This window comes from Diadema antillarum, unplaced genomic scaffold (genome assembly GCF_040938485.1).
Source record: "Diadema antillarum isolate AM-2024a unplaced genomic scaffold, OU_Dant_1.0 scf00000065, whole genome shotgun sequence".
NCBI lineage: Eukaryota > Metazoa > Echinodermata > Echinoidea > Diadematoida > Diadematidae > Diadema > Diadema antillarum.
The window spans coordinates 409,891-481,979 of NW_027270954.1; the positions used below are offsets into that span (position 1 = coordinate 409,891).

Sequence of the window (72,089 nt, forward strand, 5' to 3'; positions counted from 1 at the left end):
TCCTTCATTTGGATTGGTGATAACTGTTTAAGTTGTTAAAAGATACGTACATGAAGAGCACACATTAACACAGGATGTACATTTGTTGATGCTAAAATGCTTCTACTTGGTAGACAGTACCGGTGATTAACCTTGATAATGACCAGTTAGCTAATAGTCTTTAAACCAGAGTTCGGTGGATGCTGTTCATTCCTTTCTTCACAATTTGTGCAAACTCTTTGACAAACCTACATATAGAAGCTTTCTGCCAATGAAGGTTTCGTTCATTTTTTGAGAGCTATCTATGCAACTACAAGTGTATTCCCCAGAAATCAGTCAAGATTGCCCACTTTCAATGTCATACCCAGTATCTTTTATAGTCACAATGTCGGCTCTGTGTATTCCACCTCGGTGAACAACAGACAAGAAAAACACGCTGATATGATAGCAATGCACACATATATATATACTGGCTTTTGAAATTCTGCAGCAAAGTGGAGAATCTTATTCTTGATAACATCACACACAAAAGAATACAGAATGTACAAACAGACATATGTACAGTTCTCTGTGTAGTACTTGTAGTACAAGATAATCTTATATATTTCTTGTAATCAGCATAATAAAGTGTACCACCTCTGTATGTTCCAATTGACTCTGATAAACAAAGTAAATCAAACTTTAAAGAATGGAAGTAGTATCTAACTGGATATACGATGACATGACCCTCTTTATTATAAAGGATTACTGGACATTTTGAAAGTATTTCAACATAGGGAAATAAGATGAACTTGGAAAAAAAAGTTATATAATTTCATGGGTAACAAAAAAAAAAACACCCCATTAAAATGTTGTTCTAACACTCTTTTGCAGTTTCAGGGCCAATATCATTACTGTATGCAGAATCAAAAATATAGGCCTACAAATTTGTATATTTACATAATGTATATATGATGCATCACACGTTACCCCGGGGTACCACGTTGTGTAGCGCCATCTCACGTCCACTCGAGGACAGCCGCAGAGAAATGCATGCACTGTGTGTGCGTGTACATACAGTAGTTATTCCAATGCCACTGCATGTTATACTATGCATGCATGGCACGCTGTGCTAGCAATAGCGTGTGCTTCAGTGCAGTGCAGTGTAGTGCAGTGCAGTGGCTAGCTCGTGCTACAAGTGTAGCTCCAGCACCAAAATAATTTCCACTTTTTGGCAACCCAGGGTACAACCTTAAAAAAAAAATAATTCAACAAAATGGCTGATTTTTACCCCGGGATACCATTTATGTCATCATATCTATGCCTGTGCAATGTGTTTGTGCGCAATGATGTATTGAGATATCATATATAATCCTCCTTGTTACATCAGATTTCCACTTAATAACTTCTTCACTGAAGAATTCAGGAATGGGACAAATTAGGGTCTTTTGTGTGTGTGTGTGTGTGTGTGTGTGTGTCTTTGTATATTTTGTTTTGGGAGGGATATGGGGGAGTGGGTGATGGGATGATAGTGCTGCCACTGAATAATGCAATACTGAAGAGGATAAAAATAAGAAATCTCTTACATGCTTCTTTCACTTATTTCTTTCCTTCACGTTTGCCTGTCTGCAGGGTAAGTACTCAATTCTGAGTAAAAGTCATTGATATCCTTGCATGCCACTGTAAATTGAAATATGTACATATTCTTCCTAATATGCCCCATATCCATAATATTATATACACACAGACCTCTGGTTCATTCAAGGTCAGTACAAGGCGGAAGATCTCTCCTTGCAGGTGATACACAGTTGTTAACTTTCAGATTGGGTCCTGGACCCCTTCTTGAGTATAGACTTGATTAGGCTGCTATCGGTTGGTGCGTTGGTGAATATCGCCCCAACAAAGATGTGAGTGCCCCACACGGCATGCCGTATACACTTGCAGCAGCCCAAGTCCTCGATGTCAAAGCCTAGATGGCGGAATCGCTCGTCGGTCTCAAAGAGGGCGGTGTTGGGGTTGGCATCTCCAAGGAACTGAGAGTGGTGGAGAAAGAAGAGATCAAGATTTCTGGGTTAGCCTCAGGTTCAGACAAGAGCAAGTGAAAAAAAAAAATCATTATCAATTTTGACACCAGTGAAACAGTAACCACACATTCTGGTTGGCTAATGATTACAATCAAGACTATTATTCTGTTAGGCCATGGGGTGAGCTGGTTTTTTCGCTTGTTTCGTTCCGACAACTGCGGCACTAAAATTTCTCCACAGCTACGTGTAAACAAATAACCAAAAAGGCTACAGGAAAAAGTTCGACACAAACCCTCCTGCAGTATTTTGGTAATTTAGGGGGAAACAGTGAACTTTTTTGTCACTGAGGAGCTGAATATGTACACTTTGCCGTGTACGATATTCATTCGCGAACGATCATGTGATGTATGTTATCCAATCCGAATCGAGAATTATTGTTTACGAGTCAAAATGGCCGCCCCCTGTGAGCCTGTCGACGCGTCTACGTCGTCTGCTCAGCCGAAACTTATTATGCGTTATTATGCATGTAACATCGATAAAGTTTGAAAATTTCACGGCTATGACAAACCTAAGATAGACGAAACCTATTTTGTGTGCCAAAGAGTGGATCAAATTGAGTGGGGGAGACCGTGAAATCGCAGACCAGAACGAAGTGATTCAGCTGCTCAGGGGGACTGACTGCAACCTACGTAGTAGTAGGATAATTTACAGGTTAGTTTACGTGCGTACAGTCGAGTCGTAGCAGTCGACACTGCAGTGCAGTCTCACTCATAATGTTGATGACCACGATGACTACAAGTACAATTGTACAACGTTTAATAGCTATGTTATGAACGTTGCTTGTGTATGTTATAATGGGCGCTAATGCAGTAGCTTAGCCGTTAGCGTATATACTGTCTGTTACTTAGATAAATTATCTTGAATTTCACCTTGGAATGGCATAGCGCCGTTATAAAATGTCGCCTAGATGTAATTTTACATGTTGTTCTATGTACAGCCCAGGTTAGGTTGATGTAGCTGATCGGTGATATTGTTTTGTAAAAGTCTTGACACACAGGACTGGATTGAAAAAGGTCTAAACTGCATGTAAATTTATATTTTCATAATCATGGCCATGGAGTATTAATATTAAAAATCCATCCTGTTTCTCTCGCCCCGAAATTGGCAAATCCTCCCTCAAAACACACATTTAGCATCTCATTAAATTAACTTATTAATATTTGATATAAATAGATCTCTAAAAGACCAACAATGACATTAACATAATTGCAACAATTAAACTCCCTAAAACATATGATTACCATTATGTTGTGCCAAACTATAAAGCAGTGGGTGGTGGTGATAGTGAAAGGCCAAGGATTACTAGTATTAATGATGATAAGGCAGTTGTATTCATAATTATGATAATTGATATTGCATGTGATCAGGTGCTGAAAGCTGTAGATGTAATTTAAAATCAGTAATTGCACTGCAAGTACAAGTTGAAGTAGTTGATGATGACAATGATCATGAGGTGTTAATGATTACCTGGCATAGCACTAGGGCCTGTGTATTGGTAATTACAAGATTCAAATATTGGCAGTCAATAGTCTACCGTACATTTAATGATATATTGAATGTAATGTTCAACCCCTCCCTCTAGCATTTAGCCTTTTCCCCCTAACAAAATCCAACGGCTAATCATTGCTGTTCATTTCTCCATTGTATTAAATAGGATTCCATGAAACGTGCTACAAGAGGTTTATAGATAGCAAACGCCTGAATCTCGCTAGGAAACGAAAGCTGAAGGAGGAGCCTGGTCCATCAGCAGGAGCATCTGTTTCCTCCCCTAAGACGCTCACATCAAGATCAAGATTTTCTTCTGGAAGCTCTTCAGGTTCTGCTGTGTTGCCTGTGAAATGCATCATTTGCAACAGAGTCAACCTGCTCATTACTTGCCAAGGGAAATACACAGGTTAATATGATTGGGATTGATATTGAAGCATGAAAACATTGTCATGTTACTATAAGTTGTCCTTGATAAAATGGAGCAATATATAGGCCTATACACCACTGAAACATTCACACACATACACAAAGAACTTCAGTGCAAAGTTCAGAAACAACAGAATGTGCTGTATATGCACCAATGCTTTGGTCAATGTGATTGATAATAATAATAATAATGATAATACATACAATTTCTATAGCACCGTTCTCCACTTTGATTAAATGCTCAAGGCGCTTTACAATTGTACATCAAAGCAAACAGATGGAAAATACAAATGATATTCAAGAATTGACATCTTACCAAAGTTGTGCATGATAAAATGTCTTTGTAATACAGATTGCCTCCTGTATTTTGAATGCCAATGTTTATGCAACATGTTTTGACTCCTTGCCTCAGTATGTGATTGTTCGCCCTTTAGCAAACATTTCTGCCCACTATTATGATTTGATTAGGGTTGAATTATTCTAAGAACAAAGATGTTTTCCTAAGTGTGTTTTTTTTTCATAAAACTGAATGACTGCGATTAAAATTTGTTTCTCCCACTCTGGGGAAAAAAATATGTAACTATTATTAATACTGAAACAGAATGTTCATGTAGAAAGGTCAGTACAATGTAGGTGTGAGTACAAAATCAGTTTGCTAAAACTAATACACACCAGCCAAATGAAAATTGTGCATAAGTTGAGTCAGGTTTGCACAGATCCTCTGATATTGGATGTTAATTGCAATGTTATCATAATTTTTAATGCCAGACCTGTTTTATTCTCTCCAAGATTTTCAGGTACACATTGCCTCCAATGCAGAATCCAACAGTTTTCACTCATGAATGGGTAAACTATAATTTTGCCTTTATTTTATATATTGGCATTTTTCAAAACTTTTACACCCTTTCAAGGATATTTGGACCATGGAATGTTCCAGGAAATTCATTAAAACTAGAAAATTTGACTGATTATCATTTTGAGCTATCTTACATGAAAGGAGGTAGTGTCCCACCATGTTGTAACCTAATGATAGCAATGAAAACTTCAGGAAATTTTATGAAGATTAAATTTTCTAGTGCTAAAGTAATGTATAATATTTCATGAACAACGTGATTGCTATGTGATCTAAGTATATTAAAGTTTCTTAAGAAGAAGAAGAAGAAAAGAAAAACATGTTTACTGATAAACAATATGATCTGTTTAATAGTAATGTCTCATGTGTGTAAATGAGTTTGTATGTGTGCGTGTGAGTGTATAATTTATAATATGTCAGCGTTTTTATGCACCTGTGTATGTGTAATGCACTGATCAGTACATGTATTATATCATTGCGTGTGTTCATGTTTATGATAATCTTTTTTATGATGCTGATGTGATAAATGGCCAAGGCATGAAGAATAATATTTTAATACACTTGGGTATATTGAATCTTCATAACTATGTGTGTGCGTATGTGTGTGTGCATGTGAGGGTGTGTGTGTGTGTGTGTGTGCGTGTACAATAAGATTCTCCCACATGCACGCGGACACACACACAAACAAACACAATGATTTTTTTTCTTTTTTTTTGCCTTGAATGATTAGTCATTTGATTAATAACATGTCTTTGAACAGAATATAAGGCATTTGCCTTGACCTCTGACGGTCAGTCAGTGCTCTCTCTCATATGGTCTTGAACCACTTTGCTCTTGTCCTCCTTTGCATAGCCAGCATCAGGAAAAGCTGAAACATGAGATATAATGCAACTATTAAACCAAAACTTCACTTTTTTTCTAGGTATATGGCTAAAAGCAGTCCTTTACAAATGTGTATATGCATTTCAGCTTAGAAACACTATGGGAACTATACTGCGGCTAGCAGCCCCATACGCATAACTGCGGCTAGCAGCCCCATACGCATAACTGCGGCCAGCAGCCCCATACGCATAGCGTCATGGGGCTGTGAACTGTAGCATACAGGATCATGACGGATATTTTATCGCGGACAAATATCAACTTAAAATCGGGAAAAAATCTTCAATTTGAAGACTTATTAATAAATTTGAAGTATTGATAACAGAGTTCGTGCAAGGTTTGCTTCTGCAAATAGTTCCTTTCTGTTCAAATTGATGACTAAATGTGACTCGGTCGAGAGGAAACTGGGAGAGCTACACTGAATTGACGGCCAGCGCATGCACACACAGACATCTAATATCCAGTCAATGGATACGAAATTTGTGCGCAGTGATGTGTGCGCCTGCGCTGACCGTCAATTCAGCGTAGCTCTCCCAGATTCCTCTCGACCTAGTCATATTAAGTCATCAAATCGAACAGAAAATGACTATATGTAGAACCAAACCTTGCACGATCCCTGTTGTCAATACTTCAACCTTACTTGTAAGTCTTCAAATTGAAGAATTTTTGTTCGATTTAAGGTTGACATTTGTCCGCGATACTTCCCTGTCATGATCCTAAATGCTACAATCCGCAGCCCCATTACGATATGTGTATTGGGCTGCTGGTCGCAGTTTATAAAATATGGATTTTCGCAAAAACTGCAGGATATTTCGAGGAGAACTTTTTACAGTATATTAAGGATGTACAAAACATCACATTTCCGCATTCAGAAAGTAGTGCCAGTGTTGCTGGAACGAAACCCATTTTCTAAGCCTCTTTTTCAGCTTCACCCCATGGCCTATGTCCAAGTGGTCATAAGCTGTGCACAATAAACATCAAAGATCTACCAGTACATGTGAAAGGCATAATGTCTTGTGGTGAAGACTAATATATCATTATTTGGTATCATGCCATTGGGGTTGGCATCTCTAAGGAACTGAGAGAGGTGGAGAAAGAATTTAGAGATCAACATTTCTGGGTTAGCCTCAGTTTCAGACACAAGCAAGTGATAAGATGTAAAAGGCCGTCATCATTATCAATTTTAACACCAGTGCAACAGTAACCACATATTCTGGATGGCTAATGATAAAGATGACTATTATTCTGTCCAAGCGGTCATAAGTTGAGCACAATAAACATCAAAGATTTACCAGTGTAGATATGAAGACACAATGTCTGGTGGTGAAGACTAGTTATCACTATTGGTATCTTGCTGAGCTGAGATCTTTGTTCATAAGTGGAGTCTCCTCTTAGTGTGAGTCTATTTGTAATATATTTTCAGCACCTAAATACACAAAATACATTTCTGCTTGAAGAATATTGTTATCTTCACAGTAAGTTTACTTTCCTTTCCATAGTACAGCCAAATGTAGTTGATCAGGGATCAATTTTAGTATCTCCCTCTCTCTCTTTACATGGGGATTCTATTTTGACCAAGCAACTCTACAAAAGTTCACAAAAATGTAAACAAAGTAAACAAGATTGCTATTGGTTTTATTTTGTCTTTGCCTCACTTTGTTCTGAGGCACGAAACTTGCTTTCTTTCACATACAACTGCATGGGAATTACATGGGGAAAAGTAAAGCAAAATGCAAAACAGCTGGGACAAGGCTAACCCCATGGGTCAGGGTCTTATGTCTTGAAAACATATATTGTTCGGATGTGTAAAGTCTGCTTAGTACTCAGTTTACCACTGATTTGTGATTCCTTACCATTGTACAACGAATGAATAGCAAACCACTATGATTTAGGACATGCAACAATGATCCTACAACCTATACACGGGAGTCACATATTAGTACAAAACCATTTGAATTGATCTATTTTTATCCATTCTGTTTCATTTTCATACATAGGGAAGCTCCTTCACTTAAGAAAAAAAAATATTTACAAAGTGGCCCTGCTTAAAAACAACACAAAAATACATAAAAGTTGAATACAATAATCAGTAAAAGAGAAGGGATACATGTTGCTTACAAACTGATATAAAATTAGGATAAAAAAAAAAAAACAGAATACAGGTGAAACATGATTCTCAGAAAAGCGTCAATTGGAAACAACTTCCGCTACTAGAATTGAAGTCTGCTTTTTGCTTGTCATATGTGTGAGCTCCAATGAGTCAGACTGACAAGTAATAGCATAAACAGATGATGTATTGAAACTCGCTGCTCGTTGTCACTTCCCATGTCAAGAAAATCTTGATTGACAATGACTGTCATACCATATGGAAACAAATCAAATGCCTTCCCTGATCTACTGCAAAAAAAAGGGGGAAAAAAGCAGCAGACTTGACAGTAAAACCAATCTATTTCTAACAAAGGTGTGATCCCATGGTGCATGCAATTTAAAAAATAGTTGAGGATTACACCTGAGGTACAATTTTGTTGGACTGGACTGAATGATTTAGGCCTACACATTGATAATATGGATTTTGGCCACCTAACAAGAGATAGATAGAGACATCTCAGAAAATGGGGTACATTTGACATAGCTGTTGTGAGTTGTGGGGGAGTTTTATAGGGTCAGGCGACCAGCACATTGTACACAGTTAGTCAGATTTCGGTCAAGGCACAATGTAATATACAACCCTTTAGAAGTTAATTACCTTGACAAGGATCTTACATCCAAAACTAATCAAAGGGAACAGACAATCCATTTTGCAATTCAACATCTTACTAAAGTTGATTAACAATACACCTTAATTCCACTCAAGTCATTACAATATTACACACAACCTCAGATCTTACACACTCATCCCCAGGCTCTAGTACACTCCATTCTCAACTCTCACACACTATATAGCCATCCTTACACATATCCAATTCTTGACCCACCCTTACCTTTATTATACCCCATCCTCAGCCCTAATGCGCTATATGATGCACCACACCATTGCATGGGGTACTGTCACACCCTACAGGTTGTAGGTTACAGCATTGATGTGAATAAAGCCCTGTTATGAATTTTACTGTAATTACATACAAATACAGTGTATGTAGTACCAAATATCATTTTTGAAACATGTTAATTTCTACAATATTTTGAATAGTACTGTAATAAGAATTCAGAATGATCCAATAATTTTGATCTACAGACTCATCCCATGATTACTTTAAAGGACAAGTTCACCTTCATAAACATAAGGATTGAGAGAATGCAACAATATTAGTAGAACACATCAGTGAAAGTTTGAGGAAAATTGGACAATCGATGCAAAAGTTATGAATTTTTAAAATTTTTGTGTTGGAACCGCTGGATGAGGAGACTACTACAGCTTGTGAGTCATATGCGTACAACAGTATAAAGAAAATGTAAAAGAAAATTCAACATATTTTCACTTTTTTCGCATAATAAAAGAGCTCTTGACTTGCCTCTTTCTGAAGGCAGGGGGAATAATATTACCCATAACATTTGTCTGTAACGAGTCAGGGGAATGTGTACTTTTTTCAAAAGATGGCATTTTGTGAAATTCTCTTTATATTTTCCTTTATATTGTTGTACGCATTTGACATCTAAGTTATTCATACACTGCAGTAGTCTTCTCATCCAGCGGTTACTGCACAAAAACTTCAAAAATTCATAACTTTTGAACGGATTGTCTGATTTTCCTCAAACTTTCAATGATGTGTTCTACTAATATTGCTACATATTCTCAATCCTTATGTTTATGAAGGTGAACTTGTCCTTTAATATCTTATGCCTTCCATGGACTGGTAATGCTTGTAGCATGGTGCTGCCATCTACGTATCTGGCACTGACAATGACATCTAAAGTGCTGATGTTTTGATTCTGAGTAGCACTGCTGGTAGGGCTGCACTCATTGTTGCAACAAAACTTTCTTCCATAAAATACTAAAGAATTGTAAACTTTCTCCCATATTTTTATTTATTTATTTATTTATTTATTCATTCATTTTTTATCTTTTATTTATCTATTCATTTTTTTTTTTGAGGGGGGGGGGGGGGGAGGGGTCCCTTGGTATGCGGCACTAACATGACAGATTTCTGTTTGGTACCACATAGGACCATAAACTGCATCATATAATGTATGTCCCAGCAGTACACCCAAAACTCTACTAGCATGTGTAGGTAGGGGTATATACACTGTACCAATGGTACAAGACACTATTTCAGGTCAGAAATTGACAAGCTGTGAAAAGTAACACCCACATACTGGTCAGGTACCCATCACTAGCATACCAGGATCATCCAAAGGAAGAAATACATAAACAAAATACCAAATAACAACAAACTCTGTGTGTGTGTGTGGAAGGGGGGGGGAGAAAAAGACCACATCATCCAAAAGAGTAAACAAGGAATCATATTTCTTGCCCTCAGGGGGAAAGAACAAAGGAGAAATAGATATCGTTGGTAGCTCTTCCTGGTCTAACTGATATTGTGTTGCACGCTCTGATCCCTTCAAACAGTGATTTGTGAGGGTAGACCAACAGATATTCTTTGTCTGCATACTATGGACTTTGGGGCAGATGGAATCTGCATAGTGGAGACATCAACAACAGATTATCAGCACTCTCTGCTTTTGTTTTCATTTGCAATTTTCGTTGGAGAGCTAACAGAGTATTACTGCTATTACACAGTCACCCAAGGTAAGTGAAAATAGGAAAATACTTTCATTTTTGCATCATGCTTTCTTCCTTTACATAAATACGCAGTCTGATATCACAGCAGTTTAATGGAGTAATACTACTTCACCCAAGGTGAGTGAAACTAGGAAATTAACACTTTCATTTTTGCATTATATTTTCTTCCTTAACATAAATATGCAGTCTGATATCATAGCAGTTTAATGGAGTATTACTGCCAACAGTCACCCAAGGTAGGCTTTAGAAGTGAAACTACAAAAAAAGTTTCATTTTTGCATCATACTTTCTTCCTTTACTGTATGCAGGTCGTATAGCAGCTTTGATCAAGGAAAGAAAAAAGAAAGAGACTAATGAGATAAGTAAAAATAAGAGTTACTTGTAGGCTTAGAGGAATATATCATGACTTTCTGCCCACTGTGATACACTTTTCTATTGTTTTATGCTTTGCTCTTCCAGACATACTGTATGGAAGATACACCTATAAAGTGTATTACAATATACACAGCGAATGAAGAAGGTCACAAATTAATTTAACAGTTTATATGACTGTAAGAAAAACAGAAAGTTTTAGATACCTATGAAAAACAGCTATTCTCACTTTGATTAATCAGGACTGGCTAAAAGGTGTGATGATTAGTATTATGTGTAAAGCACCATTTAAAATGATGATTTGACTTTAACATAATACATACTGTATCCTCAAATGAGTAAAATTACTCAAACAGACACATTGGAAATCATACAAAGATTTCGGTTCAAGTAGACAAATAGAGTCTAAAGGAAAATGAGCACAGAGGTGTTATTGCAAAATGATATGCACAAAGATCAGTCGAATAAACTACTGAACATAGATGATACAGTTAAAGTTACAAACAAGACACACTGTAACTATTAATATTTCAAACTTACAAAACACAACAAGAAATACATGAAGGGATGGATTATGCAGATTTAGGATGAGATGCATTATTTAGAATTAAAGAATTAAAACTTAAAGACAGCTAAATGAAGAAATGTTAAAGACAATGTCCCCCATTCACATAGTGTCCAGGCAAAATGTAGTATATGTACAGGCAATGTCTGTACACACACAAATATACTACACACACACACAGAAATAATATAGAGCTGTAGATGTAGGCCTATAAAGGAGACTGAGAGATGAGGGTGGGGTGGAAGACACAACAGAGCAAAGGGTCAAGAGAGAGTTCTGTTTGCTTATCTTCAGCTCCCTGTATGAATTGAATTACAAATTACAGACAGCCAGCCAATTCTGTTAGCAAGCACGACACTAGAGAAAGAGAAGGATGGGGTGGGGTGGGGGGGGGGGGGGGGGAGGGGAGGGGAGGTCTTGTCAGCCTGCAGAAATCCCCTTTCAAATTCATGTCAGACAAATCACAGTTTTGCATTATTGTCTGAGATATAAACTTTTGTAATGCAAACACTTTGAACTTTGGAATGCAAACAGAGGCATCACAGCTTCTGTAGTCTTTGCCAAAGACCCTCTCAGCGTAGCAACTGTGAGAGTTAGTGAATAGAGGGTAGTAACACTACCTACGAGGGAGACTCAAGCCACTAGTGAGACTCAACAAGTGTGTTTTTGAAAACCTGTCAGATTTTCCTTTTAAACACATGCATTTGAATTACCATAATTTTGCTGCAGATATACCGCATTTGGTAGCAAATTTTATTAGTTTTTTAGGTAAGCATCACGGCTACACGTTTAAAGAAGAATGTATGCATAAGTAAACATATCACACAGATGACCAATGGTCAGCCCTGATCTAGAAATTGCATCAGTTCACTATATGAACTACCTGTAATTATTCAGATACTGCATTATTCTGTAGAAATGGTGCATCCAATGAGCTTTCCCTCCCCTCACAACTAAGAGACTCTTATTTAAAGGGATGGTATAGTTTTAGTTGAAATGGGGATTCAGGTTTTCACTTTTTGTGAGATATCAGAAACCACTTTCATGAAACATTATTTAAAGACCATATTCCAAGAGAATTCTTTTATAAAAATTTCATTATTACTTTTTTCAAAACAAAAATCAGTTTGAGATGGCTGAGATATATCTAAAAACAAGGTGGTCCTAATAAAAGGTGCCAGGACCCACCTTTTATTAGGACCACTTTGTTTTTGGATATCTCAACCATTTCAAAACCGATTTTCTTCAAATAGACTTTGTTTCCTTTATCTTTCAAGAATCAAATGCTTTTCAATATTTCATTGAAGTATGGATTCTCAACCAGACTAGTGGGAGACAAAAAGGAAGTGAGGGAGACCAATAATAACTTGGACTGAAAACATTAAGATATTCAGTCAGGACTTTTACAGTTGCTTGACTGAGTCCCATCAGGCAACAGACAGACAAAGCTGGTGTGAGCTCATCCATGTCAAAGTAGTGCATATTTGTGCCACCTGAATATGATGATGATGACTAATAACTATGGTATGTTGCAGGTAGATCTCATGAGACCCTCCTGCTGATGCACTCAGCTGCAACAAGCTGATCACATAATGCTATAATTTTCAGGGCTTGCCCTCGTCATGGTGTCGTAACCAAGCCAGTATAACTCATACATGATGATATATATAAATGAATAGACGTGGCTGGTACAGAATGATCAAAATATTACATTCATGTTAAACCAGAGATGTTTGTGTGTGTGGAACTTTCTTTTTTCTTTTCTTCATGAAATTTCTTTTTTTTTTCATGGTTGACAATTCACGAAAGTTTCATGCCGCGAACGCTTCATGTTTCAAAGTAAGTTTAGCTGATATCTGATGGTTTATGGTATCAGTCTAACAGTGACTGACATTAACAGTATGATAAACTACTAGTACATCTAATACATGTACAAGAAGCATCTTTAATATGATCATGTTTATGTCATATACACTGATGTCTCATGCACTGTCCAAAAATGAAGAAGAAAATATATGTGACCCGCTACAACGAAAGGATCCTAAAGTCGCTGACGGCTGAGCAGAGAAAATCGAGTTTGAAGTCACATCATCAAAATTGGTCAAAACAATCGGATTTCTGTTTTTGGCATAATTCTGTAGTCTAATGTTTTGTCTATCATCTGCCGAAATTTCGAAGCGAAATGATGATAGGAAAGGCAAGAAATCAGTGTTTTTCTAGGCCATGATTTTCCGACTTTTAACGTACAACCTGTAACAGAAACGTGTCCGAAGATTTGGATTTAGCGCCGCAGCTAGACTCCGCCCCTAGCAACGAGGGAGGGATCTCATTGGTCAGTGCGTGGCATCCTGATTACTGATTGATGGCCGTGCATAGACCGCTGGCGCTAAGCTTGAATGAACATCACGGAGGTCGCTAGGAGCATGCCTTCTATTGTCAAGTGGTGAAAACTGTCTCGCCTTCCGTTGATCATGATAGCATCGAAAGGGAAACTTGGAAGGCATTTTTCTTGAAACTCTGATTTCCTCAACCACTTGACATGCACTAATAAAATCATCGATATCCCGCAACCGAGTACTTTTATGGGTAGTGCTATACATGAAATTAAGGTAGAAGAGTAAGGGAATAACGTCATGCAATTTCCAGAATATTGTTCTCCCCCGACTTCAGGATCCTTTTGTTGTAGCGGGTCACATATGTACAAAGGTTCACGTACAGCAATTATCACCGTGTACATGCAAAATGCCTCCCACATCCACATACTGCACATAAATGTGCCACAATATAAAGCATTCAACAATGCAAATGACATTTATGGCAATGTACATGTACATAGCAAGGCAACATACAATATATGTATCACATTAATGGTACCATAGCATGCTTGGCAAGTCCTGTAGATTTCCAAGAAATTTCTCTGCAAATATTGCACCATATCAGGAACTTCCAAGGCTAAAAGCTTATCTCAGTGTAATACTGCCATTGCCAGAGTGACTTTGCTAGTAATAATGTTTATCATTCATATTGCAGACATGCAATATGATTATGATTGTGCCAGTATTAGGATGTATAAAAAAAAAATACTTGCAAGAAGATAAAAGAGTAAAGTCATATTCTTGTTTTCTTTGCCCATTTTACAGATGTGGCAAAGTTCTTCACTGAAAAGAATTAAGAAAGACAAGATTCAAGACAGTCCATTGTGCCTTTTTTATTTTTTATTTTTTTTCAAAAGGAGGTAGATTTTTCTCCCAAACACTAGTTCACCGGATTGCCATAGCATAATGGTGACATCATTTCATACACACTGCACTTCAGAATTCAAAGGGCAAACAATCAAAGAAAACCTACCACAGTCATAACAAAGCACCTGTTGCCCCAGATCAAGGACTAAAAATACTTCTACCACTACCATCAGCGCAGCCCCACCCCCCTCTGATCAGAATGAGCGACTCTGCCTCCAGTAGGCCTATGCCTGGCGAACAAACTGAGTGCAAACGGAATTAAGGTCACACGTTTTCTAAAGCAGCAAATTCCACATAGCCTCCCGTGCAGAGCGGTAGGCTTGAATGCTGTGTGCACACAGCCTCTCTCTCACGGCTTCATACGGCACAGCTAGCCACACATTCAGCGGAGCTTTCAGTAAGAAGTCGCCTCATTCTCTGGCAACAGGGCAGCATGGGCTCAGCGCTGCACCTCACCCACATAGTGATGCTGCTGTGAACATATGGGACAACATTGGTGGCAACTATTACTGGCATGACAGAAGGAGAGAAAGAGAGCAAGAGAGCGAGAGATAGAAAAGGAGAGAGCAAAGAAGAAAGGGGAAGGAGAGACACTTGGATGTTGGGAAGCAACAGCGGTGTGAGATCCACTGACGCGGCTCTTCATCAACAGCGTTGACAGCATCTTTGATATTCACAGCCGTGCTCGCAGCTGGGGTTCTGGATGGGAAATGCAAGCCGTCTTAACACAGTCAAAGATGCCCAGCCAGACTTCACTCTCTCCTTCTATATGTTTTTAATACACAAGCTTGACTCTCATCCTCAATATCTAAGCCGAGTGACATCTCCTTGTTGGGAACCAACTTCAGCACCATCTCATTTATTTTCAAGATGATCAACAGAGTAAGTAGTAAGAACAGGAGTGTGTCAATGTGATATTATTGAGATATCTGAAACTAATACAAGCATACTAATGAGTTGATACAGGCAGCCTCTTTACCTCTCACACTGATCAATGAATGATTGATTGTGTCACACATTTGTAGGTGTCGTCTGCACAGCCAATCTCTGTATGTCTGTGTGTGTGTGTGTGCATTTTGATTGGATTCAGTTGCACTTGAAAAGCAACACTCTCACATTATCAGATGTATGCACCCATGTGCACTCTACATAATGAATTTCATCTCTAGGGGATTAAAAACGGCAATTTTAATTGAGGTGATGAATAATTAGAAGCGAAGCTCGCACTCTCCACCTCACCTCCCATGTTGGCTTTTTTATTTGCACAATGGTGAAGTTATCAAGTGAACAGTGCCTCCATTAAAGCTTAAAGGGCAAGTTAAAGGGCAGGTTTAAAGGGCAAATCTGTGCCATATCCAAGTTAACTCTAATGGAATAGAGTAAAATCTGACAAACAGAAGGACGGAAGTTTTGGCAAAATCAGACATAAAATAAGAAATTTTTATGGAAAATTTGGAGAAGCACAGGGTTTTCATTGAACACACAGAAATTGGAAGAGACACTGTCATCCTCTCACAACCCTCCCATTAGTACGTCATGTATGTCATGAGATACTAAATTAGTATTGACATTTCATGTTTTTGTCACAGAGTTAGCAACTGCAATCTCTTTCCAAATGAAAGAGTCATGATTGTTAATGGTTTACAAAATTGCAAGACTGCAATGAATTGATACAAAGAAAACATCTTACATGTGTATTCTTATTGATAACATACCCCTAAAAAGGTTTTGCTAATGTTTGACATGGGTATCTTACAGTTCAACGTGATATCTCTGATTGCAATCTCTTTCCAAACAAAAAAGTCATTGTTAATGGTTTATCGCAAGAATGCAAAAATTTGATACAGAGAAACCATCTAACACGTACAATGTATTCTTATTGATTACAGACCAAAAAAGAAGAGGAAGTTTTGCTATTACATGTTTGTGTACACAGTGGAAACTTATTATAACGAGATCCTCAGGACGAAGACAATAAAATATTTTTCATATCAGATGAACTTATATCAGTAATCAATAAACGACACAAAACAAGAAAGAAATTCACTGGGACCGGAGAAATTAGTTCATATCAGGTAATTTTGTTATATTAGATCTCTTTATTGAGTTTCCACTGTAGTTCAGTGGAAGACTTATGAGGCAATGGCATCATCGCCTTTTCTACAATTTGCATTTTGAGTATCAAAACCGTTGACAGATTATACATCCTATTCATGAAAACATTGCAAACTTCTGAATTTGATAATGTGGCTTTTTTGAGTCCCATTTGATGAAACCTCCACTACTCTGTTCTTCTAATTTTACATTATCTAATATTATTAAATGTACTATCAAACCTAATTCAAGCATGGCATGGAATTATGCAGTAGAGAAAATTGAAGTGCCATGTTTGCATTGTGGAATATGACACATGATATCTGCCATTATGCTGCACACAATGAGGAGTGTCTGCACAATGGGAAAATAAACAATGTTGGTTCTCTACTTTTGCATTCACTTATCAAAGCTTTAACTGCAGAAAGGAGGAAGTAATTACTGTATAGATATACTATTTCACATTATGTCTAATGGGCTCCCACAGAACTCCATACCACAATCCTCTCTGGCTGGAATGTAATGACTATTGAGATTACGTAGCAGTATTCTAGCTGTGGTAAGTCATGAATAAATCTGGCTTTAAAGGGGAAGGCTAGTAACTGATCAGTGGGAATCAGTGGAAATGCTGGGAGATGATTGTTCCAATCCTTATGGGATTCATTCAAGAGTTCATTGTATATCTATTGTTGTGTGAAAATGATTTGCTTCAGAACGATCTCATATTCAAGTAATGTGCAGATTAATGCTCCGTCACTGACCAGGGACGCTAACCTGGAGGCATTAAACTGCACATTACTTGAATATGAGACCATTCTGAAGCAAATCATTTTCACACAACAATAAAATGAACTCTAGAATGAATCCCATAAGGATTCTAACAATCATCTCCCAGCATTTCCACTGATTCCCACTGATCAGTTACTAGCCTTCCCCTTTAAAGGAAAGTGTTTCGAAAATCATGCAAAACTATACTGCAGTGTTTATATGCATCGTATTTCCTTATAAAATGCAGTCACCAAACACATGTACATTTGTATTGAGCAAGTTCTTTCCTGATGAGTGCCATCAAAAACAAAGTTTATGATCAAAGATTTCTGGACAGACAGGGAAAAAAAAAGCATAATGATGCCTTTCTTGTCAACAATGTTGCAACATTGCTGTGAACATGATTTTGAAAGTAACATTTGTATTAAGATTTTTATCACTAATTTTGATTTTCTGGCTCACAATGAACTCAATCATGGGATGCACACATTCTGAGCAACAACTACCAAGTTTCTCTAAAATTCATTTTCTACACCAAATCCACATTATTTCCAAAGCTTTGAGAGGGGAACAGGGTATAGTAAAGAAGTAGAGCTCTGACAATACACCTAATGCATCTTACCCTTTAAGTCCTTCACGATGTGAACATTGGAATCCAGCCGACTACACTTTGCACAGTGACATTTGGCACTATAAAGCAACCTTGTACATGTACAGTACAAACAAGGCTGTAGTTTAAACAAAGATGAACACATGAATGGGACTACAGGGTGCTCTTCGTATCATAACGTTTTACAAATCTCATAAAGCAACCAAGGGTGAACTCATTCAAGCTAGCCGCCATGTCACACACTGCTAGTGCCAAGTCAGGAGAGTCGCCCCTCATTCATCTCGATCTGCACCCACGCCCATTATATTAGGGGAGAATATGAATTCGCCCAAAGGTTATTATCTTTGTCAATTTGCCATTGAGACATATCCTTCTCATTTGATGGCTCATATCAGCTGAAAAAAGAAATCATTAATAAAGTCATGACAGCTTGATTGCCAGTCCATACGCAGGACAAAGAGCATCCTATATAGGAGAACCTGAAGTAGATGTTTAAATTGGACCAATATTCTATGTTTTCTTCGTCAAATGATCTTAATGATATACTTTAAAAGGAGCAGGATATATTTCTCTTCTGTACTATTAAAATCCAAGGCATTGACTTTCTCTTTCTCTCTGTATCATTCTTTCTCTGGATGCGAATGAATTTATTTTGCCTTTTTTTTTTTGCCATGAAGGGAGTTATAATTTGTGTTTTTTGAGACACCCAATTAATGAATTACAATTAACCAACAATTTTTGTTCAGAATCATGTATTTTTGCCAGGTATCCCAACTGATGTTTTTCAGAATTATGTATTTTTGCCAGGTATCTCAACTGAAGTTTTTATCTACTTTGACTGATCTTGGCAAAGTTTTCACAGTTTCTTCAGCGAATATTTAAACAAAAATGAATGAATTGAACTGTAAGGAATACAATGAGCATGACTTTTATGTGAAATCTGAATGTACAACATCCATATGATTTATGATAATGATATTAAGTGTACTAATCATGATTGTCATAACAATGATTAATCACACAGTTCTAAATTGTATAACCCTACACAGACATTTAAGCAATACATGCCCCACATTTCAGTTCTAAATTAAGGTAAAGCAATGTTCAGGGAAAACTGTAAAGCAAGAAATATTCGTGGCATGAAATTTTCGCAAATAGACACTGACAGCCTCTTTTGTCGCATGAAATTTTTGCAAATTGCCAACGTTCAATGCATAGGGTGTGAACAAAAACTTTTGCGAGCATTTTAATTTTGCAAATTTTTGCTCTCACAAAATTCACGATATTAAAATGCACGCTAACATTTCTGGTTTTACAGTAGGCCCCTGCAGTGTATATTTTTTTGGTGGTATTGCAACACTCAACCATGCCTTGCAGGGTTCTCAGTGGTACGTAGTCCCAAGAATGTCAGAGTGCAATGTAGGGCTTTTCTATCATACTTGTGTGATGTCAAACCAGTTATGGTATACTTGATGAGATCAACTTTGTAGGGAGGTTTAGGAGTCCACTCTATCTTCTGAATCATGGACAGTGTTCACACTTACAACTAGAACTTGTTTAATATTGCGACATTCCTACACCATATTTCTAACTGTGTTAATGATTTGAGAGCTACAGTACTGAGGATAGAGATTAGTGAAAAATGAGGTTTTGTAGAGCTGACTGCAGCCAACATTCCATAAAGCAGCTGTGTCACAAACACTATGGCTTTCTATGCACTTACACTGAGTGATGGTATTTATATGGTATCCAAGAATATGTACTGTAGGCATGCACCCTGGAGGAAGCACTTGTGATTTATACAATTCTTAACCCGTTGAGGACTGACTGATCTTGCTACAACAAGCATTTCCCATCTAGACAACTGCCCGAGTAAAGTATAGGCCTACTCGGACTTGTCCTCAACGGGTTAAACGAAGACTTTGTCACCTTAATCATGTTTTTTAATAGATGTCTGACCCTTCAAGAGCAGATCCCGTACACAAACAGAATTGAGGAAAACTGCAAACTATGTCTGGCAAAAATTTGATAGAGAAATACATTCAAAAGAACCATGAATCAAGCTTTCCGTTCAAAGTCATCAACAACAACACCAACAATAAAACAACAAAGCAAGAAAAAGGAGAAAAACCTTAATCGGCATGAAATGTATTAAAAACAAAAATCGACCAAGTTCTTTGTAAGTGTGAAAGCCCTCATAATCTCATCTCTCTCTGGAGGTCCAAGCATTAGAGGGATTGGGGGTGGGGTCTGACGGTACCGTCGGTGGGGTGGGTAGGTACCATGTAGTGGGTGTACTAAAGGTGAGTGGGATGATTATGTGTGTGTAAGTGTGTGTTTGTGTTTGTGTGTGTGTGTGTGTGTGTGTGTGTGTGTAGGCTGGGCTCGAGTATGGTGGGCAGTATGTATTAAGAGCATGAATATTGATGGTGATGGGAATTTTAGATCATAGAAGATTGCAAGACGGCAGAAATGTTACGTATAATCGTCAATTTGATATTGGAATAACCACACCTCATGCAAGGACCCTTTTAAACATCATTTTGCAAAAGACAGAAGCGGTACCACAGTGTGCCATTACTCATGATTACCCGTGATGTCATCGCACAAAGCTTGGGTATCTTCTTCCTCCTACAGTGTACTCCATCAAGAGGTATCCATGCAAACAAATGAGATTGGCAATTGAGCCCCAGTGGTCCTTCAGACCAGTAGACTCCATCACCAGCCAAAAGCCGGAGCCTGACTCTCCATTACGCAGAACGTCACAATGGGTGTATACCGGTAACTAGGATTGAAGTCTTTAAAAGTGCAAAACTGATGGCCTTGCTCCAAGGCCATCAGTTTTGCTCTTTTTTTCTTCTTTGAAAACGCTGTCATCCCAAAGGCTTGAGTACAGAGCAGGCCAATCTTACCTACATGTACTGGGTATATTATAAATTTAATATCTAATACTGGGCCATAGCACTTTACAGACAATGAATATCAGCAACACATTAAGTTTGTCCTCTATTACTGTATTTGATAAGCGGTTATTCACGCATACAGACATTTTTGCGAATGTGGAGGTCACGGACAATTTCACGATGTTGTTTTCGCGAGTTTGACTCTGAGGCTATCATAAGTGCACTAATGCCTATCAATTCGAAATATTTTCGCTTGTTGTTAAATTCGTGATCCAACAGTGATTCACGAAATTTGCAAAAAATTAAACCCTCGCGAAAATAACAGCTGGAAATACAGTAGTTGATACAACATAATGTTGTCATCTATTTCATGAAGTTTGTGCCTCCTGGGAAACGAAACAATTAAGGTACACATCATGGCAGATTTCTAGCTCTTCATATCAAACTCATAAATTGATTAATGAATCCCAAGTTAGATAAAAACTAAACTGTCAGTCTGATCTTGTAATAATCACATGACTAATGTTTACTTTTAAAGGTCCTGTTTACCTTTGGGAACAGTGATTTAAAAAATGTTCAAGATATCACATTTGATGCATATATATGTGTATGTCTGTTGTATCACAAAACATCCTACCATGGATATAAAATTGTTGCAATAAAACTTAAAATATAAGAAGATATCAGTATTTTTCTAAATAAACCATAACTGCAGACAGTTTAGTCTGGAAACATTTGTATCATGATTATTGTTCACATTTTGTGTATTTAACAATACTTAACATTGATTCTACCGATACAAATTTTTACAGTGGTTGTTTCTATCCCTAACTCACATTTTAGAACTACTTTGCAGCACTAACGCTGGGTCTTTGTATCATCTGCAAACTTTATGGTAAATTATGCCTTTAATGCAGCACCCAAATCACACACACAAAAAAAAGGATGAGGCTCACACATTGAGCTACTTTACACTCAATCCTGAATCTGTACTGTCAAGGCAGCTCTGGCTAGTCATTTGTTTCACTCCTTTGTGCAGGTGCATTCAAGCTGACTTATCACCTGACTGACATTTGTTCTGACTTGTTCAATATCTTCACGTCATTCCTTTTCATGTTTTCCTACTGTTTAAACGCTACTATGAATTCAATATTCTGTTTTCTATTGAGGGGCTCAAATTACTGCCAATCCTACCTCATCTTATCTCACCACTTATCTCACCTACCTTCTCTAACTTTGCAGCCCCCCCCCCCCAAAAAAAAAAAAAATGAATAGAAAAAAAAAAAAAAAACAGAAGAAAATATCTTGCATGTAATCACATTTTTGAATCGTACTTCTTATCATATTTTAGAGTTCTGTACAGACTGTTTGGGCACTGCTTGCCAAAATGCAAAACTGGAAGCAATATTCCATACAGCAGCAATGGTAATAAATTCTTGATCTCTCAATAAAACGGACAGCTTTCAAGATGCATTGAATACAATGAGAATGTTTATCAAAGTTCACACACACAATACACCTGTACACTTTACATCCACTGAGGATGTGGTTTGACAGCAGAAGGGACTATAAAGACAAGAATGATTAATAAGGACTTCAGGTATCAATCCACATGACACATTTCTAAACAATGTTTTGAAAAGTTCTCTCAACTACATTATATCTAGAGGGGCTCTAACTTTTATATTCTGCCAAAGAGATCATTTCTAGTGACTTTAAATAGTCATATATAGCTGTATGTAGGATATGACACTGTCAAGCCTACACTGAGGCAATACTTTTATTGCTCATTGGGATATAGGGCAATACTTCTGTAGACTATCATCCCTAAGACAATGACCCCAAACATCATTTCAGTGGGAAAATGGTTAGGAGTTCACTATCCTGGGGTTACATTACATCTTTCTATCAATTTCCTATCGATTTCCTTTTTTTTTTTTTTTTTTTTTTTTGGGGGGGGGGGGGGGGGGTAGGTGGATAAAGATCTGCAAGTCCTGTGTTTACCAGGAAGTTAATGGAAGAAAAAGGAAACAAAGGCCTCAAGTGCCTCTATTTCAACAGCTTAATGTTCACCATGCATTAACAGGGATACATAACATACTCTTTAGATGCAGCAGTTCTGTATGCAACTAATGCGCTCCCAAAATACTCAATTCATTTGCCACGCATCAACTCTAAAGCCTCTCTGTGATCGTACTTCCGCAGAGCCTGATGCTGTGCTGGCCATTAATGGCACCGCATTCTCATCCCTTCAGTTTGACTGCATTATTCCCTCGTCAAGCATCTGATGCATGCATCAGGGGGAAAAACTGACATTCGTTCCTCTCCTCACGCTGGCAGGATGAAGCCCATCAGTGGAGGAGGATGCCTTCCAGTCTTCAGAGATGATGTATTCTCTCCTCATCTACCATCCATCCCTTGTTCTCTCTCTCTCTCTCCCACCTCCTCTATATAGCCATTAAACACACTGCATTGAATTATCATACAGCTTTGTATTATCATTATCATACTACTGTTAATGGAGTGTTATTATCATTAATTTCGATATGCATCTATTATGAGAGTTATCATTAGTACTGTAGTATCATCAATTAATGTTCTCAAAATCATCATTCACAATCATCTTTAATAGAACATGATCACATACAACAATGACAAAGTGCAATAACTGTACGTGTGACACAAAATGTGAAATTTACAAAGCTGCATTTGACCGCGATTATGCATATTTACTCGAAATCATCACTAGGGAGAAGGGTACTGTCAAACTAGAGAAGTCAATGGCCTTTTTTTGCAGCATGACATTTTTTTTACATTGTAGAGTAAAGATAAAAAAATTTCATGCACAAGATTTTTCACTTGAGGAATTTTGGCTTCTCGCAGAAATCTCAAAAATTTCACGCACGCAAATATTTATCATTTTTACTGGAGAGTTTTAATTCACATGCCTCCTCCATCCGATGCTTCGGTTTCAATGCTGAACTACAGACAGTCACATAGATTTGAGCAACTACACTGTCAGCCTATCATTGAACATAAATTGCTTTAATGGGAAAATGTTTTTCTTTTTCTTTTTCAGTTTACTATCTTTTATGGGAAAAAGGAAGGATTATCTCTCTCTCTCTCTCTCCCTGTCTTCCTCCCTACCCTCTCAAACTTGAACATCTGGAACTGTACATATTTGTCAATATAACACCATGAAATCAATGTCCTCTCGTTCAACTTTCATATCAAATTCAAATTCAGGTTTTCAAAATAACAACTTCATAAAGCAATGCTCAACAAAATATTTACAGAACAAAAGCCATATTGGTACATCAATACCACACAGCCTTTGACAGAGAGCAAATGTATTAGAACACTAAATACCATTTTGCCTATTGATTCTTTCCAGGAGCCGTGGTATATTCAGTTTAGTTCAGTTTTATTCATCTTCATTTCAGCAGTAACTACTGTAAAACATGATATTTTCGCGGCACAAAATTTTTGCGAATTGGAGCCGACAGCCTTTTTCGTGGCATGAAATTTTCGCGAATTGCCACTGACGTTCAATGCATACAGTGTAAACATGAAATTTCGCGAATCTTGGCGCTCGCGAAATTCGCGAAATTAAAATGCACGCGAACATTTCTCGTTTTACAGTATCTCAGTCTCTGTCACTACCTCTCAGTTATCAATCTGGAATACATCTCATGTTCTCAGTGCATCACATACAATTGTCCTTGGAATGAGCATGACACCATTTGCAGCTACTAGTACCTGAAGTATGATGAGATGATAATGTAAAGTTATACCATCCAAGTCTTTTTCGGGATGGAGGAACAGAGGACATGCTATTAAAGTCATCCTCGCAGCCTATAAGTTGTCAAATAGCACTGTAAATTTGTCATGACCTTTACAGACTTTTGATGACGCATCTACATATATCAAAGGCAAATTATGTGTTCGCACTTGACTCACAAGGTCTACTTTGTACAATACATTAGTAGCCTCAATTGAGGGTTGTACAAAGCATGCACTGGATGAGAGATGGGGGGGGGGGGGGTGGGGGATGAAGGAGGGAGGGAGGGAGAGGGGTAGCATTTTAACATTTAATCGCCCGAGCCAGATATTCTCTCTCATTGCTATGGGGCATGAGGAGGCAGGAGAACGAGTAGAAACAAAAATAGATGGCTACGAATTATTGAAAAATCAGTTCAAGCCTTGGGGCTATATTTCGGGGGGACACAAGGGAGGATGAAGCAGTGTATATCTGGGAGGCACCAGGGAGCATTTTTGACTCAATATCATTCTGCCTCAATCACACATTCCCCTAACACTTCCAACCCCATCAGCCTCCCCTTCCTCATTTCCATCAATGAAGTATCTCTTTCTATGTACTGTACATGATGCTGAGCCCTTCCAGACTGGCCAACTTATTTGCAATCATGTTTAGAAAGCTAATTTAATTTTTGTCCAGTTATTTCACATCTATAGTAAAGTTGAAAGATCCTCTGAAACCTCATTTTTGAAACAGCTTTAGGCAGTTATGGTCTAGAGGTGTTACCAATGAATCTAGATTACTTCATCCTGAGCATCTGACTGGTTTGACTAGTTTGACCTATACTAGCTTATATGTTTGAGAATGTAGAGATTCAAGCTACGGTCACAAAGGTTCGTATGAACGATGCGTTCGTACAAATGTCACTGTTCGTACAAATTCTGGAGTTCGTACGGCCGCCTTACGAAGAGAGGGTTTCGTACAAAGTTAAAACAAATCTTGGACAAGACCATCGACCAGGCTACAAACTTACGAACGGTCTACTAACGTTGGTTTCATGCGGCCTTCTTAAGAAGATCTCATGATATTGTCTCAAAATCGTTCAAACGGCATTCGTAGCAGTTCTTAATGGTATTTGTGACCGAGCCATAAACTACACACTCTATGATGTGCATAATTGGGGAATCTGTATATCTACAATTTGTGCTAGCCTTTTCGAAATCTTTCACATTACTGTGTTATATAAATGCATTGGATTTAACAAGCTATGGGAATTTGCGAAACAACTGTTGTTTGTGCATGGCATTTTGCTTGCAGCTTTAAGGGATCTTTAATATACAATTGTACTTTTGGTCAAGACCTAACATCTGGTTTATAACACTTTTTGGTGAGATAACGAGAAACCTCTTCATGAAATATGAAAGAGCATGTAATTTCAAAGATTCAACATTTGTTTGATGAAAATTGGTCTTGAAATGGCTGAAATATCCAAAAAAGCAATCCTAATAAAAGTGACAGGCCATGACTTTTATTAGGATCTCTTTGTTTTACATTGTTTTTTTATATCTCAGTCATTTCAAAACCGATTTTCATCAAATAAACTTTTGATTCCCCTTAGAATTGTACGCTCTTTAGCATTTCATAAAGTGGTTTCTGAATATTTCGCAAATCGTTACAAGCTGAATCCTCACCTCAACCAGTACTGTACAGTCCCTTTAAAGTCAGTAGGGAGACTTCTGTAGGCCTACAAGCTGAAATTTTTACATTACCGAAATTGCCTTTGAACCGCGAAAATGACAACATGCGAAAAGAAAAGAAAAAGTCAGCCGATGCCAGTGCTAGATTGTGCACAACTAGTAACTAATGTGAAGTCCAGCATGCAGTGAGGGACCATGCATGATGCAGCAGTATCTGCCCATTCCAGGGCATCGCAACAATACACCTAGAATTATGTATAAAAAGAACTTTGAATGCAGTATACACTACTGGTTTATGTACAAGGAATTACAGAGCAAAAAACACTCAGCACTACAACATAGCACTGCCACTTGTCAGTCATTCTTATTTATCTTGTGAAAGGTGAAAGTTGTAAAGATTCACTATAACCCTCAAAACCATAAAATCAGCAACAAGCAAAAATGCCAGACAAGTGCTGCAATTCACAAAAATATCTGTAAGCAAAAAAACTTCAGTTTGTACAGTATTTCAGAGTCTGAACACTCCACAGCACTAAAAATGATCAGAAATGGCTTCCAGAAGCATGACTGCAAACAAAATATTTTTGCCTTCTGAATGCAAACTCCTTGTCTGTGGTGAGAGGAAAATGTTGCCTGAGGCAATGCGATAAAATGAGTTTATCTAACCCCTCTGAGAGCAGGGATGTTATATTGGTGATTATGAATGGTTCAAGAGCCATCCAGGACACAGGCATTTATTTACCATTATGTGTATTTGCATTACACGGGCAATGGGAAGAAAAGTTAGGGTGTACGAGTCAGTTCTTTTGACCTGTTTAGAACACATCAACAATTTAGAGTGGATTGAGGTCTACAGAGAACATGTACACAACTAAATTCAAAAATGTCAGCAGCTGCCTAGCTCAAGGGTGTATGGGCTTGGGAAGACTATTTTGAAATGTCAAATGAAGACATATGAAGAAAAAGTGCTTGAGATAACATGTATTTGAGAATATACATTTTTTTTTTTTTCAGAGACAAAGCTCTCCACAACCAATATTTTCTCTGTCAAATTTCTCACTAGTTATCATTCATGAAAGAAAATAAAACACACTAGAGTCCAACAGCCATGTGTTGTACTTAATAATTCTTCTTTATGAGCTTTTATGGTACTACTACATACAGTACACTTTGTCACTTCTTTTCTACTTCAGTGAGAATAAATAGGATAGGGAGTATCCATTATCAATCACTAAGAATGAAATCTATTCACTTTCTCTTGCCATGGAGTTTGTGATATCCTTTTTTAACAAAACCTCACGGGGGACACATGCTTTTATCAATATTTTATGAATTGATCATGAATCGCCCAGCATACATTCCAGATTTGTTTTCTAGCTATATCAAGCTTTATGCATTTGATTTACAGACATTCTGAAAAGTATCATACATCAACAAGAAAGTGAAACACACAAGGTCCACAGGTAACCAGACTATGCCTGAAATTTGTGGGAAAATCATTGTATATAATTAAGCTTTCATAGATTCAATATGCATTCTTGAATTTTTTATTGTTAAGCAATTGGGTGACTAGTCTATGCTGTAACTTTCATTATCAAGATATCATTGGCTGAGAACCAGAAGGGATCTACTGCAATTTTGGGGGTATTGAGTATTACCTTATGGTGTCAATTTTAAAACTATGTTAAAGGTACAATTTGTACTGTTTACCATTGGAAGCAGTGATTTTGAAAAATGTTCATGAGTTATCAAATTTGATGCATGTGTATGTGCAGGTCAGTTGTATCACAAAACATCTTACCATATAAAAATTTGCAATAAAGCCTAGAGATATCACTATTTTCCTCAATAGAACATAACTGTAGACGGTTTAATGGAGAAATAGTTTAATCATAATTATTGTTAATATTTTGTATATGTAACAATACTTCAAACATTGATTACACTATCTAACAGGTTATTGGTTGTTTTCATCTGTAACTAACATTTTAAAGCTATTTGAAGCACTAGAGCTGAGTTTTTGTCACCTCTGCAAATAGTTAATACAGCCTTTAACTTTCAGTAAAATGTTACAAATTAAAACCACAACAATGGGCACTACTTTACCCTATTATAAATTGGAACAATGCTTAAATAAATCTACCCACTTTTGATTAAATAAACTTTACATTTCATGAAAACGTTTTGTTTCGTTTTCATTTATGCTCAAATCTTTAAAAGAATGTGATAGCACCTTTCTAGTTCTCAGCTTTACAATATTTTCTAAAGTACTGTACACCTGAAACTCTCTCACACCTTTTCATAGTGTTCTCCCTGTATCGCATAAAATGTAATCCGAACGCTCTGTTGAGATCAATAAAGAACACTGCCTCTGTGTGTGATATACATTGTTGGAAGTGCAGATTATCACATGGCTGTATTTCAATAAACAATGATTGAAAGGAGGCTGTGATAAAAGGGGAGTTCTCTACTTCCAGAGAGGATATTGCCACTCCATGGTTGCACTCTCGCATTATATATGTCTCACTGTATATATCTCATGACAAAGGATTGTGCTGCAAGTTTTCATTAGGATTTTTTTTTTCTTCTGACCTTCGGTACCAGCAGTTTCACTACTGTGAAAGTGGAAATTTTTGCAGTGTTGAAATTTTCGCACATTTCGCACAACCAGAAACCAGCGCGAAAATAAAGCACGCAAATATTTTTGCTTGCCATATGCTCCTGTGTGTGATGTCTTGATACCGCGGAATTAAAAACACGCGAATCTCTTCTTACCAGCCCAAGCGCGAAAAATTAGTTGCGCGAAAATATCAATTTTTACAGTATTACATATAATTCTTTTCTTTTCTTTTCTTTTTTTAAAAAAAATAAAATGGCTGATGTTTGGTTTCAATGAATTGTGATGCCGAAAAATATCTCTCACCTTCTGTGGGTTTTAATGCTTATATGAAAACAACACTAAAAGATAATGAAATCAAGTAAAAAATAAAAGCTTGGGAAAGGCAATCATACTTAATTTTAAAAATGCTGAATTGCCAATGAGACAACATCCATATCCCAGCAGTCTCTTTGGTTCAAGCTCTAGATGCAAATTAACATTTCAGTGGATACCCAAGGGACATCAGCATCATTATGTGCCCACATTGGGGTATTTTATGATGGTAATAAATATGCTCCTTCTGCTGACAGCCTGACATTCAATGAGTAGACAGTCTTTATCTTAAAACATATTTCATAAACAAAACATATTTGGTGTGTTTCACTGTCTTTTAGCTGCAAGAACCTCTTCTCTTCTAGAGGCTTAATTCCCATTGCATCTTTATCATTTTCATTTTAAAAAGCTATTTGAGTATTGAAATATTTGAAAGATTATGGCAGCATGGTATAATAGTGATATTTGCAGAGGAAAAAAGAAAAGTGGAACATCTCTAGTGTAAAAACTAGATTATATTTTAATCTTTAAGTTTTGTGTCCATAATCTTTGATGGAGAGCGATTTTAATTCAGACAATATGGATGACTTCCTTGAACTGTTGTGACAACTTCCAATTATGCGGATAATGAGCTACAAGGGAAATACAAAGGTGCGACCACCGCCTCATTTAGGGAAGCCTTTAATTTACAATTACAGTGTTGAGGGTGTGGGTGTGGAATTTTAGTCTCTACAGGTGTATGTTCAGACCCTTGAAAGGTACTTGATGCTTTTCATATTCATGTGGATTCATTAAATGCAGAAATGTCACTTGAACAATGTCTCAGTAGAGATGAAAGAAAATCACATAATCTGCTCTGAAGTTAGTATTATCAAAGTTTGGGTAAAGTCATTGTCGCAAGATAGATCTATTAGAAAATAAAGATCAATTCTACATGTAATACAAAGTGTATTGCGTTTCAGCATTATGAAAGAGCTCTTTACCTTTGAAGTAAGTAACCCCCCCCCCCCAAAAAAAAAAAAAATAATAATAAAAAAAAAAAAAAATAAAATACATAAATAAATAAAAATAAAAATAAAAATTAAATCAAATTAAATCAAATCAAAAATATATATCTATCAAAACATACATGTACTTTTCTTCAGAAATATATTTGGGGAATTTTGTGCATATTTTTTCCTTTGTATATTGTTCCACTGTACGGTGGCATCAAAATTTCACTGTTTCCATACTGTCTATTGATTATATCTGCTCTAATGGTGAGTGTCTATACTATAAACATTCACAGAACAACATTTGAAATATATCAGCAAAGAAAGACTGTACTACAAAATCAACGAAAAGTGTCACAGATGTTCTAATATCGTGTGATGTGAATCAATAACACATTGCTCTGTAACCACAGGAACTTTCTAGATGTTCTGTTACCATATGGGCCTGAATTCAAAGACTAGGTAAGGTTTGTAGTTGAATGGTTATTGCACAAACAGGACATAGTACTTGCTTTCCAAGGAAAGGATGGTGGCAAGTTATGGTAGGAGGATCCTGGCTCCGTTAAAAAGATTTTGTCGAGACGCTCACACAGCAGTCTTCAGTTTTTGCTCATTATTTTAGTCTGAGAGTGAGTGGAGAACTGACGAGGCATCAAGCACCATGATAAGGTTTATACGAGGAAAAGTTGGGAATCGTGAGGATCTATTCAATATCTGGCAAGTAGTCAATCAAATCCCTATTCTTCTCATCTCGCCATGGTTTGTTGCATTGATTTTGTTATCCCCAGTCTTCTTCCAGTATGAACAAGCAGCTCCCTGGAACAAGTTTCATTCTTTCTATCTGATTTCTGTCAATTTGCAACTCTCCCACGCACATTGTACTTTGTACAATCTGTAAAGTTCTTGCACTTATTATTCTATGTATGCACCATCTATGTTTCGGAATACAAACGATGCATCAGTCATCAATTTTTATCACCTGTTGTATTTTTAGTGTATTTTTTGTGCTTGATCTGGTATATTCAATACATACAATTGTAATACACTGATTGCAATCAGTGACAAAACTTGGGTTGTGTGTAGAGATAAGACTGAACATTCACACTCACAGAGAACAATCATCACATTGTAATGTAAAATTACAAAGTTACTAAATAGGCAATTGTACCAAAAGGCGTCCAAACACATTGCCAGAAAATCCCAAACTGGAGTGGAATGTTTTTAATGCTCGCATCCTGAGCAACACATACACTGTACTGGTAAACACCATTTTTTTGTCACATGACTTCTAATCAATGTTTACATTATTTCCTGTGGCCACAAATGAAATACTCGCATGATTGCAAAAGCAAAATAACTTAAATTTTTTTCCCCTCTAGTGCCATAATTTTACAATTTCTTGTTGCAGTATGAAACAAAAAAAAGTAAAAGTCAAATGGGCCTATTGACATTATAAGAATATGAATTAGAGGTTGCATACTGCTCTGATAGTATATGAATTGAATGAAATTTCAAGACATTTTTGGCAGTTGTTCATTAGAAATAGAATATTATCAGCAGCAATTTATGCACGATAATGTAATGTGTGCCTGTGTGCACTGACTTCTTCCAAGTCCTCTGGGGAATTCATTAAGTCGCTGTTAAACAAGTCCCTAGGATATTCAGGCAGCCAGCAGGTGTCTACGGTAAATGCATGTTACAGTGAAATGAGCCTGTCTTCAATGGGCTTAATTTAGTATGTTCATACACTTTGAGAGTGAAACATCTGTACTCTCTACTCTCAGGAAAGATTAGAAAAAGGATGCCGACTTTTGAAACTTATTAAAGCAGACAATCTGGATCCCTTTAAAGTTAACTTCATACAACATGTAAACCACAAAAAGCATCACGAATGTGATTTTTTTTTCCACAGAAGACTAATCAATCAAAGATGCATTTCATAATGAAAGTTGATATGTATACAAAGTGTATATTATGCTTTCTTCCCATTCCACTGATTTGACAGTTTACTCTGATAATAGGAAAAGAAGAATTCTCTTTTCCTCGGAGTTCAAACTTAACATAATTTCACAAAATATTTTTGTGCATGACTTTGACATCCCAATTTCTCACTACACTGATAATTCAGACTCAGTTCTGTTACATATCATGCCCTGTTTTTAATACATGGTTGTGCAATCCAAAAACATGACCACAATGTAACCAACTATTGCTTTGTAGGGATCACATGCTGTGCTTTTGTTTGCATGTTTGTTGTTTGTTTCCAGTAAATCCCTCTATTCATCAGAATGTAACCTCACTCTGCCACGGGGCAATGTATCGGAACTAAATATAGATCTCAGCGTAGTGCATGTAATCCTAAATGGTCCAAACCACAGGGGAAATGCGTAGGAAGCGGAACTTTCATTGATCACCCTCTTATCATGATAATGCCGTTTGGCGGGCATGATTGCCCAAATATGGCTCAATTATGCCATGATCAGCATGTATTAAATACTTGGTGCAACCAATTCTAGCACAGAGTCAACTCTACGGTCCCAGACCAAACTGCAGCTTGGTTCTGATAAACACAGCAGCACTTGCCGGTGGATCAAACAGAAAAAGAGACTGGAAAAAATGCGGTAAGGTGTTCTTCCAAGCCTGATGTGCTGCTCCTACTGCACAATTTTATTTACAGAGCTGGCTTCAAGAGATTTTCTCCTATTGAGAAAGTTACACTTCACATCAACCTTCATATGTGATACATGTATCTCCATCTATTAAACTGGCATCTATCTCATTCATTCCTCATGAGAAACACCAACTCTCATCAAAACACTCACAGAAGACATTTAAGCTGGTGAAAGACTCAAGGGAAGTTGTTTTAATGAATAACTCAAGTTTCCTTTACATACTTGGAACAATTTCACTGGCAGCAAATTTGACACAGAGAATGTGGTGCATTTTCAATCAATCTAATACCTTGACTTAAATGTCACACTTGGTGTGAATATCAAAAAGTCAAATTTAAAAGTGGAACTTCAACATTACAGAAGAGATAGATCGATAGTTCTTGTGATACTACACACATTCAGTCCTTACAAATTTTGGTACACACACAACCTCTTTCCGTATTTCTCAGAAGTGGGCCCTGGAAGTTCTTTTCGATTCCAAAACACACTAAAGAAAGTCACAGTCACATGACATTTCTGCTTCATTCTTTTTCTTCCTGCAGGAATAGAGAAGTCATACGAAGAGCAGTGACCATGGATGAAGGCCAAACAAGCACTGCTCTCTTTCCACAAGTGGAGGGGAAGAGACAGGTGGAGGACACACCCCAGACACCAGTGACCCCGCCCACAACAGACAAACAGCAGGACAACATGGAAAGTGTGCGCGAAGAGGTAAATGTATGATATTCCTTTAACTATAATTTCTTTCTCTTTTTTAATTTTACTGTGATACAGCTTTTTAAAGTATTTTTGTTTCTCAATAAAAAAAAAGATTTTCTGAGATTTTTTCCTTTTTTTTTGGTGGGGGGGGGGGGGAGAGCTTAATTCTCCCCATTTCTTTCCTTCATCTCCTCCTATTTCTCTTCTGTTTCTTCCTTCCTTTTTTTTTTCTTTCTCCACTTTTTCCATATAATCGAACTTCTGGTTCTACACTTGCTTTCTGTACAATGCATGATTCACATGGCAATGCAGGCAAATGAACTCGCAAAAGATGGCAAAGATAACTGAATCACAGGATGTATTTGACAGAGCAGTATGCACTTATAATAAAGTGATCACACTGACAACATAGAGTATAAAGTTTACAACTAGTAGACTCCACTCTCAATGTGTTTTCTCCTGAGTCAGGTTGCATTAACCCATCGAAGACGAGTCCAGAGAATACTCTGGCAGGTGTCTATGGGAAATGCGTGTTACAGCAAAGTCAGTCGGTCCTAAACGGGTTAAATTCAAATGAAGCAAAGATGCACTGTATCCACAGGGCTAGACAATAGCACTGGCCTGAGACAACTTAAAATTGATGTCAGGACACCAAATTTCCACAAAGGCTATCTTTTGGTGGCCCGATTGGGCAGCTAAAATTCAAAGATGACTTTTTATATTTCCTATTTCAGGCCACTACATTTCTCTTTTGGGCAACCAAAATTTTAAATTCATATATACATGTATATAATATAGGTTTTAGTGGCCCGCACAGGTCACCATAGAAAGAAGTATGAATTGTCGAGCCCTGTTTTGCTTTTCGTGTTTCTGCAGCAAATGCTATAGCTAACCTGTTCGAAACTCACACTGATTGTTAATCATGCCAAGAAAATACTTGCCAGTGTACAATTGTACCGTACATAATTTTTGTCAAATGTTAAAAGAGGAAGCTTAGTGGAAGATGCTCGAGGTCACAATACCACATACACTTGTGAAATACATCTCTTCCTTCCCTCTTCCTTCACTGTAACCTCAAATTTTTCATTGCAAAACCATCCGTGAACGAATGATTTGACTAATGCAATTACAGTGTACAGTCAGTATGTGCACCAGCGAAGCATAGCCAAATCTAACACAAGGCTATGAGAGAAACGAGAACTACAGGGCTAACCCATAGGCTGTTAAAGCCTTTTGTTCTCCACACACAGTATTTGATAAAGTTCATTTGATAATAGTGTTTGGACAAATGATGTTCAGTATCCATGTATATTTACTATCAAAGGATAAGTTTGTTAGACCTGATCTCCAACAATTACAAGAGAAGGGAACTACATGTACTAGGAAATCAAAATGGTAATAAAGCCAATGTATTCACATACAATGTAGTGTTCATACAATGTGTGTGTAGAAAAACATAGCAAGCAACAGGTACTATTTCCTTCCATTTTTCTTACCTCAACCAGTAATTTTTTTTTTCTTTTCTGCTCCCATGATAACACTTTGGAAAAGGTGTGAGAAGATACTCCTACATGCTTATCACTGAAAAAAAAAAGTTTAATAGGTGTAACTGTTGCTAACGCAGTCCCATTCAGTAACTGATGAGCTGCTAGGATATCAAAAAACACAGAAGGCAAGAGTTTCACTGTCTATTACAGAGGGTAGAAAGCGATCTGGATCAGAACAAGTTTTTGATGTTTTGTTTTACTAAAAATAAGAAAACAAGAAAGTCACTTACATCAAGAATCAGCATGCTGATGATGTCATGAGAAAACCCACAGCCCACCAACTGAGCCAGAATTTAGGGGCACTATTCGGGTCAGCAGTGCATGGAAACCCCATGCCAACCATACTGTTCCCATAGCAACTGCAGCATCAACCCATCATCTTAAAGGGCATCAAGAATGTGGAAAGCAGAAACCATCTTTCCCAACCTTTACACTATTTGTAATAAAAAAAAAAGCATGTTGTTCTCATGTCAAAAAACTGCACAAAATCAGCAGAGCAACTGCTGCTACTGTAGCTACAAATGAAACTGAACAATTATAAAGGTAATTTAATCATTATGTATCTAATATTCAAATTCTGGAGTTTAATGGGACTTACTTTTGTCTTCATTGCAGTATGTTCTGTGTTTCTAATCTGCTTTCTTTCCCCTACCCTCTCTCCCCCGCACCCATCTCTAGTCTCAAAAGAAATCATTCTATTAAGTAACTTGTTCCTCTCATAAGTCCCTCTTGAGAGAGCTAAAAATTTTTGCCTGAAGACTCACCAGAGCTGAAATTCATAAATCATTTTAATGGGCCTAATAAAATGATGCACAGTCGACAGCTTTCATTTAAAGTCATAGTGAATGTAAACTTATACATGGTGATGGGGAGGGAGAAGCAGATGGCTCCTTTAACATAATTCCTTTGGCAGTCTCTGTGAAGACAGATATGGCATTTTTGCATCAAAATTTTGTCAGTTATGATGCTGTAATTCACGACTACAAAATAACGGAAAACTCATGCAGCTTTTTAAAAAAAGAAGAATATATAACTAAAGTTGTTATCTTCAGTCTCATTTATTCATGCTCCAAAATTATGTATGCAGATGTTTTGTATCATAAATGTCTTAGCATTTTTTTAATTTTTTTTTTTTGCATGATTTACAGCTCGCAATTCATATCACCATGAGGCCATTTCTGTTTTTTTTTCAGGCAATGACATTATCCAGTATAAATACAGGACAATAAACTCTCTGCAATTCGCATGGTACAGGATAATGTTAATCACTGTCATCAGTGAAGCAGTACTAAGTGGTAATTCCTGTGTCACATGGGTGCATTGTACCTTGACCAGAAGGCTACTCACAGAATATTGAATGAGACAAGGAATCCACAAGATGTAATAATAATGCAGACTGTAGTAAGCAAAAAGTCCACAACAACACTTGAGAAGATCGTGCAGAATGTCAACTAAGGATAATTGCCATGAAAGAGTTGTTTTTGAATGTGCACATTAATTTGTCATGTTAGCAGAGTTTAGATGTGATTATTCCACATCCCTTCTAGTCATTATCCTCTGCAGCGTGAATTACATCAAGTTTCTCACTATACATTGAGTCTCTCCTAATGAAGTCATGATAACTCTTTGTATAATAGCTCGGTCTTGCCTCATCTCACATACTCATTAATATGCACTAAGTGGCGTTACCCCCAACGTGATGCATCAAACATTGTAATTAATGTGCTGATCACACTGACAGCTCTACATCGTAATGGATGATATTGATGGAATACTTGCCCTTAATCCTTCAAAATATTACTCAAAGCCTGCAAATTACCAATATTATTCTGAACTCCTTTCTCCTGGGAATCAATTGTACCATACACTACAGTCTACAATGAAATACATTTAAGAAGAAACAACCAGAGTTTCTTTTAAATCTCTTAAGTTGTATGTAAATTCTATATCAGTTACTAAAACACTATGAATTTGCTACACCCTGTACATTGATCATGTTGTCTCCAACACACATAATAATAATGATTTAAAAAAAAAATGGGATCCTATATTTTTGGCCTCTGCAAAAATCCTGAAAACTTAAAACAGAAATTGTCTCTCACTTATCAAAGCTACAAAATGAACAGAGTAAAACAAAACAAAATAGAACAATTTAACAAAAAAAAATGGATGTGAAACAGGATGAGTTTTGAGGATAGCACGTTTCATGATACAATGACACTGTCTACAACCATGCATCTCTGAATGCAAATATGATGAAATCACAATGTCACTGCTTAATGACTCTCCTCTCTATTTGCACTATACAGATTTGAAGAAGTGAATTTAACTCTGCTTTTAACTGATAATACGTACAGCAAATGCAACTCAAATTTTAAAAAAAAGAAGAAGAAAGAAATGACATTTTTGCTAAGCTCCCATAGCTTTTATAACAATGTAATAAAAACAATATGACACATTCCTTTTGATTCATGTCAACAAAAGGGGAATTAGCAAAGATCTTTGCACAAATCTATGAGGAAACTGCAGGGAGATAAACTCCTAATCAAACATGTCACTGGGAGCATTTTCACCGAGTCAGAAAAAATGATAAAAATTTGAAAATTTAATATACTTCTCTTCTTAATTGAATCTTCTCTCTCTCTCTCTCTGATTATAAGTCATTAAAGTCTTCTCTTAAGTTTTCAAAATCATTTAAAAGTTAATATAAACTTGAACCCATAGAAGAGTTTTCCTTTAAAAACTCATCATAGGAAATTTGTTCCATCCAAATGCATAACTCAGCCTATAAAAAAGAAAGAAACAAAGAAAGAAAGAAAGAAAAAAAAAAAAACCTTGTTGAATTTTTTTTTAATACATCAAATATTTAAGAATTCAAACTAGTTTTATTTCCACAATCATACAAGCTTGTTCTTGTAATTGAGATATTCTCATTCAAATTCAATTTTACATCCAATCATGAATACTAGGAGAGGATATACAGTAAATATGAAGTACATACTATACGTTTTTTTATATGTGTGCATCAGTTATGTGAATATTATGCCTAATAGTATAATAATCATACATTATATCAATGACTTTGACAAATTTCAGGTTCATAAGACTCTCAAATCCAAATCATCCCATCACGAACAACCATCTCTTTTCCTTTCTTCACCCGAAACTGCAGGTTAAGGAGTTTTTCCGCAAATGCAGAGAGATCCTTGACAACAGGGAGCAAACTCTTCTGCAGCAGATCCAGGAAGACAGAAAAGTCATACAGCGCCCCCTTCTGGCAAAAAAGAGAAAAGCAGCTAAGAACCACGCCCACCAGCTAAAGACAAACCCCCTTGGATCCATTGATGAGGGAAGCGGGAGTGACGAGGGAGGACATCGTCCCCGTAGCAACAAGGAGGAAGAAAAGGTGAACGGGTCACACTCAACCATAGGAACAGACACTCAGCTGAATGCAAAGGACACTCTCAGAAAGAAACGAGGGCGGAAGCTGAAATCGACGCAAGTCGACGGAAAGGATGAGAACTGCCTCCATCCTTCAGATGGTCTTCAGCAGTTTCATCTGAGCAAAGCTGACAAGAAGGAGATGAAGCAGTTTGAAAACATCGTTCAAAACCTGGGCATGGTATACATGGGCAATGCGGATCCCTCAAAGACAATTGCCGTTGCAAGACCTGCACTGGTTTGCGCAAGGTGCACCGCTAAAGTCAAGGCGATTGATAAGATGGGCAGCGAATGTAAGCAAGGAGGAGATAGCTTCACTGCAAGTATGCAGACACCAGACGGGGGCTCCATTCCTTGTGAGATCTTTGACAATGACAATGGAACGTACAGTATCACCTTCAGGCCCAAAGTTGCAGGAACGCACCAGCTGCATGTCAGCGTGTCTGGCCAGCCCATCAGGAGCAGTCCTCTCCATGTGAGGGTACAACCGGTCCGACTGCATGCCAAGAGTGCTTTCCTCGGAGGGCCTTGCATGTTTGGGCTGGAGATACCCAACAGGTACCGTGTCCCGTTTGGCGACAAGCGAGATGAGTCTGAAATGGAGCAGGCCAAGCTGATACCAGACATGATGAACATTGTGGTAAGAGACAGCGAGGGCAAGATGGTGGACTCCTCTGTTGTAGGATGTGTATGCAATGACAGGGAGGTATCAATGTACAACGTTCGCTTCCTGCCACATGCACAGGGCGACCACGACATTCAAGTACGTCTCAAGAGCGACGGTTCCATCATTGCTCAGCAAGTCGTCCCTGTCCATGACCGCGAGCAGATCGGACGCAGCGGCAGAGGGGAAGGGGAGTTCTTCAACCCTACTGATCTTGCCATAGGCCCTCAAGGAGACATCTTTGTGGCTGACACGGTCGAGAACTCCAGGATCCAGCGCTTCTCATCGGACGGCACATTCATTGGTCAGTTCCCAGTTGATCTACAGGAACCAGCTCTCTTAGGAGTGGATGCTCTCCATGTTGGTGCAGTGTTCCTCAGTTCCAAGCAGGTAGTCCTTTATACCTACGATGGTCATCCAGTGCATCAATTTGCCAATGACCAGCTGACTCATCCCCATGGAATAGCTCTTAGCCAAAGTGGAAACATCTATGTAATTGATCTTGCCCTTCAGTGCCTCCTTATTTTCACCAAAGTCGGTAAACTCATCACTCGCCTTGGCCAAGAGGGAGTGCGCCCAGGAGAATTCAACCATCCTCACTTCCTAGCCGTTGGCTCTGATGATCATATTTTTGTGAGCGAGGCGCGCAACTGTCGTATCCAGGAACTCAACAAGGTCGGAGCCTATGTGAAAGAATTTCGGTCCAAGGACAAGCTGGCAGAGCCCGGGTCCATTGCCGTGACGACAGGAGGGCATCTTCTGGTGCACGACGAAAAGACTCAGACAGTGCAGATTGTCAACTTGGATGAGAATCGTTTCGCCGGAAACTTGCCCTTGGAACTGGTGCAACCAAACACCGGGAGGATAGACGTGACATGCGATGGCTACATCATTGTTCTGGATATGTTCCATCACTGTCTATGGCGATATCGCATACCTTATGAGTCCTAGTAAAGTACACAGTGACATGCTATGTATGTGCCAAGTAGCTGCATGGTGTATCATCGTAAAACAGTACAAAGTTAATTGATCAAAGTATTTTGCCAAATCATAAAAATAATGATAATAAAAAATGATGATAATAATAATACTAATTAAAACCTTGCAACTGCCCGTCTGAAGTCTGTCAGAAATGTAAACAAGTAATCTGGATGGTGGTCTTGCATTCTGCTGCAAGGACAACATACATACATATCACCATCAAACAAATCAGGACTGACATATTAATTCTTTCACTGGAGTTCGAGAGGGATATATATTCCAAAGTACAAGTAACTCTTACCAACATGACAGCAAATTAACCTGTTGAGGATGGGCCGATTTTGCTACAACACGCATTTCCCATAGACCCTTGCCCAAGTATACCTGGGACTCGTCTCCAACAGGTTAATGCACACTGAATAACATTTTTATAATAGAAATATACATTAGTAAGTTGTTGTACTGTCTTTCCCCCCAAAGAGAATACTGTACACATTGTAAGCACACCCTGCAAATAAATGAAACCAATTCAGTATTAAGACATTCTCATCAAATGAAACTTAATGAAAAGTTAATCAAAAGCTCATAACACAAAACTAAGAAACAGACAAAGACTCAAAACTGAGAATGACCCCAGAACAATTTGAAAGAAGACTTCCAGACAGTTCAAAACCAAAGATTATTCAGGAATAGGAGGGTCATTGTCTTCTGACATGTGATTCTAAATCGAGGCTGATACAAACACCGATTTGTCTTTGCCTCAGTTGTACTACATGTAAAGTGTATCAAAAGTTTTTAACCTCTGCCTAAGGCCTTTATGTGACTGATTTACCAGGCTAATAATGACTGTTCCATGAAATGTACTCTATGCATAGTGTAAATATTAAATCCGGTAAAGATAATTGGGGTTTCAATAGTTAAAGCCAGATGTGTAATTGCATGCTATTCATACTAGTACTACACTGTACATTGTAGGTTACTCAATGTAGGTTACAGTATTTCAGAGATGTGATGAAGAGAATACAAACACACATTGTGTGTATAAATAGCTCCATGTTTGATGTGTATACCAGCAGGGAGGTGAGACAAAAAGGAGTGGGCACTCTGCCCTGAGGGTTTTCCCTATCACTCAACACAGGATTACAAGGGATCACTGCCCCAACGAACAAGTAAACGACCTCTTACGTAACGAGGTCAGTCTGATCGTTATCACTGCTGTTTGATGTTCGATCCTCGGGGCCGCGGTGATTTGGCCCTCTATCGTTAGGAGTATGGACAGGCCAGTTGACTCGTGTGTGTTCACAAGGACGTGTATGAGGGTTTTACATTCTTTATGCAGGCTCACACGGCATATACTCTTGGGACCTGCTAGTCTAAGAATTCAGCTCTCGATAGATACAAAAATTTTGAAAATCGGCCAAGAAGAAGTTGAGTTTTGACAATGTAACTGTTTAACAATAGCCATTGTTTTGCTCTTGTCTTAATCAAATTACGACGCAATGTCAAGTGTAAATCCTGACTAGTGCTGACGAAATTCACCTGTAGATCAGCAGATGTTGGGGTTTTTCTTTAGTCTGATGTATCACTTCATTGTTCGCTCTTGTTGGTTCTCTTGTCATATTTTTTTGGAAACTTGCGTACATCCGCCAAGACATGTTTTTTCTGGTCCCACTAACATATTTTTGTGAGCAATTTTAGTTCTCCAGGGGATGAAAACACTATTTGAATTTTTTTTTGTTGTATGCTGTTGATATATTGAGGCAGGAGGGCTCGAATCTACAACAGAGTGGTCATGATGGAGACTACTATAGGACCTAATCTTGGTGAAATAACTTGCCTCCTTGCTTGGTGTATGGTGAAAACATGTGAGAGTTCAGTGAGAGCTGAACTATCTCACATGTCCTGTATCACTGTATACCTGATAAGATATTCACCATGGCGCTTTTTTTGTCTGTCTCTCTGTTTTTGTTTTATTCTTATTTGAAAGCTGAATGGGTATTTGTATGATGGTTGTTGCTGTTGTGGTTGGTATTTTCTGTGCTGAGCTTGGTATTAAAATTATTATTATCATCAGACATTATTAGGGCCTGTGTTCCACTACTCAGCTGTTCATGTTTCCTTCATATTCTTACAATCAGTATATTATTATTGGTGCTGCTAATCATCATTATTAAATGTTTTTAAGTCTGTGTTAATTTGTTTCCATTTCATGTAAAAGTTATTTCACCATAATAGCATGCAAAGTACATTTGTTCTTAAGAAATCTTATAGTACATGGACATGTAAATGCACATAAATTATAATACCTTGAATACTAGCTTCAAAATTCAAAATGTGACCATGCAACCAGTTCACTGCACATCACAATGCACCAGTGTTGTTTGCAGCAGGGAGGCACCTCCCTGTTTGCAGGCACAGCAATGGGTAATGCGCCAGTAATGCACCAGTATACACCATCCACCAGCACCACGTGGAGTAATCCAGGTTCTGGCCAGGGAGGGGTGAGACCCACCAGCCTGTTGACAAGGATTGCGCATGTGCACTGTGCGGCCAAGCGGCAGTAATCTAGTTAGTGGAGTGGTCTCTTGGGGAGTGCGGCTCCGAGGATGGTTCAAAAGACACTAATCCAGTGCCCACTCCTTTTCCTCTCACCTCCCTGATACCAGGGTATACACTGTACATAGTAGTCTACAGTCTTGGTTTAAAGCGAACCACTTGCTGCCTTCAAGTACGTTATTGCATCACAAGGAATATCACTGAAGAGGACACAGTCCTTCAATATGTCAATATTAAATCATACACCGTACTCTGGGTCCATTAATGTGAAAGTACTAGCCATTGTACGACAGACATCTGATGGAACTATGATGTAACACCTCAAGAGCTTTGTTTTATATCATTCTAGTGTATCTACACTTGTAGCAATCAGGAAATGAATTTCATAGCAAAGGTCAAATAGTTCATTTCAAATTATGGCTACCCCATCTCTCTAAATAATCTAAAGTTTGATCAAAAGGCAAATTACAGATTAGAAATCTATGACAAAAACAATTGAAATGTAAAGTTGACACCAAACTTAATCATTGGTGAAGAATGACAGCGTTACACTTTAATGACAGTTTCTAACTAAGAGGGCACAGCAGCTGATGTGTTGCTAATAGTGAACAAAACTCTGTAAAGATTAATTTCTGAATTGTGTTTCATTTCTCAATGTGAGATGTATATTTTTTTTTCTCCATTTCAATTTGTGAACTATATAAATTCCCTGATGGTATTATTCTGCTAATTGTAATGCCCTTTCATTCTCAGTGTAGCCCCGATACTGGGCTGATTTAGAACTATTGCTAACATTAACAATTGCCTTCTGAATCTACAATGTACCGCACAAAGCAAAACATTCCCAGAATCAAAATATTTTCTTTTCACTATATGTGTGGGGTTGTTCTTTTCTATGATCACTACAAACTTACAATGGAAGAGGCTGCGGTTATCTTGCTAGGCACATACAATGTATTGTGAAGCAAGAGATAATTTCACAGCAGATGGCACAATATGCACAAATTTTAAGTAGAATTCAATGGTTTAAATACACAGTGCATATCTGCTTCATGTGTTTCTTATGTAATAAGAAACTGATTAATACTTTAGATAATTTTTTTCGTTTTGTTTTTTGTTTGATTTTTGGTGAGAATGAGTGTATGTACCAGCACAAGTGAATTACAATGTCATGGCAACCGACATCAAGTTTCCCCCATTCATTAATTTTGGAATGCAAAATGTGTAATTACATGAGTGTAAAACGATCCTATGTTAATATGATACACATTAAATGCAAAGGAAACCAACATATCTCGAATTTTACCGCCAATTTGATATTTTGTGAGAATAGTACTACAGTCACAATTTGAAGATAAATATTTGTGTTTCTTGGATTTTGTTGGACTGGTAAAATGTATTCATATTGCTCCTGTTTTGCTTATCTATCAAACATTCATATAATTTACTGCTTTTGTGTCCATGTTGAATAGGGTAAAATTGTTGGCAGCCATCTTTGGCATGTTTTTTTAATCTATTATTTTCTTCAACACTTGTATTCATCTAAGCGAAAATGAGTTGCAATCAACTGCTGTATCAATATTCTTTGTGAAACCTTGTTGCCTCTTTAGGGATGTATAAAGCATGCTTTCTGTAAAATGCACAATTTGATTGCAGTGTTGTGCTTTTCTTGCGTATTTCTCTGTAACGCTACGACTTCCTCACACCTTTGCCACAAGTTCAAAAAGAGTTTCTAAATGATAACACACATAAAATAGGGCACATTGTACTATTAAATCCCATGAGCATCTGTATCTATCTGTACTGTAAAACTGTTTTTTTCTCAACACAGGAAAGTGAGATATTACATACAGATTTTGTTTGCACAGTGCAAGTTTGTGGTATGCGGATGAGAGATTATTTTTATTGCCCATATATCTCAAAGTACATAATTCCAGAGCGTATTCTAATATCGGAACCAAAACTTGCACACATGATAAAGATACAGCATTCATAACACCACAATGACATTACAAGACCATACAAACTTGTAGGAGGGCATTACTGCATTGTGATTGTTTAAGAGTCCTGGCTGAGTATTCAACTTTGCTTTGATTAGTTTGTATGCTGCCTGAATGCCTATCTGTGCAAGTGTTTGAGTGAGTCCTTGCATGTACATTGTATGTACATACAGGGTATAATTTTACAACATTTTACATCAAAGGACAATATCCACAGACATTTCCTTAAGAAAAGAAATCATTCTCCAGGATATCTAAACAGTCTGTAATGGTCGTATTGTCAACAGAGTTAAAAGTAGTGATAATGTCTACATGTACAAGTATATTGTCAGAGTGATTTGGTGGCATATCAGTGCATGTGTGTGTGTGTGAACATACAACTTTGTACAAGTGTACGCAACCCCAACAAGAAAATTTTACAATAACTAGAAGATCATTCTGTAGTTTGATCCAAAGTCTTTGTATGCAATTCTTTCTAGACAATTTCACACATGGAGTAAGACAAGTGCAATGATGTCATGAGAACAATAAAGAAAAGCTTGAAGAGTTGGATTGAGTAAAGGTATATACTTACGGCTTGTCCCGATGATGGATCGATGAAGTCAGCCCAGTAACCCGCCTCACTCAGGATCTCACAAATCTCTTTGGCACTCATCACAAACTAAACCATGGCAAGAAAACAGACACAGCAGGAAATAGGAGAACAAGATGAAGGGGAAGGATAGAAAAGATGAAGACAAGGAAGAAGAAAGAAGGTAGGAAATGATGAAGATCATGAAGAAAATGGACAATAGGGGACAGAGCAAGAATGGACGTTGAAGAAGACGTAGAAGAAAAAGGGAATGGGAGAATAAAAAGAACAGAAGAAAGACAGACAGAAGTCAGAGAGAGAGAAAAAAGAAAAGAAAATAGAAAGTTAGGATTATTGTATATGGCATATAATCGCTGGGTTCTTACTTTTATTAGGATTATTGTATACGGCATATAATCGCTGGGTTCCTATTTTTGCAAATTTTGTAAGTCGGGTGCTATTTTGCAGAAATTTCATTATTAACTCTGATCCAGACAAGAATGGTACACAGCACACAGTACATGGAAAAGGCGCATAATAATACAGCTTGATACGATGTATTAAGTCTTGGTGCACCTACTGTGTGAATAGATGCACTCATTCTTCCTGGAAATGAGCAAATGATACCGATTTCTCCATCCATTACTGTACTCCACAATTGGGAATGCAACCACTCACTAAATTGTCCAGAAGTCCTGATTCAGATTAAATCAAAGTCTCTATATTGCATATATACAGTATAGTCAGTCCCATAATTCTACTGTCCACATGGGAGGATACTCTAAAACTAATGTGTTCAGTTTTTCCTAAAAGGAGATAATGATTCAATAATGGGTATTAAGGCACACGCGACGCCCGCGACGTATTCTATCAAAATGTATGGTTGCTTTCTCCAAAAAATGTTTCTTATATTTTATATTAATTAATTATTGTAATTTATGCATAAAATCAGTTTTGGGCTCTAAATCACTTATTAATGCTCCAATTAAGCTAATTTCTTTTTTAAAATGTTTCTTGTATCATTCTTCTGAGACATAGGATAAAAAAAAATCTGTATCGAAATTAATTTCTTATGTATTTTATTGTTTTTTGAATTTCTTATGTATTTCTCTGTTTTTTGACCTTTTGTTTTTGTTTGTTTTTTGGCCAAAATTTGTCACAGATATTTTTCAAAGCATTATTATGCTAAAATGAATTAATTTCGGCCATTCTAAGTGAAGATATGAATTTTTATGTGAATTAATTGAAAAAACACAATTTGCATTGGATTTGTACACAAAATCACGTTTTGGAGCAATTTTGGGGTTGACAAATTTTTTTCGAACGGACGTCGCGTCAAAACGATACGCGCGGGCACAACAATTTGGGTCTCAAAAGTTGCGCGATACTTGAAAGAAAAAAGTCATGAAACATCGCGGCGGGAGCTTATCGCGTTGCGAAGATATTGCGCGAAACGTTGAGGGGGGGGCAGATTCCTCCCCCCCCCCCCCCAGCCTGATTAGGGTTAAGGTTCAGGACGTTTCTCAAATCTATAATTTACACATTATACATTGTACATTCATTAGATACTATCTGGAATCCTAATGACAAGAAATTGTGCATTCCAAGGTCATACTGATGAACTCCATTGCATAACATCTGTCGGTAAGTCATTCTAATTTCACAGATGAAACCTTGAAACAGCATGGAATGCTCTTCTTTAGTATTCCAAGGAAGCATCACTTCTGTTTGCTTGCGGATTCCGCCCCCCCCCCCCCTTCAGATCTCGCCTATGGAATGCGCGATCGCGCCGAAAATCGGCACACGCGACGCCCGCGACGTATTCTATCAAAATGTATGGTTGCTTTCTCCAAAAAATTTTACTTATATTTTTATATTAATTAATTATTGTAATTTATGCATAAGATCAGTTTTGGGCTCTAAATCACTTATTAATACTCCAATTACGCTAATTTCTTTTTTAAAATGTTTCTTGTATCATTCTTCTGAGATATAGGAAAAAAAAAAATCTGTATCGAAATTAATTTCTTATGTATTTTATTGTTTTTTGAATTTCTTATGTATTTCTTTGTTTTTTGACCTTTTGTTTTTGTTTGTTTTTTGGCCAAAATTTGTCACAGACATCTTTCAAAGCATTATTATGCTAAAATAAATTAATTTCGGCCATTCTAAGTGAAGATATGAATTTTTATGTGAATTAATTGAAAAAACACAATTTGCATTGGATTTGTACACAAAATCACGTTTTGGAGCAATTTTGGGGTTGACAAATTTTTTTCGAACGGACGTCGCGTCAAAACGGTACGCGCGGGCACAACAATTTGGGTCTCAAAAGTTGCGCGATACTTGAAAGAAAAAAGTCATGAAACATCGCGGCGGGAGCTTATCGCGTTGCGAAGATATTGCGCGAAACGTCGAGGGGGGGGCGGATTCCGCCCCCCCCCTCCCAGCCTGATTAGGGTTAAGGTTCAGGACGTTTCTCAAATCTATAATTTACACATTATACATTGTACATTCATTAGGTACTCTCTGGAATCCTAATGACAAGAAATTGTGCATTCCAAGGTCATACTGATGAACTCCATTGCATATCATCTGTCGGTAAGTCATTCTAATTTCACAGATGAAACCTTGAAACAGCATGGAATGCTCTTCTTTAGTCTTCCAAGGAAGCATCACTTCTGTTTGCTTGTTTTTTTATGATTAAAGATCGAATATAAAAATATATATACAATGCTGACAAAGTGTTATATTTCCTGGCTAAATGTGCCTGCACAGAGAGATTTTGACTGATATATGAAGCACAATGATAGCTTTGTACTGCCTGCCACTCACAACAGACTGAACCTGAAGTTGCAGAACATTTCAATCTCAGACTTTGACAGGTTATCTGAGGTCCAAAAATAAGTGTTACAATGTTTGTGCCATGTGAGAATGTTTATCTTGTATGTTGTTGAACTGCGCTGTGAAAGCCAGCTTGAGATCGCTGTGAAAGATGTGCTTCAAGTCAATAAACTTGCTTTCACACCCAGCTAGTTTAGTGGATGCCGGAGATTGACTGAGAGGACTGAGCGTGATTGCATATGGAACTAGATATATCGCTACGGCGACTGATATGCCTCCGCTATAATGCATGGTTCTCCTAATAAGTCTATAATACAATGTCTTGACAATGTGTGATGACAGTTTCACACAATTGGCAAAATATTAAAATGACAGGTTTGACACAAATGTGCTGAATGTTCACTTTCCTAGAACTAGGTTCAATTGGATGAATGATTAAAATGTCAGAGTGCAGGTATTTGGCGAACTGATGATTTTTACTTGACTTTTGACCCTTTCATAAGTTTACGCATTGAGTAATTTTCAAGGTATCGAGAAAAAGAATAATTTCAGTATCAAATGGGAAAATAGCATTATGTAAACCTGGCCTTTGACCTTTGACCTCACAGTTCCAAAGAGAATCACTGTTAGGTTGAACATGCCTAAATATGTAAGTTTCATGATGATACCTTGAGTTACTTTTGAGATATGGAGGAAAAAGTGCAATTCAGCACTTTCACTTGACCTTTGACCTTTTGACCTTTGACCTTTTGGCAAGAAACTTCCCACAGAATATATATTGGGTAAATACATATATACATCAAGTTTAAAAAAAAAAAAACCCTTCAGGCATTGCATAAATATAAGCAAAGTAGTGATATTTTGAGGAGTTGACCTTGACCTTTGACCCCTGACCTTTGAACCATGACCCCCAACTTCCCTAGATAATCACTACCCATTGGAACAAGCATGTATACTATTATAAAGTTCCACGCAGATACCTTGAACCATTTGCGAGACCTTTGACCTTTGACCCCGTGACCCTAAAATCCAAACAAAGTATTATCCCCCCAGGATATACCCTCATACCAAGTTTGATGTAAAACCACAACACGGTTCTTGAGCTATAAAAAAAAAAACAAAAAAAAACGGACGGACGTACGTACGGACGGACGGACGACCCGAAAACATAATGCTTCCAGCCACTTCGTTGGCGGAGGCATAAAAAAACAAAAAAAAACCCAATATCTGCAAAATTCTGGGCATCACAAATACCTAGGTGCCGCACGAAGAGCAGCATTTCAGATGTGTTATGAGATAGCTCAGGGGACAAACTTGCCCAGCTATTGCTGCATATGTACTCAGGTCTGTCACAGGGGTATTTTTTGTTGAAGATTTCTTCGCTTTCCATCATGTGACCAGCACATCGAAGCCTTGCAGTAGTGAATCATGACTCAGTGACCATAAATCAGTTAACCCGTTGAACGAGTCAGTATACTCGGGCAGGTGTCTAAAAAATGCGTGTTGCAGCAAAAAATCCGTCCTCAGAAACTTTCAAAACCTTTAACTCTTTTAAAGCTGAATCATAGCCAAGAAAAAAGGACTAACTACGGAAAAGCAGACAAATATTAACTTTATTGAATTCATGGGAACTGCAACGTACGTGAGGCAACTAGAAGCGACAATGGCACCGAGGATTCAAACACTGCATCTGTGACAGGGCTTTTTAGTGTGCGAGAAGTTTTCTGCGCATTGTCGATATCGAGAATTGACCTCGATCATGCATGACCTTGTCTGGAGTTGGAGTCTAACTATTGAAGAAAGGTATTGGACTTTATGCATAGCCTAGTCTGGGGCCTGAGTCTAATTACTCATAAAGTTGAATTACATGTTCAAGGAGTTCCTCTCTCTCCTCTTCCACCTGGGAGGACCACGTGGCCATGTCGTGCTGGGTTCGTTGACACATTGTCACCACGGTGAGCTGACTGTCGCCCTCTAGCTTGCTGCTTGGGAATAACTCGTCGAATCCTGCAAAATGGAGAGAAATTCAACACACAAACACTTCATCTAACCACAAATACATGTACTGCTCGCCTATAAAAGAATCTGAACAAAATTATGGACATTGCCCTCATACAAACACAGTATAATTTGATGACTTGTTTGAATGCATATAACAAGTCAGGAACAAATGTATAACTTAATGCACTTCATGCATGCCAAGTACAAATATGAAGCAAGCCTTTATAATATGTGCTTTGTTTGTTGATTGGCACATACAGTGGAGTGTTTTCTTCACCAACTGGCACAGATGTCTGGAAACTAATTGTCAATGAACAGAGATTACCTAATCGACCAATTTTTACTGTATCGCCATGGCCTTAATGTTGGATCAAGGCACATTAGGGAGCTTTAGATTTTGACACGCGGACGTTTGAGATGACGAGTGCGCTGGACGTTCTGCTCAAGTTAACCTCTCCCCTGCGTCGCGTTGAAAAGTAGCTTTAGATTACGCTGGGACGCAACGCATGAAAAATAAAATCGCGCCCCCATATGATCAGTGCATGAAGTAGCTCTCTACGTTGCAAACTGTGTGGACATAAAAACAGCCCAGTACGCATAGTGAAAAACTCAGGCAACGCAAGCTAAATATAGATCGACTTGATGCGCGCTTCTGCGCACACTCAGAACATGTTTTTTTCCTCTGTCATTCTTACCTTTGCGTAAGTTGGCAGGGCAATCCTGAGCAATGCATTCCAAGGCTGTTGGGTGGTTGCGGAGAGCGTTAAAAGCCTCTCTGATCTCTGTGTCTGACTGAGCCTGTCAACCAAAAACACCAAAAAACAATACAGAACACTGAAGAGTATAAAACAATAGCTGGTCAGCATGCTTCGTTTACTTTTATATACCAATTAGGTACCTCATATGTGACCATGCACCACAAAATGAACAAAAAATCGCCCACATTGATTTTGTGTGAGGACTGAAAATGGGTGAAATGGGTCAACCTAACAAATCTTGACTTATTCATATTTTCTGAAAGAGCAAGTCTTCTTCTACATTATGCTAAAATGTATGCTTTGGGATCATATAACGGGCAGGAAAGTGTGTTTTTTAGCAGTTTATCTTGAACATTTTTTGGTAGAATAGTATGATTAGGTGTGTTTGTAGAGTCCCCTTTTCATTTCTTAAAAACCTTGTACACACTCTTCACTTCCAACTCTAATAACATTTGAAAGGATGATGCTACTGAAAGTTAGCATCAATTAAAGAGCAGAATGTGTTAATAAGGCACGCTCAATTTCAGTTTAATCTGATAATACCTTCATTGTTGTTACTCTGGTGGTTTACATCCTGTTTTTTGTCCCATTCGTTGCACAGTCAGCGCGGCTTGGTAAAGATTTAGCGCTTGAATAGACACTGCACTTCAGAGCCTCTTTTCACACTTTTCCTGAGTGTGTCTTTTCTTTCCAATATTTAGATAGGTTAGGAGAGTCCGTTTGATTTGAGTTATACATTATTCTAAAGCGTAAAGTCTGCTCTTTTAGATTATGCTCTTAACTAAAATTTCGTGTCTGGCGACTCTATGTGCGTTTTGTGATGCAGGGTCACATAATAGATTCCGCTCATCTGATTGGTTAAAAGTGGAGTCATGAAAATAGCTGTGCCCCATTTTTGATCAAAATGACATCATGATTTACTGTGCTCGGGGCATAGAATCAATTTTAACTGTGCCCTGTAGATAGGTTTGGAGACAGTCGCAACCCCGTACACATAGATCACTCATATGTACGCGCGCAACAATGATACGACCGCCGCGCTGTCGATCAGCGTTAATTACGAGTGCTGTAAAAGAGACTAGAATCTATATTTTCGGTATCTATATTTCGGAATCTATGTTTTCAGTATATAATACAAATAATGACAGCTTGATATTCGGGGTCACAGTTAAAATAATGTAGGCCCTCGGTGATGTGAAAACCATAACTATGCCCTCAGCTTCGCTTCGGGCATAGTTATGGTTTTCACATCACCTTGGGCCCATAATTTTAACTGTGCCCCTCATAGCAGTCATTATTTGTATAATATTTCCACATATCTACACTGTACTAGCACTGGGTTACTGACACCCAAACAGACAAAACACTCATCTGCAGCTGGCAGTGGTGGGTGTGACCTACCATTGGTGAAGTTACACTGATTTGGTATGGTGGCCTCTTTGTGGAAATGTCTAATTAAGCAGCTAATTCACCTCCGTGTTCACAGATCAACCCATCCTATTTAGTCATTTATCATTAATTGGATGGATGTGTTTCTCCAAGGATCTGCTTGTATTGGTAAGTTTTGGACAAATACATGTATGACATTAGAAAACATTAAATGAAATAAGAGAGGCCATGGAGAATAACATCACATTACATTGTACCTAAAATTGCAGCACTGCTAAGGACAGCATTTTATGATTAAATATCCAAAGTTTCTTGAAAACATAATTATTTCATACAAGATAAAAGAGAGAGTTTTCTGGCTGCTAATTAGCCTGGGCTATTGTTTGACTAGAAAATGCTCTTTGGGTATAGAATTTGAATAATCTAGTAAAGTTTCTAACAAATGAACAGGGACAGACTTTGATAGGCAAGTCAATATGCTCCATGTTGCCATACAAATGTATCTATTAACCCGTTCCTTCCGCAATTCTCCGAGTGCCTTTAAAGGACAAGTTCACCTTCATAAACATAAGGATTGAGAAAATGCAACAATATTAGTAGAACACATCAGTGAAAGTTTGAGGAAAATTGGACAATCGATGCAAAAGTTATGAATTTTTTAAATTTTTGTGTTGGAACCGCTGGATGAGGAGACTACTACAGCTTGTGAGTCATATGCGTACAACAGTATAAAGAAAATATAAAAGAAAATTCAACATATTTTCACTTTTTTCGCATAATAAAAGAGCAATTGACTTGCCTCTTCCTAAAGGCAGGGGGAATAATATTACCCATAACATTTATCGGTAACGAGTCAGGGGAATGTGTACTTTTTTCAAAAGATGGAATTTTGTGAAATTCTCTTTATATTTTCCTTATATTGTTGTACGCATGTGACATCTAAGTTATTCATACACTGCAGTAGTCTTCTCATCCAGCGGGTACTGCAAAAAAAACTTCAAAAATTCATAACTTTTGAACGGATTGTCTGATTTTCCTCAAACTTTCAATGATGTGTTCTACTAATATTGCTACATTCTCTCAATCCATATGTTTATGAAGGTGAACTTGTCCTTTAATGCCCCCAAACGAGATTCTTTTCGCCCGTCGACAGAGAGGCACACAGGTTGGTAATCCAGCTGTGTGAAGGCAGTCAAGCGGTTCATTGTGTCCGCCTTTCTACGGTCAACTACATGTGCCCGTGAACAATGGAAATATCGATCGGGTGCGAGGTATGAATAGAGCGTGCGCTGATGAGCTCTCAGAATCTTTTGTTCTACACAAAACCAGGTACCTGAATGAGGTGAATGGGGTCAGCGAACCCGCATTTCTATTCTAAACTGATCTCAGCCTTGATCATTATGTACATGTTCGTACGAGTTTACAGCAGAACAAGCAAAAAACTAAATCAGGAAAAGGTACATAATACTGTAAAAACCCCTTTTTATTTAACAGCAGGAGAAAAAAATCCTGATAGAATAAACTCTGATCTTTTTATCAAACCCACCTTTCTGAGCATTTTAACACAAAGAAACATGAATTTAGGCCACTGAAGCAGGCACCCTTGTCTTCATTTTGGGAACCTGGTAAACCAGGTTCCCGTATATCAGTTGCTCCCACGGGAACCTGGTAAACCAGGTTCCCGTAAGGAACGGGTTAATAGTACATGTAAGTATAAACTAAGTCATGTTGAATAAAGCAATAAGAAAAGAGTTCACATGATCCTTACTCTTTGTGCTGGCAAATCATGTGGCACAAACAGATCATGCAACTACAGCATAGACACAGTTCCATAGAAGAGGCTCCGTAGAAGAAGGTCTTTCCAAATTCACAATCTTTGGCACTCTACATCTGTGCATCTGGTCAGATGTGCATCACATCAAATGTGCATCGCTTCATTCGGAGAGGGAAATTCCTCACCGTTTTGTGTACAGTATCATAACTATCATACATAAACATCTGATTTACTTTGTGGAAAAATTACCACAAATGGACATTTATGGTGCAAGGTGAATTGCCACACTTGCTAGAAACTGCATGGAAGAACTTTCAGGTACTTTACTATCATGTAGAACATGTCAAAAATATGAGGCTAAATAAAGGCATATCAGTATTGCATTACTGTTCTTACCTCTGACACTGCCTGGACGTAGTATGCCCACACGAGGGCGTGTCTGTCAGAGGATAAGGGCTGGGTCAGGATGTCTGGGCCAGCAGAGGGACTGGGAATCTAGCAAGAAGAGATAATATTCACATTACACAGGTGTCTTTCCCCTAAATTTCCACATCTCGTAATGTTCAACAAGTATCTGGACAGTATTTGTCAAACAGGCAGATGAACCTGCCTAAAAGTTTTGTTGTGAACACTTGAGAAATTCCTAAAATAGTCTTCTATCTCTCTCAATCTCAGAAAAGTCATATGGACAACACATAAAAGATGAGCAATGGATAAAACTAGTCCATGTGGTAGTAAACTCACTCCCGTAATTCTTCTTATTCATTGATCTGGAGGTCTAAAAAAGAATAAAGATGTAATTATTAGATTTATCAACAAAATTATTGGACTGAATTTGATCTTACTTTTACAGTCTAAACGTAATATATCATTCAACTATTAAACTACACACCTCTATAACAAACTATGTTCTAAAGCAATCTAAAAGTTGGAACTCCACAAGACAAAAAAAAAAATTGTTTTTCACCTTTTCTGTTTTGCATGGACATGTCCTTTTCTGCTGTCTTCTTTCTTTAATAGTGTTGGCATAGCACAGCAGAGATGGTACAAAAATACAATACAGACAAAACAAAAACATCCTCAGAAATTGGGTAGCCACATTTGTTAATCAGGTTTGCCCCATACAGACTAAAAGCAATCTCTATTAATACCTCTGGTGAAGCCTGCTGGGGTTTTGTCACCAGACCCACGTTTCCAGGGAGGGGGAAGCGTGGGTCCTGGGGGGCCAGTGGCCCAAGTTTGGAGTCCGGCCACATGGTGTAGGGTACGCCCTGTTCCTCCTCCCCTCTGTTTTGCTTGTGTTTGATGGACTCTGAGAAGGAGCGGTGGCACTGAGTGATTGCGGAGCGGAAGGAACGTAGACTTGACGAATAGGCCAGGTAGCCAGTGCGAGTTATCAGCTGCAAGAAATGATCAATTGAGAGATTTGAATATATCCAGTCATAGGGACATACAAAATAGTACATGGTCTATGCCAACAGACACTAGTATTTTCATCATAATTCTGGTAGATGTCATTACCATATATCTTAAAGGGATGGTACAGTATTGGTGGAGATGAGAATTGCGCTTTTAACTTTTTGCGAGATACAATGTACCAAGAAAACACTTCTATGATATATAGTACAGAGCATACCATTGTAAAAGGAATTCAAAGTGTTAGTTGATGAAAATCGGGTTTGGAATGACTGAAACATCCAAAAACAAAGTAAAACAAAGCCATCGTAATAAAGTGTGGGTCCCACACTTTATTAGAATCACTCTTTCTTGTGTATTTCAGCCATTTCAAAACCAATTTTTATCAAATAAACGTTGAATTCCCCATAGAATTACATGCTCTTTCATATTTCATAAGAGGTTTCTCATTATCTCACCAAAAAATGTTAGAAACCTGAAATTAGGTCTCAACCAAAACTGTACGATCCCTTTAACTTGGCTAGCACATGTACCATACATGTACCTTGTACACTGTACATAGGATGTGAATATGAACATAGACTGTACATTTTATGTCTTTTTGTTTTGTTTTTCCTCTGTTGTCACATCAGTTGAGCTCCTTTTTTTTTCCATGTTGATTTACACTTTCAACAGGGAAGCCAGTTGGAATGAAATAGAGGCCCTAAAATAGAAATTGCACAATGTATGCACATGTACAGACTGTACGACTGTACATGAAAAAGCCTGAACCTTTGAAACTGCCAGGGCCTGATTTCAGGCTTTTGCCAGAAAACTTGCATCCCTGTTACAGTATGTCAAATGAAAATAAAAACTTACACATCAGCTTCTCTTTGACTATCATATTCAGTTCTACATTTATTGACTTGCTGCACAAGGATCTCCTAACATGCATAGAGTAGGGAACTGCATCAGTTGTACAACATATCACATCTGACTACCCATTTAAATACTTAAGATTCTGTGCATTATGGTGTAAGGAAGAATGTGCAGTTGCAAGCAGAATTTAACTCATATCCATCTCGATCAGAAATCTTTGTCACAGTCTTGAACATGGATATGATAATGAAAGAATAGGATTTAGGGATAATCAAAGCATATCTTACTCATTAAATGTTAGTTGTATCAGTACAGCCATATATGTATCTGAAGAAATTTCAAATACCAATGAAACTGCCTACCTTCGCCATTGCTGGTTTGATGCTGGATTCTTGAATCTGTTGTCATAGAGAACACAAATTGTGGCATGAATAACAAACAGCCAGTAACATGAATTCAAAGAAAAAAAAATGACGATACAATATGTCAATAGAGGCACCTGTCTACATAAACATAGGCCCCTACCCAGACCTCCCTCCAAAACATATTATTTTGTCTATGAAACCTTCATGACATGTATTGCATCTTCTACCTGTAAACTAACGAGGTTGTAGTCTTCAAAGTTTGGTCACATGTCTCTAATTGCCCATGAAGAGTTCTCTGCTTTGACTTTTGAGAAAGTATGAAATTTGACCTTCCAGATGAGAACAATGAGTGCTAGTGAAGTCTCTCAAGATTATCATAGTGAAATGACTCACTGAATTCTATTTTATTCATTACTGCTGTCTTTACATGTACTTCAGAATCAAATGGTAATTACACTACTCAAAATACAATGTAGCTTATTCTTGTATTACATTAAAATTCCCTTCATAACATGTCTGGGTTCAAATCTACTAACCCTGTTTTGCCTTACTCGCAAAATAAAATTAGCGATAATCAGTAAATATGAGACCAAGATTTATTTCAATCATTACTTAAATGATAAACTTATATGAACTGGATTTCATTCTCAGCAAACTCAAGTTCACCTCACAGACCTTGGTCAAATCAGATGAAAAATCAAGAATGTACAGCTGTATAAATATCTGGAAACATATTAAAAAAAATTAGAATTACTATCTCAGAATTGCTACAATTTCTAATCTTCAAAAATGTGAGCACAGGCATTAGACCATGAAGCACTCTCCAGGTGATAGAAAGAATTGAGGATGCAGGGCCTTGATACTGTGATTGGATGACAGACAGGGACAGTGAGTTGTAGCTACATGTAGGAGTTTACCATGCCTTAGCCACACAGCAATATAAACAACATGATTTCACGATTCAAGATCATTGTTATCTCCCTTAACCAGAAATAACCTTAATACCAAAGACACAGACAGCCACTTCCTGAAATGATTTCCATTCAATGATTATAATGCAGTGATCTGTTGAGAGAAATTATGAAATTACTTTGATTCTCTTTCATAATTTGCTGCTATGCCACAAATGAGCAAAATCTGGCAATTAATATAAAGTGTATAATCATGACGAAAATCACTTTACAGCCATCTTTTGAAGATGCAACAGCAGCAGGACGAATACATTGTACCTTGTCCATTGTCAAACCAAGGGAAGTGGGTCAAACATTACATGTACAGCTGGCCCTCGCTATTTGTAATACTGTATCTAAGTGAAAATAAAAAATGTGTAGTACGAAATGAACAGAATTTTAATTTTATCTAGCCCATTCCCTACCCCCAACTAACACGCCCACACACTACCACCACCATCACCACCGCACACACTCCAAAGTACATTGTGGTAACAATATAGAAAGAGATCCATACTAATCGCCTAATGAATACATTGTACAAATTGTATTATTAATATTATTATTATTATTATCATCATCATTATTATCATTATGTCACCTGTTGATCAAGCATGCACTCAGGTAGGTATTCCTATGGTCACAAAGTGGGTGGTTGGCATGCCCTCTTGATGATATCACTCTAGCTGATGGTTGGGATTCTTGGTTATGCGGGTGCACTATGGAGACAAGTGTGCACTATGGAGACAAGTGTACACTATGGAGACAAGTGTGCCGTGCCAAAGGTTCTCTGCAAGCAGGATGGTGCATATGGTGGAAACATGATTTACCATAAAATCAAATGGAGGTTGACAGGAATATTGAGCAATAAAGAATGATGCCAGGCAAATACACAAGTATTTGATTGTATATTATTATACAAAGTATAGGTGTACTTCAAAGCTCAATTCATGAAAACAGTAAACAGAAATACTACATCCAGGAGTTCAATTCATTGTTCAATGTATACAGGACACTACCTAACTACAACAAACACGTTTACAAATTGTCATAACTGTTTACTGTATGCACTACTACAGAGTCATGGAGTATATTCTGCATGCTACTGTACATGTGTATGTTGATAACAAATATACTGTGAAATCAGCAGAAGTCTAGTACTAGCATTTCAATTGCTAGCCAGCAAAGAAATTCTGTGCTAATGTACCTTAGTACCCATGTGATATCTCTAATTCTACAAAACTAAGTTGTATCAAAATCAATATCAAAGGAAATACTAAAAGGCATACAGTGTATCAAATCACTTTAGAAATTTGAACCAAATCAGTTATTTGGGAAGTCTTAATATTGACATCAACTTTAATCAGGGCTGCACACTGGCGCCGGTCCGACGGTCAAAGACCGGTAAAAGTCACTGTCGGACCGGTAACTTTTCAGGAAATCCACAAGTTACTGGTCTGATATGACCAGTAAAAAAAAACAAACAACTAAATAACTAGAAATGTCGCTATGGCGACTGGTATGCCTCCACCATAATGCATGATTCTCCTAACACATGTAGGTCTAGATAGTACATGTGGACAATGTGAGATTACATTTTCACAAAATTGGCAAAATATTAACATGACAAGTTTGTCAAAAATGTGTTGAATGTTCACCTTCCTTGACCTAGGTTTAATTGGATGAATAGGAGAGCATGTATTTGGGGATTTAAGGACTTTAACTTGACTTTGACCCATTCATATTAATGCACTTCACGGAGTAATTTTCAAGGTATGGAGAAAAAGTGCAATTTCTGTATTGAATAGTAAATTGTTACCATTTTCATCTGGCCTTTGACCCTAAAATTCATAAGATAATCACTTTCAGGTAGAACATGCATAAATATGTAAGATAACTTGAGCTACTTCCGAGATATGGAGGAAAAAGTTAGTTCAGCACTTTCATTTGATCTTTGACCTTTTGACCTTGGAGTTAAAAAAAAAAAAAAAAAAAAAAAAAAACTTTCCAGAGAATTTCTATTAGGTTACACATGCATACACCAAATGTAAAAAAAAATAATCCTGCAGGCACTGCATAAACATGAGGGAAATAGTAAAATTTTGAAGTGTTGCACTTGACCTTTGACCCCTGACCTTTGACCCCATTAACCCTACATTCTCTAGATAATCACTGCAGTCAGTACATGTATATACTATGTTCCATGAAGATACCTTGAACAATTTTCCAAGGTACGGAGAAAAAAAAAAAAGAAGTTTTAATATTTTTACTTGACCTTTTGACCTTTGACCTTTGACCTCATGACCCAAACTTTCACCAGAGAATCTTAATTGCGTAATACATGTATACACTAAATTTCATGAAAATATCTTCAGGCATTGCATAGATATGGTGGAAATAGTGAAATTTTATGTATTTGACCTTGACCTTTTGACCTTTGACCTTGAGTATGTGCACTGATAGGCACAATTTCACACCCTAATACACATACATGTACATGCCAAGTTTCAGTAGGATACCTCAACAGGTTTTGATAGTTACCTTGTTCACAAAATTCATTACGGACGGACGGAAGGATGGACCGACGGAAGGACGGACGGACGGAAGGACGGACGGACGGAAGGACGGACGGACGGAAGGACCGACGGACGGAAGGACCGACAGACGGACAACCCGAAAACATAATGCCTCCAGCACCACTTCGTGGCGGAGGCATAAAAACCATTGGCGGGTCAGTAGAGAGAAAAAGAGCAGCCCTGATCAGGGAGAAACAGAATGCAAGATATCCCACTGTTCAACAAGTTTTACGCAAGTTATCGTTTATGTCTACCGGTGCAATTTGTACAGTAAACATTAGTTTTGAGCACTAGCAGTCGACACTACGAAATGGTTATTCGCGCTAGCTTGCACTGCTCACGCACTGCCATGCCATGCAATACATGCCAAGCATGTACAATGTAACTGTTGAAATGCATGTAATTCCCCGATCCCTGTTTTGTCTGTCCGTTTGCTTGCGATCGGCGGTTATGCCAGACAAAAAGCATTGATAGAAGCACACGCATTTCTGGGTCATTTTACTCATGATTTTTTAATGTAAGATCGATCCGATCCCGGTTTCGCAGCAGTGTGGCAGTTGACATGTTAGAACTAATTTACTTGTGTTGATTTTTAGAAAAAATGAAAACATATTCGATATTCAGCGATACAGTAAATGGATCTGACTGCGTTCATTTTCATTTTACACAGTCATTTCACAAATGAATATTTTCATTCGTTCAGAATGGTCTCATAATGAAGATAAGGCGCAAAAAGGATCACGAAATTGGCCCTTCCGTGTGTACTTTTTAAGAACGCATGCACAAAATGTGAAGAGATGATACTTTGGAGGAAAAAAAATCATGAAATCATCGCAGTCCTGCTTACATATTTGAGGTAGAAATCGTCCCAAAAAGGATCATGAACTCGGCCGCGTCGTACACCTTTCAAAAGCTCATGTACGAAATGCGAAGAGATTATACAGGAGAAAAAAGAGAATGAAGGACACATTTGGTGCGTGCATCATAAAAGATTACAGCCAAATAACAATTCATGAAATTGCCACAATCCCACTGATATTTGAGGTAGAAATAGGCGCAAAAAGGATCGTGAATTCGGCCGTGTGGTATATCTTTTAAGAACGCATCTACGAACTAGGAAGAGATTAGCGGGAGAAAAATAAAGGACACATTTTCAACCCCTTTTGGCGCTTGCATCATATAGATTACAGCCGAATAGTAATTCATGAAATTATCGCAATCCCGTTGAAATTTGAGAAAACAATAATAGGCGTAAAAAGAAAAAGAATTTGGCCCTGCATGCAGTGTATAATTTTGAAAACGCATGCACAAATGCGAAGAGATTATCGGGAGAAAAATAAAGAACGTATTTTCAACCCTTCTGGTGCGTGTATCACAAAAGATTGCAGCCGAAATAATTAATGAAATATCCCAATCCGGCCGATATTTGATGTAGAAATAGGAGCTAAAAGGATCGTGAATTCGGCAGTGTCGTATAGGCCTACCTTTTAAGACATGTACGAAATGCAAAGAGATTATTGGGAGAAAAATACAGGACGCATTTTCAACCCTTTTTGGCGCCTGCATTATAAAGATTACAGCCGAATAATAATTCATAAAATCATCGCAATCCCGTTGAAGTTTGGGGAAACAATAGGCGCAAAAAGAATCATGATTTTCGGCCGTGTCGTCATATCTTTTAAAGGACAAGTTCACCTTCATAAACATAAGGATTGAGAAAATGCGACAATATTAGTAGAACACATCAGTGAAAGTTTGAGGAAAATTGCACAATCGATGCAAAAGTTATGAATTTTTTTAATTTTTGTGTTGGAACCGCTGGATGAAGAGACTACTACAGCTTGTGAGTCATATGCGTACAACAGTATAAAGAAAATGTAAAAGAAAATTCAACATATTTTCACTTTTTTGGCATAATAAAATTGCACTTGACTTGCCTCTTTCTAAAGGCAGGGGGAATAATATTACCCATAACATTTGTCGGTAACGAGTCAGGGGAATGTGTACATATTGTACTTTTTTCAAAAGATGGAATTTTGTGAAATTCTCTTTATATTTTCCTTATATTGTTGTACGCATGTGACATCTAAGTTATTCATACACTGCAGTAGTCTTCTCATCCAGCGGGTACTGCACAAAAACTTCAAAAATTCATAACTTTTGAACGGATTGTCTGATTTTCCTCAAACTTTCAATGATGTGTTCTACTAATATTGCTACATTCTCTCAATCCTTATGTTTATGAAGGTGAACTTGTCCTTTAAGAACGCATTTACGAAATCAAGTTTATCAGGAAAAAATAAAGTCGGGCACATTTTCAACCCCTTTCGGTGCGTGCATCATATTACAGCCGAAGTAATTCATCAAATCGTCACAATCCCACTGATATTTGAGGTAGAAATAGGCTCAAAAAGTATCATGAATTCGGCCGTGTGGTACATCTTTTACGAACGCACTTACGAAATTCGAAGAGTTTATCGGGAAAAAATAAAGCACACATTTTCAACCCCTTTTGGCGCGTGCATCATAAAATATTACAGCTGAAGTGATTCATGAAATCGTCACAATCCCACTAATCCCACTTTTAAATTTCGGATATTGTTTTGTTATAAAGAAAAACAATGAGTGTGGATTGAGTTGATCTCTTTTTCATTTCAGATTTTGATTTGAGATATAGTTTCTTTTTTTCTGATGGATGTAGTTTTTTGATATGTAGGCCTAAAAGATATGTTTTATTTATGTTGAAGGATGAGCTGTCATGATGATAATAATTGTTTAAAAGAAAAGAAAGAAATATTGTTTATTTTATTGAAATTTGGCACACGTGATTAATGTGATGTGTAGGTGTGATCTTTTTTAAAATTAAAATCAATATATGTAGATGAAATAGTAATGGAAATTTTTTAATGACTAGTTGTGTAATGATATGTTGACAGTGAATTTTTTCCCTTTTCCTCATTTCTTCTTTTTTCGTTTTTCTTTTCTTTTTGAAAAAGTAATCTGAGTATTGATGGGCTGGTACCCTCACTGATGTTATTATCAGTTGTAATAGTAATGATTTTTTTTCATTCAGTGTTGAGCAGTGTTGCCATGTTGACAGGATATTTTTTATCTCCTTTTTCTTCTCGTTTTTGTAAAAGCAATTTCAGAATTGATTGGGCTGGTACCCTCATAGATTGATCACTTCTTGTGATTTACCACTTGTGACCACTGTAATATTTGTTCTTTTTTATGTCATGTCCTTATATCATTGTTTGTACAGAGCACCGAAATAATCTGTCTATTTTTATAACTATGATTGTAAAACATGTGCAATTCAGCCTTTGGCTGCCAGACATGATTTCTAATAAAACCTGTTCAATTCAATTCAATTCAATTCAATATTTGAGGTAGAAATGGGCGCAAAAAGGATTGCGAATTCGGCCCTTCATGTCGTGTACCTTTCAAGAACGCATGCACAAATGCGAAGAGATTATCGGGAGAAAAATAAAAAAACCCCTTGTAGCACGTGCACCAGAAAATATCACAGCTAAAATAATTCATTAAATCATCGCAATTCAACTAAGCATCAAGAGCAGGTTACGCAGCAAGTCCGTGCACCGATGTTTAGAAAAAGTAACAAACGCATTTGATACAATCTGATTTTGTTCATTATCATTTTACACTGTAATTCACAAACAAACATTTCTATTTTTTTCTTATTTTTTTTAAATTTCTTGTGCAATAAAAAATGCAAGTTTAAAAAATACTAATCTGTACCTGTATTTAAAAATGTACATGGGGGGGGGGGGGGGGGGGGGTAGGCACCCTTCATCCATAAAAAACAAGAAAATAAGTTTGCAAGTCATTTAATGTTTTTCTTTTAGGTTGTCGTTGTGTTGACCGGTAAATTTTCTGTTCAGACTAGTAAAAAATGGTAAAACGGGGCCTTTACTGGTCCGACAGAGACAGGTCGGACCGGCAGAAAAAATGGGTAAGTGTGCAGCCCTGCATTGCTCCAAAGAACCTACTCTTTGTGAGAAAAAGTGGGGTGTGCTGACTGCACAATCTGAAACTGTTCAAAGTTAGACCTCTACTAGGCTCTAGTAAGTACTATGCAATGCATACACTGTATTTCATGTTAAGTTTAACCTGGAGTTAAAAATCAACGTACGGTATTCGCTGAATGAAAATTTCACGAAATCGAAGCCGACAACCTTCCTTGCAGCATGAAATTTTTGCAAATTGCCCCTGGTATCCAAAATGCATATTGTGTAGGCAAGAACTTTTGCGTACATTTTGTAATTTCACAAATGTTGGCGCTCACAAAATTAAAATGCACGCAAACATTTCTCGTTTTCCACTTACAGTACACAACAGCGCCCCAAAGCCAGCTGGGGTTAGTAATACTAATAGTATTCATATAATCTAGAGTCTAAAAGCCCATTCTAGGTTCTAGACAGCCTACAGTGTACACTTTGACTTAAAGGACAAGTTCACCTTCATAGACATGTGGGTTGAGTGAATGCAGCAATATTAGTAGAGCACAACATTGAGAGTTTGAGGAAAATCGGACAATCCGTTCAAAAGTTATGAATTTTTGAAGTTTTTGCTCACTCAAGGCTGGATGAGAAGACTACTATAGCTTGTGATGTCACATGAGTACAACGATATAAGGAAAGAATAAAGAAAATTCAACATATTTTCACTTTTCTCGCATAACAAAAGAACACTCGACTTCTCTCTTTCAGAAGGCAGGGGGAATAATATTACCCTTAACAATATGTCAGTAACAAGTCGAAGAAATGTGCACTTTATTCAAAAAGTAAAGTTTTGTGAAATTCTCTTTTTATTTTCTTTATATGGTTGTACGCATATGACATCATACACTGTAGTAGTAGTCTTCTCATCCGGCAGTGACTACGCAGATACTTTAAAAATTCATAACTTTTGAACGGATTGTCCGATTTTCCCCAAACTTTCACTGATGTGTTCTACTAATATTGCTGCATTCACTCAATCCACATGTATATAAAGGTGGACTTGTCCTTTAAATCTTAGATCTACGTCTCTGAGACCCTAGATGTTCTAACTAGGGGAGTAGACTCTAGCTAGGCCTAGATTTGGAACATCGTCATCATACTTGTCTATAGTGTCTAAACCCTTGACTAGTTAGATCTAAATTAATTAAATTTACAGAACTCGGCCCCGAACTTTTATTTGCACACACATGGCATTTTATTGTAAATAGCTACATCTGTATAATGGCACTTTCAAGTACCGTCGGCCAATGTCGTCATCGCACAGCCCATCCCAGTTTAGCTTTCGACGAGCGTTGAGCTGAGCTGCTGCACTGTCTACAGCGGAGTACAGTACAGGGATTATCAGTTTGTAATATCATTTCAACAAGGTTCAAGAACTCTTTGCCGGTAGGGTTGTACAATTAATGTAGTAGATGCGAACATGAGGAATAATCCGTATTCACTATAACCCTAGGATTGTTCTTCTACATTTAGATTATTATTTTTTTCATAGTAAATATCCAAAAGATTCAACCCATTTATTTAATTTTTCTAGAACGTTACACCGAAGGTAGTATGTGGGACAACATTGTTGCCCTCACCACCACTTACAACAGCACAAGCTGGCTGGATCAATCTGTAATCAGTGTTCTCGAACAACAATGGACTCAGAAAAACAAGACTAAAAGATACACGACATGACAACTGGGGCTAGGAGTTTACAATACTTCGGTAATTGTTAAAACACGATCCTATAGGATATATTTTACCTGTAGGTTCGTAGCAGGGCAGCGGTGCAGCGATACGTGACGATACGTTTGTGTGGCGGGGATCAATGTTGTTGCATCACAATGTCAATGTTGTGTGTACATGGTGCATGCGTCAGTTGTGTAGAAAAATCAGTCATGAGATAGCCTTCAGAGGGCGCTCAATCAGCAAGATCCAGAGCCTCAGGTCCAGAGCATAGTGGTGTAGGTCAGTGGTCCAGAGCCTTCTACTATCACTAGTATTGTACAAGTCCGGAGCTACTCTCTTTGGTCCGGAGGTAGGTTCAAGAGAGGGAGTTCCAAATACCATGTAAAACCCAAAGAGCAATGTGGGTTGAGTGAAAGTAGCAACATGAGTATAACACATCAGTGAAAGTTTAAGGAAAATCGGAATATCGATGGAAAAGTTATGAATTTTTTAAAGTTTTGGTGTTGGAACCGCTGCCGCTAGATGAAGAGACTACTAGAGGTACAATATGAGTGGACGTTACTAGTTTGCAGGCACAAACCCTTGTTGGTCGTATTAGGAGTCTGCATGTGCCAAGACTAATACACGCAAAACTGCACTGCAGCCTCTCCCAACAAGGGGAGAAGCTTCAACACAGGGCCTATGGGACAGTGCCAAAGTGGTGCATGTAGTAGTCTTGGCGCAGACTCCTTTACGACCAACAAGGGTTTGTGCCTGCAAACTAGGACGTTACTGTGCGTAACTTTACTTATGAGAGGACAACTTCATAAGAAAATTTTAAAAAAAATCACTTTTCTTGCATTATGAAAGAGCACTTGACTAACCGCTTTCACAAAGCAGGGGGAATAATTATAGCTATCCTTAATATGATATGTCAGTATCAAGTTGGTGGAATGTGTAATTTTCATAAAAAATGAATTTTTGTGAAATTTTCTTTGTTTTTCCTTATATTGTTGTCCACACGTACGTCATAACCTCAAGTAGTCTCCTCATCCAACGGTTCCAACACAAAAACTTTAAAAATTTCTAACTTTTGCATCGATTGTCCAAAATTTCCTAAAACTTTCATTGACGTGTTCTACAGATGTTTCTGCTTTCACTCAATACACATTGCTCTTTGGGTTTGGGTTCCCTTTAATTATCCATAAGCAATCAGCTGTCAGTTTTGTATGGTTGCACAAACAAATTCCACCGGTGCATTTGTGTCTTTGATAATCGGGGTGTGATGTCGCCATCTTTCTAAGCAATTTGAAAATTCATTTCTAACGCTAACATTGGGTATTTTTTTCCAGAACGAAAGTGAATCTAAAAAAAAAAATGAATGTACGCATTAAAAAATCTACGTCACGCACACTGAATCTTGACATATACACGAGTACAGTCTTACATAACGATACATATTACTACATACGTACAGTCATACACAACGCAGTCAAACTATTCCACGTGAGCATCAAATTGAATGTAATATTATACATTCACATCCCAAGAAAACGACGCACCTTTTAATTTCTTAGCTTGGCAAAGTTTCGGAAAAACCCCCAGCAAAACACATAATGTCCCTAAAATAATATTATATTCCCATACCCATGCAGGAATATATTATTTTAGGGACACTATGTCCCTAATGACTGAAACATCCAAAAACAAAGTAAAACAAAGCGATTGTAATAAAGTGTGGGTCCCACACTTTACTAGTAGAATCGCTCTTTTATGGATATCTCAGCCATTTCAAAACCAATTTTCATCAAATAAACGTTGAATTCCTCATAATCATGCTCTTTCATATTTCATAAGAGGTTTCTCATTATCTCACCAAAAAAATGTTAGAAACCTGAAATTGGGTCTCAACCAAAACTATACGATCCCTTTAAATTGTAGATGTATATATATATATTTTTTTTTACCTCAGCACTCTTCCTTCATTAAGGGGAATTTTGCTATTGCTTCCCTTCCAGAACCATGTGAAAGGGGGACAATTTTGCTGGCCTCCCTTCCAAAACCCTGAAATGGGGGGTAACTTTAATGGCTTCCCTTCTAAAAGCCCGTGATAGGGGGTCAAAATCCTAACGAATAAAAATCTCAAACAAGCATAATGTGGATGGCTAACCCCTGAGTTGGGGGCGGGGGGGGGGGGAGGGTGAAGTCACTTTCATGTTTGTTAAACACCAACAACACAATTCGAGAAAATTTGCTCAAGATCTACTTGTATTTACTTTTACGAATAGCTATAAAAATAAAATGATGCGTATAAATTTCTCTTTGCGCTTGACAATGTGTATACGTCTTGTACATGAATACTATTATATGAAAAAAATAGTAAATGAATGTATTCATTCTGTTCAACTACAATTTACTCACTCAAAAGTGACTGTATGCATTAACAAAAAAAAATCTAATTCATGCATATTGAATCTTGACATTATAATTATACACGAATACAGTCTTACATACCAGATTACGCTACATACATAGTCACACACACCATCCTTTTATACATCCATGTCATTCTCTACAAACTATTCCACGTGAGCATCATATTATTGGATATAATTATCTATTCACATGCTAAGAACTGCCACAGACTGCAGCAGTTTACCTTACATTATAAACAGTTATTCATTATTCACCTGTGTATGATCCGGTGTGGTCCCGCTTCACATACAACTGGACCCCATGGAAGACCAGCCAGCACAGTTTAAAATGGGCTAACCAACCATCTTCTCAGATGGTGAAACAAACAAACAAACAAACAAACAAACAAACAAACAAAACAACTCCATCCCTACGCACGTTCACGCAATTACACGCACGGACATGCATACAAACGTCTTGATTCAGTACGTCCGTCACTCACTCTTATACACGTGTATACTATTTCTCCCTCAAAAATTATTACAAATCCGATCATCCGTTCTTTAGTTATTGGGAGATTAAGCTTATTTCATGTCCTTAATGACCCTATGACCGTTGACCTATTACTGACCCCGAAATTCATTCGTTTCTTTCTTACTTCATTAAAAACACATCCGTCGTTGAGATATCAATATACACAGACTGACAGACAGACAGAGAAACATACGGAGCAGAAAACATAACCTCCGCTAGCCAGGTTTCATGTACTAGTAAACTGATCAGTGGGAATCAGTCGGGGAATGCTGGGGGATGATTGTTCCAATTCTTGTGGGATTCAGTACATTTATCTATAGTTGTGTGAAATTACTTGCTTTAGAACGGTCCTACTAATTGACGCAAACTAATGCAAATTAATGCAAACTGATGCAAACTAATGCAAACTGATGCAAACTGATGCAAACTGACGCAAACTAATGCAAACTCAATGCAAACTCAATGCAAACTACTAATTAATGCAAACTAACGCATATTACTAATTAATGCAAACTAATACAAACCGCTAGCGGTGAAAATTAGGCCTTAGGGTGAATTTACAGCACATGGACCTGGCTCTTCCCAGGCCACTCTAGCCCTCTCGAAACAGATATCAATTAAGTAGGCTTAAATCCATCCTATCGAAGAATGACTAACGTCACGTTTACTTCAGTATATCACACATCTCACCTCAACAGTTCAATAGTTCTAATAGTTCAATAGTTCAATAGTTTATTTATATCCATCATCACAAAGAAAAGAAAAGAAAAAGTTGACATAATCCAAAGTGATACATTTTTTTTTCATTTCTCTTACACAGTCAACAAAAACTCGAAAAAAAAAACCAGTTTATTGAAAAATCATCAAATTCATATTTTTGACCAAACATATGTCGTTTAGATTTTAGTTTGCTTTCAAAATTCAGAAAATGTAAAACAGAATGAAGCGCAGAAATACGGACTGTAATGATCGATCATTGATGGCCGACCTACTAATTAATGCAAACTCAACGCAAACTCCAAGCAGGAAGGTCTCACCCATAGCTCCCTGCTAGGATGCTCCAAGACACAACGCTATCCTAGGGTCTATCCTATGTGAAAACCAGTAATATCGATTACAAATTGACATATCGATTACAAAATGACATCCCGAAATACTAATTAATGCAAACTCGACGCAAACTGCGAGACACAGCGCTATCCTATGAGAAAACCACATGAATCGATTATAAATTTCGGAAAATGACACCCCGAAATACTAGCGTAATTAATTTAAACCCCAAGACCCAACGTTATCCTATGTGAAACTGACCTAAATCGATTACAAATTTGGGAAAATGACACCCTGAAATCTTAATTAGTACAAACTCAAAGACCAAACGTTACCCTATGTAAAAACGACGTAATTTGATTACAGATACACATATCAGAAAATAACACCCAAAATAGAGCAAATCAGTGGCGGATCCAGAGGGGGGCGCAACCGGCGCACGTCCCTCCCTTTATTTTTCGTTATAAACAAAAGAAATAAAAAGAAAAAAATGAAATAAAACCAGGAAGTGGCACCAGAAATATTAGTCACGCCCCCCCCCCCCCTTTACAGAATTCCTGGATCCGCCCCTGCAAATGTAGATTATTGGCAACCTAGGTCTCACGGAAATTTGGAACAATCAATTAAGCATCAAATCTCACTCTAGCAGAAGCAAATGTTTAGTTAGCGGCAGATTAAATTACATTTATAAGGAAGAGTGGCGCATAGATGTAGAAGAAATTTTAATCCCCAATGTTTGCACTATCGAATTTTCAACCAGAAGCTTCATTTAATACCTCAAGCACTTGAACGTTTCGCAAGGAAATTTTCATGCAAAATTCGCTTGTGCTAATCACAAATCTCAACTGTTTCTTGAAGATATAATCAATTCGCTTCAATTCAATTCATTTCATTTTAATCGTTCAATAATAATGATAAAAAAAATTACAGTAAATTCAGTGCGCGAGTTTAACATGTATAAATACGAAGCATAACAAACACAATATACATACATACATACATACATACATATATATATATATATATATATATATATATATATATATATATGTACAGAGAGAGAGAGAGAGAGAGTTAAACACGAAATAGTACATGACAAATAATAGATAACTGAACATGCATGCAAAGTCAAACTGAAAAGAACAATCGTATAAAAACGTGGCATAAAACCGACTCAATTGGCATGATGTTCAAAACTCCAGAAACCTTCCCTGTTGCTATGTTCCCAGTCTCACCTCCCCCCCCCCATGTCAGCCTGCGATAAACTGAAACAACTCAAACCAACTCGCCCTTAAATACGACACAACAAGCAAATTAACACATACAAAAACAATAACAGTGATCGATTATATCTACATTTCACCCTTTGTATTGCACATAATCACTTTACTGAGATATACAAGATAACAAATATACTGTAATTATACGTCAATTTGCCAGAAAAAATATATATGAAGGGAGGAGTAACGGTAGAGAAAAGTAAGAAAAATAAGAATGAAAGAGGAAGCGGAGGTATAACAGCTCATTTAATAACATAATCTATATTAAACATCATCAGCTATTACATCATAAATCCAAAAACTGTAAAATCCCAAGATGGTGATCCCAGGTGATGATGATAATGACCCGTCTGTGGCAATGACTGTAAAATGACAATGATTATGATGGTGAAGCTGATAATGAAGGTGGCGATAATGTTGTCGTTGAGATGATAATGATGGTGATTAAAAACAAGCACACGTGGGATCTTCAGTGCAGTTTCACTGTTTTACAGTACCGTCCCAACCCGACAACTTTCCAAACCATAAATCACCGCAAATTTGTCCCTTATCTATCACAATGTGTCCATTTGAAAGCCCAAGACTCCACCAAAACACCCGCTCATCACAGAAACAATTCCGACAAACTCCTGCTGACCCCTAACCTCCCTCAAATTACTCAATGACGTATAGTATTCTACGTGAAAACAGTGGAAACAAAATTAACAGA

At 37.5% G+C, this 72,089-nt stretch overlaps 2 protein-coding genes across 2 annotated transcripts; one reads left to right on the plus strand and one right to left on the minus strand.

Moving 5' to 3' along the window:
• Positions 1-1,590: 1,590 nt before the first annotated feature.
• LOC139716387 (cobalamin trafficking protein CblD-like) lies at positions 1,591-58,633 on the minus strand. Its single transcript, XM_071627937.1, has 8 exons — positions 58,452-58,633; positions 56,898-56,933; positions 55,413-55,661; positions 54,658-54,756; positions 51,036-51,138; positions 50,207-50,346; positions 45,499-45,585; positions 1,591-1,991 (listed from the first exon to the last, which is right to left on the minus strand). The coding sequence occupies exons 1-8, from the start codon at positions 58,464-58,466 to the stop codon at positions 1,770-1,772; spliced, it is 951 nt and encodes a 316-aa protein (XP_071484038.1). The 5' UTR covers positions 58,467-58,633; the 3' UTR covers positions 1,591-1,769.
• On the plus strand, positions 14,897-41,435 carry LOC139716461 (uncharacterized). The gene is made up of 3 exons (XM_071628007.1): positions 14,897-15,490; positions 33,579-33,747; positions 38,455-41,435. The coding sequence occupies exons 2-3, from the start codon at positions 33,610-33,612 to the stop codon at positions 40,336-40,338; spliced, it is 2,022 nt and encodes a 673-aa protein (XP_071484108.1). The 5' UTR covers positions 14,897-15,490; positions 33,579-33,609; the 3' UTR covers positions 40,339-41,435.
• Positions 58,634-72,089: the final 13,456 nt, after the last annotated feature.

Excerpts from the sequence above, each read along its gene's own strand:
- LOC139716461 (XM_071628007.1), top strand. The coding sequence starts at position 33,610 with ATGGATGAAGGCCAAACAAGCACTGCTCTCTTTCCACAAGTGGAGGGG. Across the intron at positions 33,748-38,454 it reads TGGAAAGTGTGCGCGAAGAG|GTTAAGGAGTTTTTCCGCAA; the intron begins GTAAATGTATGA and ends CCGAAACTGCAG.
- LOC139716387 (XM_071627937.1), bottom strand. Across the intron at positions 51,139-54,657 it reads ACGTCCAGGCAGTGTCAGAG|GCTCAGTCAGACACAGAGAT; the intron begins GTAAGAACAGTA and ends TTTGGTTGACAG. Across the intron at positions 45,586-50,206 it reads GAGAGGAACTCCTTGAACAT|TTTGTGATGAGTGCCAAAGA; the intron begins GTAATTCAACTT and ends GCCATGGTTTAG.